At 40.9% G+C, this 72,089-nt stretch overlaps 3 protein-coding genes across 3 annotated transcripts; 1 reads left to right on the top strand and 2 right to left on the bottom strand.

Annotated features, from left to right (window-relative positions):
* Positions 1-11,615: 11,615 nt before the first annotated feature.
* LOC137256454 (ankyrin repeat domain-containing protein 17-like) lies at positions 11,616-20,891 on the top strand. The gene is made up of 5 exons (XM_067794296.1): positions 11,616-11,718; positions 14,268-15,533; positions 18,888-19,024; positions 19,839-19,912; positions 20,384-20,891. The coding sequence occupies exons 1-5, from the start codon at positions 11,616-11,618 to the stop codon at positions 20,889-20,891; spliced, it is 2,088 nt and encodes a 695-aa protein (XP_067650397.1).
* A 7,932-nt stretch (positions 20,892-28,823) lies between these two features.
* Positions 28,824-40,764, bottom strand: LOC137256452 (solute carrier family 28 member 3-like). The gene is made up of 11 exons (XM_067794294.1): positions 40,708-40,764; positions 38,789-39,204; positions 38,326-38,464; positions 37,285-37,476; positions 35,946-36,107; positions 35,446-35,571; positions 33,466-33,596; positions 32,867-33,035; positions 32,065-32,322; positions 30,082-30,262; positions 28,824-28,852 (listed from the first exon to the last, which is right to left on the bottom strand). The coding sequence occupies exons 1-11, from the start codon at positions 40,762-40,764 to the stop codon at positions 28,824-28,826; spliced, it is 1,860 nt and encodes a 619-aa protein (XP_067650395.1).
* A 2,512-nt stretch (positions 40,765-43,276) lies between these two features.
* On the bottom strand, positions 43,277-59,487 carry LOC137256301 (uncharacterized). The gene is made up of 6 exons (XM_067794049.1): positions 59,275-59,487; positions 53,637-53,838; positions 53,333-53,360; positions 52,788-52,988; positions 50,577-50,695; positions 43,277-43,505 (listed from the first exon to the last, which is right to left on the bottom strand). The coding sequence occupies exons 2-6, from the start codon at positions 53,823-53,825 to the stop codon at positions 43,386-43,388; spliced, it is 657 nt and encodes a 218-aa protein (XP_067650150.1). The 5' UTR covers positions 53,826-53,838; positions 59,275-59,487; the 3' UTR covers positions 43,277-43,385.
* Between the last annotated feature and the right edge of the window lie 12,602 nt (positions 59,488-72,089).

The raw sequence follows: 72,089 nt of genomic DNA, 5'->3' as shown, positions 1-72,089 counted from the left end.
AGTGTTTGTCCGTTCACAAGTGTAACACTGATTGTATTTACTAAATACTATTTTCTTCAACGCGCGATTTGTATTTGAAAAGAACTAACGATGTTTCGAGTTGGAGTGGGGATTTGTTAATTCATGCGTGCATGAGGTGAGACAATACAGACATAGTGTGTTTGCAATTAACCGCAAGAAGGAAAATGGTCCTTGAAGTTATTATAGCGGTAGTAAAGTTACCGTTTCCATTGTTGTACACGCTATACTTTGTTCCATTAGTACACGCCGGGTTTATAAGTAGTGACTAGCTCGGTACTCTTCCTTCGCATTATTCTTGCGGTGATCCTTCCTTACAGTAATGGCACTCTACCTTTACCCCAGCGACATTTTTCAGCTTTTCAGCTGTTCGATACAGAGTTCGTTTTATCGAACAGATATCTTCGATCGTTGGTAGATGAATATCTGCTAACTGGACTAAATATATGTCTTGTTAAGGAAAACATCAGACTTGTTGATGTCATACACAACTTTGCTGTCTCCATGTCATCCCCCCCCCCCCCCCCCCCCCCCCCCAAGATGATATGACCCTCTCATACCGACAACAGTTGCACGTGGTAAATGGCTGGAAACTGTGGAACGACAAACATCGAGGAGACCTTCGAATCCTACTCAAGTTCTATTTCATCGTCGGCAGTTGGACGTGCCAAATGGAGGGAAGCGGTGGAATGTATGATTTCTAGGAGGCCTTTGAGGCGACCACATGATGTTCCCGCAACATTTGTTCTGCCACCAGCTCCCGTAACACCCATCGCTTCCCGAAATCGGATCTTCTTCTTCCTTCGCCACTACGCAACAGACGGTCTCGCAGCGAAAGAGATAGTGTTGTGGGATTGTTAGCGAGAGAGGATGGAGCGCCAAGGTTGGGACTCGGACATGGAAAAGAATTTTGGTAAAGTACGTATCAGTGTTTCAATTATTCATAATACTCGATTCAAATACTATAATGACAAAATGACAAGAGTCGTATAGGATGTAACATCATTACTGATGTTATGTGTTAGTTCTATGTATATATCAAGAAGATGACATAACATAACGATAAAATATGTCTTACCTCGCAGTGCTTCACGATTTTGATGTTGGCTCAATACCATGCCCCTGTATTTGATAGCGATGATGTCATGATCCGTGTCTATAGGACATTGCTTCAGATGATGGAGTTTTTTTGTAGAAAGCTGTGCATGATACGAATTTTGAACATGATTCTTTATTCCTTACAGCATCCCACTGATAGTGAGCCAGCTTGTGCGTCCTTGACATTTTGGAAACGGTGGACGCGCATATGAAACCAAACGCCCGTTACTTTTAAAATGTACAAATTGCATAAATAAGTAAAATAAATGCGCTTCTTTCCTGTCTGTACCTTTCGTTGGTTGTTGTTGAATAGTTGTGAATATGCATTCACTCGAGAAGAGAAACTTTGGTCATTATGTACAGTGATAGATAGCGGTGACGCTAACAGACCACAGTCTCAGTACCGACACCAACATCTCTTGTATATTATCATGGTTAGTCCGTGTAGTGCACTCGCTTACATGTGCATGAGTGCGTCTTCTTCGAAGACAGTTTTTTCTTCACAACACACTTTCCGCTATGGGTCAGAAAACGATGGTACGTGTATTTCAATTTGGTTTTGCAATACACACAAGAAAATAGTCCTTGATAATCTTCACCGTTTGCGTCCACTGGAAGCAGACCAGAGCAGGCGTCACACAGGTACGACATGTTAAACTAAAGTTTAGGCACTCTCAAATGACGTTGTCGCACGCTCAACAGTCTTTGACGATTTTGTTCTAACTCATGTGACTCGACTCTGTCAGTTCCATAGCACGGAGCATCGCCTGTGCCGTTCCGCATGCACTGTAACACTGTCCGAGTACACGTATTTAACTGGGACTGTCAATTAACATTTAATCACCGTTTTCAAGTTCTACATTTTGGTAGATCTATTTATACTACAAGACCACGTGTGTATCTGTCTAATTAATGGCGGTTTCATTGAAAATACTTTTGAACTACACCTTGATGCCGGACGTCTGTGTAGTTGTATTCATTGTGTTACCTCCTGTGGTCATTATCGTTGATTTGTATATTGTACGGTTGGATGGTAGTGTACTTTTCTCGGTAGCGTCGCGGGACTGGTGTTTGCCGAACTCAGCGATGTGTTTAATTAGTGGGCGGTGCTTGCTCCCGGCGGCAGAACGCGCTAATTGAGGGACCTCTTGCCCGATAATTTTAACATAGGATTCCCCATTAAAAAATACGCCATAGTGTCACCTATACTACTATATCAAACATTATGTAGGGGATCTCGGTGAAGACCAACCAACAAACGACCAACAAGGTCAATAATTTCAGACACACTTTGATTAAGGCACGTTTTCATTATGTAAGACAATGTTAAATGTTAACCATAAACCTGAATCTGTGTCATGATCGCTAAAGTAAAGTCGGAAATAGAAACAAACTGTTTTTAGGCTGTTGCTCTGTATCCCTCAAATTTACACAACTGCAAATACGGGATCGGGTGGTCAGCCTCGCTGACTTGGTTGACACATGTCATCGGTTCCCAAGTGCGCAGATCGATGCTCATGTTGTTGATCACTGGATTGTCTGGTCCAGACTCGATTATTTACAGACCGCCGCCATATAGCTGGAATTGCTGAGTGCGGCGTAATACTAAACTCACGCACTCACTCACCCATATGTCGAAATAACTCATTTCGGATATCCAGAAAAGCATGTTTACTCGTAAATTCGGGCAAAACTTAGAAAATACGACTAGCTGAAAACAACAGATCAGACTATACTGCTTGACACGCATTAGATGAGCCTGCGCAGTAAACGCATTTGTGACAAGTAGGCTGAGCAAGGAATATAGACGAATACACTCGACTGCTACAGGTACATGAGGTCGGTCGGGGACTAAGCACGTGCAATACACGCTGACGGTGGCGTGAAATCAATACCGCTACTGTTTATCACGTGTCTCGTAGAGAGATTTCGTTAAGCAAGTCACGATTCGCACGAGGAAATTGAACATTTTAATATTTAGAGGACAACCTGTTTCCCTCTTGTTTGAAATAGAATGTTCTGGAAGGCGTTCCCATATATGCAAATTGGGGTCATTTGTGAGGTCGTGGCTCATCTAATACTTGTCAAGCAGTAGATGGCAACTAGGTCGCTCAGCCAGGTATGTCGACAGACCCGTCACCTTACCTGACATGGACTGCGTACGCCGCCTACCGGCACAAGGCGCCATCTACAATAATCTTTGTGCTTTTCAATGTGTGATAAATATCTCATCTATTGTTTAACGTGTTCTTGTTCAGATATGTAAAAGAGTAATACTATGATACCCGACAACCATACTAAATGTTTCAATATATATAGGTGGCATGACAAGATCGACAGGACTGGATATCATTTGTAAATTGTTATGACACGCCATGTACTTCCTTAGTTTAACTCCCCTAAGGGCTTATCATACAGTGTCTGATATCACAAAGCCCTACCCAAGTAATCGTTTGCTACACCCCTCCTGGTTTTGCTTTTGAGACGACCACTCCTACCTTTTTCTTTTTATAGTGATAGTAAGACGCCACCGTAGCTACAACTTCAGTAGTTTCACCTTTGAACTTATTATTTTGTACGGAAGTTGTTGTTTATAATTAAGCTAAGTTTAATTTCACATTGTCTTTTGTAATACAATTTCATCGCACACTAATTTGCATAAATCCGCAATGCTCATTTGTGCACGAATCTCTCGACAGTAAAGTCCTTTTTTCACTTTTCTTATATCTCTACTACTGGAACTATAGGCCGAACTCATTGTAGCAGATATTTAACACTGTTACATATCAACTACATAACTTGTAGAGATAAATGTTTAAAAACCCAGGGTTGTTTTTCTATTTCCGACAGTAATTTAGTTCTCTTGACCAGAAGAAAGCAGGTATTGACATTTTCATCGAGTGAAATGATTCGAGTCGAGTCACATTGTGAAATGAGTAATTTCCTAAAAAATGACTAGGAATTTCAGCTATTTCATAAAATGATTAAGAGTGTCAGGCTTTTCGCGTCATTTTGTATAACAATACTCAATATACTTGAGTCATTTAATGAAATTTCACTTAATAACTTAATAATAAAAAACTGGATCACAATTTCAATATCAGTTATTCTCACTAACAGTAAAACTATTGTGGCACCGACCGTTGCAATTCAGCATGGCTTGGAAGCATTTACTCCTGTTTGTTTGACACTTGCTGTTTCAGAGTAGCCACACCTCACAAATTCCTGTCCACCAGATATAGATGAAATGAAATAACCCATTCCCGTATAATATTCTACACGATCTTATCTCCAACCTCATTGCTTAGCGAATATGAAACGTGTTCCCGATTGGAGTGAAACGGTCGAGATCCAAACTTCGTAATTTTTTGTGAAAACAGAGATTCCAGTTGCGCTTGTTTGAAAGAGCCAGAGTATTTCCCAACATAAACAATTTAATGGAGAGTCACCTAGGAATCTGGTCGCATGATCGCTTGTAGACTCTTGCCATAATCCTCCATACCCGGACCACCGGTGGCACACATCCCATATCACCTGCTGCTGCGCTGTTTGGCGTTGACTTCCTCATTGCCATAAAATACTTCACAGCCCTGTTATGAACGGCGTTCATGGCTGGAATGTTGTGTGTTCCTTACATTGCTGCACCTTAGTCTATAGTCACCCATACCAAGGAGTCACATAGCTTAGCATATGAACTGTACTGAATTCCTCCTAAATCTTGCTCATCTATGTGAGGAGTCCAAGAGCTCGACTAACCGTACTTGCCCCATCATTCCCCATCCGAATGTAGATTGGGCGCTCAGTAAACAGTAGCCCCATATAGCAGTAGCTCTCAGCTATATCCAAATTCATATGTTACCAGACTGGATTAAACAGAACCTTTTGTGTACTGTATGGATCCGGAAATGCACAATATTCGACTGGTTTGGGTCAACAGACATCTTGTTTAGGGCACTGACTATGTCCACCTAAAAGCAAATTTAGATCCTGTTCATTATCACCAAGGAGAATTATAGTCAAGAACACAAATACAATTATCGTCAACCGCTGTACCAATATTTAAGTTTTGGACTCGAATTGTCATACTCTAGTTATTTTACCGTACTTTGATGACGGGTTTTTATAATATCTACATGTTCTGTATAATCATCTCGTCACGATATGGCTGATATACTGCCGATGTGACGTTAAATTATAACTCACTCACCCACCAATATTTAAGGCGTTCACAATTGCTAAGAGACCAATAATGTAAAGATGAAATTTAAGTGAAAGTTCCGATAATAAGACACAATAGTGTTGAACACGTTTCCTTCAATCCCGATGTCTTCCATAATATACCACGGTCAATACAATCATAGACTTTCTTGAACACATATCAACCAAGTGAACGAGGCTTGCGTCCCGATACCGTTAGTCGCCTTTTACGACAAGCGCGGGTTACTGAAGATCAATTCTGACCCGGATCTTCACGGGTACAAACAATTATAATTCATCAATTAAAATTGAAACCTAACGGTGTGTAAGATAAACATAAGAATAAATGCATTACTGAAATTAAAGCTCCTTCGATTCTGCTTGAAGGTCACGTCTTACTCATGTCCATCAAAGAGTTGCAGTCCTAGTGCCCGGTGCCCGGGAAGTCGTCCTGTAAAAGCTGTCATCGTACCAGGTAATGCTTGGACTTTATTTCATTCTTAGGTAAGTGTTCCTGCTTTCTAGAACCGGTAGTAGAGCATTCACTCTACTATCTACATACGCCATTGACGTGCAGGTACTGGCCATAGGGTGTTACATGATGCTTCATGTTCACCTTGCTCCCAAGACAGTGGAATTACGTTACATCGTTACATCTAATACTAACGTGACTCGTGAAGATCCGGGTTCGAACCGATCTTCAGCAACCATAAGGGGCGACGAATGGGTTCAGGAGGACTTCACTGACTTGGCTAACGCATATCGATGCTCATGCTGCATTGTCTGCACCAGACTCAGTTATTTACAGACCCCCGCATACTGGTGGAATATTGCTGAATGCGGCGTTAAACTAAACTCCCTGACACCAACGTTAACTTTCACCTCAGCTGATAACTGCACTTCACTCTATCGCGTTCAAAACGTTAGATCTCAGACCAACGCTAGCTTGCACTTCAGTCTCACCTACTGTGTGGTATTGAGAGACAGAAAGTTAAGATTTCAGCACCAGTCATTAGTGGGTCATCCATGAACCGTTTGGAAACTCTGAAAATATACTCCAGAAGAGCACTGGTGTGTTAGCCATATTCAGGAGCAATGTGTGTGTATGTCTCAGACATCCTTGTCATCATTCAAATTCACTGTTAGGAACTTCTGCATCTCCACAGATGACTGGGTCGCCAGTGCCGATTACCTGGTTAGACACATCAATTGTTAAATCGGAATCATCATGGATCAAGATATCCATTAACATCAAGAGAGTGTAAGATGTTCTTTTTATCATGGCGTTGATAGCGTCTGCAGAACAGACAAAGGTTGGTTGCTAAATTCTGGGATCAGCATAAAAGCAACATTGACCATCAACAAGTGATATTTTCGATATCTTCCTTCATAGAGATAACATGTAGTCGCAGAGCCACATCCATGAAAACACGAGTCAGCTGAGCGAACAGGACTTTGTAGAAGTAATAAGCAACACATGCTGAATGTCAGTACAAAGAATTCCATGTTATATTTTAGTTCGTATGAGAAGAACATAACTAAAAGAGTAGTAGAAATTAATATGAGATGAAAATTAAATGAGACAGTAGTATCCTTCCTGTAATCATTGACCATATTCAGATTTCAGACGCAATCCCTGAAGAACCTTAAAAAGTTACACGTTACACGTCGCATTCAGATATGTTCCAACTACATTGTAAATAATCGAATCTGGACCACATAGTCAAGTAATCAACCCAAGTCAGCGAGCCTGATCACCTGATCCCCTTAATCATCTTTTCCGACGACCCTGGATCTTTACAAGTAATTTTGACGACGGACCTGGAAGCCATACCGACTCCAGGACACACAGAAATCAACCAGTGATGACCAATGGAAGTATCACACAGCTTCTGAAAGAAAGCAGCAACATTATTGAACCTCCTCTGAATCAATGTTTTGACATTGAAATACTTATGCCTTGTGATGGCCAAATCAGCAGGACATGCCGAAAAAAAAGACACAAACAAAGCTGTAATCAAAACATTATATGAATTGACTAATTGCATAAAATATTGCGGAAGCAAAACGTGTAGATTTGACAAGACTTGACGGAGAGATGAGTGTTCAAGAGCATGATATGTGAGTCTCACAGAACAAGGTGAGGAGTACAAAAGTGAAGTGAGCTGAACAAGGAACCTAATAACCCAATGAAACAGCTAAAGAGGTAGGGTAGCATGAACATATATTTCAGTGCGAGTCAAATTAAAGAAGATCAAAATCCTTTGTTCCATAAATCTGGATGCAGAAACAGAACAGGAAGACGGACTTTCAAACTTATATATACAACTAACCACAAAAGACACGTTGCATCCAAAACCAAATTCAAAATGTTGTTCTTGCGAAATGTTTTTTGTTATCACTGTATCGTTTCGTTACCCTGGTTTTTAACTCCGATTGACCCTTTTTAGCAGCATCGGGTTTTTTTCTGATGAAAAACCATACTGACCACACACACCTAAAAAGCAGACATGGTAAAAAGGTTCGTATGATATTCGTGAAACTGAAAATGCACGTGCATATCATGACAACCTTACCAATGGAAGCAACTCCCAAACAGTCCCAAAATCAGGTTTGTTTTGACTCAGTTGCCGTTGCACAAATTACTTTGAGATCAGAGGAACCAAGTCTTTGGACGAATGAAAATTGGCCACACTGCCAATCATTTAAAAGTTAATGCTAGGACAATCTAGAAACTGACTACAAGAGTGGTATCTGGTCACTAACAGCATCCAAAACTTTTAGTAACACAACGTCAAGACCGACAGATTATGTGCAACCATCTGTAAGATTGCTTCTCCAGAATGACGGAAACAGCACGCCACAACACTGGGCCTCTTAACAGACCCATCAGTGCCGAGACAGTGCGTCGACCTTCCCATGGAAGAAAGCCCTACCGTCACAGACCATATCGTAAGCCTGTCCTCACTGCTGAAAACCGCCCAAACCAACTTTAATGGGCAACTCAGCATCAACATGGGTGTTATAAAAAAATGGCGAAGCGTGTTTTTCTCTCATGAAAGTCGATATTATGTTTCAATCGTCGATGTCAGAGTGAGAGTATGGCGAAGGACTGTTTCCAATAAGTGTAACGTTGAAAGAGAATTGTTGGGTAGTCCAAGCATCATGGTGAGCAATCGGTCTGACCCAGTTAGTTGACACCGAGGTGCACCAGGATCTTGATCCAGGATGAGGAAATGGCATGGCAGCTCGCTATATTAGCAAATTTTTAAGACTCCAGTTTGTACCACTTTTTGGACGTTACAGAAATCACATCTTCCAGCAAGATCACACTACCAGAGCAAAGTTTGACTTCCCAAAACAACATGGCATCTATACCCTGCAATAGTTTGCACTCAGTTAGGATTTAATTCTAATAGAACACCTTTGGGACGAGATTCAAAGAAGACCTCTATCCAAGGCAGACAACAGCAGCTGGACTTGATCAAGTACTTCACAGAGCATGGACTCAAGAACCAGAGGCTTTCATCAACCTTCTAATTCTTTCCGTGTGCAGGATGAAACGCTTTCATCTGTGCCTGTGAAGGCCACACACAATGCTGAATTTAGGGTATCTGAATGATACCATTTTGGGTGTGTTTGTTTGTGTGATTTCCAAAAATGTGTTAAGTTTGATTTTTTACTTAGAGTGAATGAAAGTGTGTGCTTCAGGTAACTGTTATCAGTGGTAACAGTTCTTTTATGGTTCAGTATTTAAAGAAAGAATACTTGGATGGTTTACAGAGAATGATGATCCACAAAGATCATGAAATATATGATGTTTACAAATCATAAAGACCACCAATAGAGTCCAGCTAAAAACTAAATTAAATGAGGAACAGGTGAAACTGTAAGAACTAAAATATCTTGAAAAAATTAGAGAATCGGAGATAGAGTAACTCCAACCTAGACTAAGGGAGGAACAACTGGCAACAAAAAGTCAACTGAGTCTTGCTTCAGGTGAAATACGAATGCTGGGCGAAGATGGGCACATATCTGTGGGTGTGAGACATGGAAAGGTCCTTGACCATGTAGACAGTGGGCTCATGCTGACTGTGCCTGATTCTGTCCTGAGAGAACTGGATGTTCACAGGCCGGCTCATGGTGGAGACGTGATTGGCGCAGAGAATGTTGCTGAATACTCTCCCTTATTGAGAGAAGTTGTGTACAAACATGAACCCGCGTGAACGGCAAAGCACCAGGTTACTTATGTAATCTTGTCCCAGACAGCGTTTAGGCCAGTCATTCATACACATTGTGAAACTCACCAAATTTAGAAAACATTCGCGTGGAAAAAATTTTACCAAGTAGGGCATGCTTTACCAAATGACCTTAACATGGACAATCTTAAAAGACGTTTGCTTAAAAGTTACCCCCTTGTCAGGACATTCATTTGGATTTGATCTGAAGTATGGAAGTCAATTTTGTCAAAAAATTATACATTGTCAAATTATACATTGTAGGCCTCGTCTAGGTCTTCGCAGTGATCTATATTATCGTAAAGTTAAAGACATATCTAAAATGATCCTTCTTATTTGTGCGGCGCTCGTCATTGAGATACACAACACTTTCTGCTTCCTTATCTCATTACACTGTGTTAAGATATGATGTAGTACAGCTATAGTATAAAAATGGATACAGCTTAAAGAAAATTCTATATGGAAAAAATGCAAGATCTGATCTTGATAAACAGCCGTCATAAAACCTGTTTACCTCTCCATCACTGCTTCTTGTAGATTTGGCGCCAAACATCATTGAAAAATTGTTCTTTTTAAGAAATATGTCCGGTGCTGTTGAAATTAACTGTATATTAACCGCCTGGTTTGTCATGTGATTATCTTGTACTCAAATGTTTGTTTGAAACATGTATTGGAGCGGCATTATTATAACCTCCCAGCATTATTGTCCATCCATTCATCTACAAATAAATATGTCCAAGCCATGATATTCTATCCAGTGTCCTTGTGAACCGTGCTCTCAACTGGCCGATGTTCCATCACGATAGCCACAATAGACTTTATACATATGCAGTATTCCGTGAGTGTGACGGTGCAATTCAGTCCACAGAGGCGGTCCAAGTGCTTCAAAGTCCAGAGACCATGAAGAAGCTAGTGAGCAAATTTCCTTACAACCTTCAAGAGAAATTTAGGCATCGCATACAATAGAAAGGAGAGAAATGATACTGTTAGGTGTAAATATCTGATTTCGTGAAACATGAGGCAAAGCGTGTGATCCGACCTATGGACGAGCAAATTGAAAAGAATTACTAAAAGAAATCCCAGATTTCCCAAGTTTTGCAAACAGTCAAACGAGCTCCAGATATGAACCGTATTAGATTTCAGAGGTATGCTCTCCTGCAGTGGGTAGAAATGCCGACACTAAGTTGCACAGTATCATATTGTGTATAAACTTTAAAGACAAATCACACAAAATTGAGATATGTGATACATTCTGTAAACTGGCATATGGGTTACTCGGGTTTGCGCGCATATGCAATAGCTGTTTAAGATTCGGTCACTGGAGGTTTGAGTGTCATTTTCAACTGACATGTATATGAAGTAAATGTGGATGCAAGCACAATGATTAGTAGGTGAGAAAACAAGTTGTGAACTTCAAGGCTGGTGATTCTTTGATGCAAAACAAGAGTTGACAGAGGATGATGCATTGGGCTTCACTACTTTGAAGAAGAGTGTACCTTTACCAAAAGAGGCATTCTCCTACTGTGCAGTGTCTGTGGATCCGCTCGTAATCACAACCAAATTCACCTATATTCTAAAGAAAATCTACAAGAACTCTGCAGACATGGCATTACATGGGATGACAACTCAGATAAAAGTCAAAGTAAAAACTGGAAGAACTGGATAACAGAGGTGGACACATTAAGATTCAGAGATGCTACAAAAGAAAGGGGACGATGCAGGTTGCACGATGTCAGCTCCACGATTTTTCTGATACAGGTGAGATTGGCGATGATGTAGTTAGTTCCTTTAGACTCAAGGATCCCAATCGTGACGTGCACTGTTCATTTGTACGTGGAAAGTCTCAAGTGATCCATTGAAAAGGATAAATGTTTCTCACTTACAGCCACTACAATGGTGAAAATCAGGGCTATGTTGGAAAGATAACTTGCGTGATGAACTTGAGACATAAATGTCGCAAGTAGGATCTCCGTCATCAGAGAAGCATCTTTTGTGAAGCAATGGTGATATGTTGCAACCACCGAGAAACCCATGGACTACATGTATGCTTCGAGAGGATTAGCCATGAAAACATTGCTTCGGACACTGCAGCGGGTCCAAGGTCCTCGCTTTACTGGGAAATCCGAGAAAGTTTGGCCGGAGAAACCAACACTTGACAACGAGCTCTGTGAGGATGCGTTGGTAATGTGAGTGAGTGGGAGAATGAGTTTAGTTTTACGCTGCACTCGCCAGTATTCCAGCTATATGGCAGCGGTCTGTAAATAATCGAGTCTGGACCAGACAATCCAGTGACCAACAGTATGAGCATCGATCTGCGCAATTCGGAGCTGATGACATGTGTTATGGCAAGCATGAGTTGTTGAAGGCCTTCACGAGTCTGAGGTAATAAGAACTGTGTGCAGTCTTAAAGTCAGTTGTGAAATGGATCTTACGGAGAGACTGTTGAATTGATTCTCTGACTGGTTAACACTCCAGAAAGTCACGGCGTGGACTGTTATCTTGAAGGAGAAGGTAGTGTAACTTGCTGCTGAGAGAAGGCGGATTCTGACATATCTTACCAAAATAACTTTCTTTGGAGAAGGGTTTGACAGTGAGATGGAAATACAAATACAATATCGGAAAGTGTCACAGATCAGTGATGTATAAGGGAGTTAACTGTCCAGTCTCATCGGAAAGCAGAAACAGTCCTGGTATAGCATATTCAGACACAGTGCTACTCAGTGCAAGCGGAATCTTAGCAAGTCTTCAAGTGTGATTCCAGTTGGAAAGGTCAAAATGTTTGTCGAAAATACTGGATAACTGGAGCCAAGGATCAAGAGAATTTTATCAAGGCGTGTGATCTGTAAGAAATACCAGGCTCCACTCTACCCTCAAAGATGGCAAACATACCCACTGAGAGAGTAAATTACCAGTTATCTTTCTCTCTGGTTGGCATTGACTATTTTGAGGTTAAACCTGGATGCAGCACATTGAAGAGATATGGAGTCATTTTAACCTGCATGGTCATCAGAGCAATTCATTTGGAGGTGTCTGCTGATTTGACTGCCAATATCCTCATACAGACAGTCAAAAGATTCATTGCGAGATGGGCTGATAAAGTCTATTAGAAGTGTCAATGATTTGAGTCTTGTAGGAGAAGAACTGGAGTTAAGGGATGCGATTCAGAACTTGGATCATGAACTGAACTGAAAACCCAGGCGGGAGCTGTTTTCAAAGCAGGATAAAAACAGTGTCACGTAATCAAGACGTTCGGTGACTCTGATGTGACAGTCTGCAAATAATCGAGTCTGGACCAGACAATCCACTGATCAACAGAATGAGCATAGATCAGCACAATTGGAAACCGATGACATGTATCTACCAAGTCAGCGAGCCTGACCACCCGATCCCGTTAGTCGCCTCTTACGACAAGCATAGTCACCTTTTATGGCCAACTTGGTTTACTGTAGGCCTATTCTACCCCGGGTAGACCTTCACGGGTATCTGGAAAGGTGACGAAGGAACCAAATGCTGACATCTTAAAAGGATCACCTTCTTCTAACAGCCGAACAGTGTATGAAGATACCTGACGTTTCAAGCATGACAGGGTCATAAAACACACGGCAGGCTTAAAAAAATTAGTGGTTGTAGGATGAAAAGGTTTTGGATCTTAACCTTTTTTAGAATTTGTCTGGAACAACGTGTCACAGAATAAACCAAAACCAAAACTTAAGAAATAATGACGATATGAAGAAAGAAGTGCACGATTAATTGGATGTGCTGTCACATGATTCCCAACAAACTTTGATAGGTAGTGTACCTTGGCCGTTTCTGTCATGTATTGGAGGACAAGGGGTCTGACAAAGTACTGAAGAGACACCCACACTGTAACAGAATCCTATCTCAACATATTCACTTAGGTAAAACTTCTATAGTTTATATACATAGTGGATTAGATATTTGCCACAACAGTTTTCTCAATAATTCCTGGGAATACTACATACTGCACTGCGCTATCCTTCTTGTACATTCACCTAAAATCAAGCAAGCCTTAAAACGTTGTTAGACCTGAGAGTGTCGTATTCTTTCACTCGCTTATGATCTATAGCCCGTATTATGCTGTTCGTCCTGCATTGTGCATCATGCCTTTTTATGATAACATGATAGAGCTAAGGAATACTTTGTAACACTTTAACTGTTTTGCTCTCCTTTGTTGACAGATACAATTAATATATGATTCATGTCTGTTTCTAGGAGCTTTCACTGTCACGATAAATTTGCAATACAGCCAACGTGGCATTGTATCACTGAAAGGTTACGAACTATAATTTATTTGTTACAATAATCCATACTTGTTAATGGTTTCAAGCATAATGTTTTTGAAGTTTTCAATAAAGTATAATAGTAACATGCTCTCTGAAACAGTGTATGGGGAAATAATATTTACATGTAAAAAAGACTTTGTAACTTCTAATTGACGTTACTGATTTGATGACTTGTATAAGATCTAATTGAGACTAAAGTGCAGGGTTGTAGTAAGAATTGCCAAGATATGCAACCGGAGTTTACAGTCAAAAACATTTATGTGCCTGCCCAAGTGAAGTTTCAATGTTCAATTTAACCGAGAAAAGCGACACTATATAACTTACCTTTTCTTTAAAATTAAGTTTAGACGATTTCACAGTAATTCTAACTGCTATCAAATTGTCATTTTGTATTCAAATATTCATTCAACAGATAAGAAGCGGAACACCCATGAACGATGCAAACAAGAAAAAGAAGACAAGATGGAAACCCACGATAACAGACAGCTCCACAAAGCCTGCAGGAAAGGGGACCTGGGCCGAGTGAAACACATCCTGTTCCAAGGTTCGGTTGATGTCAACAGTAGAGGTGAGAAGCACAGAAAGACACCACTTATGGTGGCGGCTCAAGAGGGACATGTAAAAATAGTTCACTTTCTCGTACGCAAAGGAGCTGATGTATCACTCGTGGATGAAAACGGAGACAATGTCCTGCACATGGCCTGCAGAGGAGGACTTATGGCTATTGTGAAGTATATAGTCAAACATAATACTGTTGATATTAACAGTAAGGGAATGCGTGGATCAACTCCATTGCTCCAGACTGTATATTGTGGTTACATGGACGTGTTCATTTTCCTAGTGTCCAAGGAAGCTAATGTGTCACACGTGGATGACGATGGTGAGAATATCCTGCACTTGGCATGCAGAGGAGGGCATGAGTATATGGTGAGGTATGTACTCGAGGAATGCAGTGTTGATATTAACAGTAGGGGGAATAACGGAGAAACCTCTCTGATGAAGGCTGCATCAGAAGGACACATACATGTTTTTGGGTGCCTCATGTCATTTGGAGCTAATAGGCATCTCGTGGATACTGACGGAGACAACATACTTCATCATGCTTCAATTGCGGGACATGGAAACATGGTTGTGTTTATCGTAACACGAGAGATGGTGGACATTAACAGTAGAGGTAAATACGAGAGGACACCATTGATGAGAGCAGCATATTATGGACATAGAGAAATTTGTGATCTGCTTGTGAGGTTTGGTGGTCGAATGGACTTAGTGGATGATAAGGGTCACAACATCCTTCATCTTTCCGCTTTGAGTGGACAGGTCGAGATGATGAAGTATATCCTTTCCCTAAACACCACAGACATTGACAGTAGAACACAAACGGGAGCAACCCCGCTGATGAAGGCTGCATATGTAGGACACAAAAACGTTTTTGAGTTCCTCGTATCTAATGGAGCTAATGTGTCACATGTTGATGATAGGGGAGACAACATACTTCATCATGCCTCATTCGGGGGCCATACAGACATGGTTCAGTATATCCTGTCACAAAACCTGGTGAATATCAACAGTCGTGAAAAATACGGAGCTACCCCTCTGATGAAGGCTGCTCTTATGGGACACATCAATGTTTTTGAGTACCTCGTGCGCATGAAAGCTAATGTGTCACAGGTTGATGGTAATGGAGAAAACATACTTCATTATGCTTCATTAAGGGATGATACAAAGATGGTTCAGTATATCCTGTCACGAGAAATGGTGAATATCAACAGCAGAGGAAAACACAGGAGGACAGCTTTGATGAAGGCGGCATATTATGGAAAAGGAAAGGTGGTTGATCTGCTTGTGCGTGAAGGTGGTTTAACAAACATAGTAGATGTTTGGGGTAATAACATACTTCATCTGGCCACTTTAGGTGGACATCTGGAGATAGTGGGGTATATCCTTTCACAGAACCTTGTCGACATAAACGACAGGAACAAGGATGGGGACACAGCAGCCATTCTAGCAAACCGTGCAGGAAGACCTGACATGTATAACCTCTTTGATTCGCATGTTTGACGAGTAATATCAATGTAAATTGTTAGTATTTTGCCACACAGTGTGATACGGTAGAATAATTAAACATGGTTCTTTGAAGGCGTGTAACTACGGAAGCGTATTAGGGCCACGGTGAAAATGTTTTGTGGTGTCACTATCTCTACGTAGAACTTACTATCTCCTACGTAGGACTTATGTAACTACAGACATTGATGTACTCCTGTTATTTTCTTGTTAGTCTTTATTTTGTGAAGGATTGAAGCTATAACTCAGTTTGCGACATGCTATAATATATACTGATGATCCCATGTTAGATTTGTCTCGATTGTCGTTCTGTGCAAATGTTAAACAATGTTAAACAGTTGTTGACATGGAAGTTATGCACACTCATGTCCACTTGTTATTCACTCTAAGTCGTTTCCTTGTGTTGTAGTTTGTATTCAAGACATAGTTCCTGATATTCATGTTTACTGACCATCTTCCTTGTGCTTTCATGCAAGGGGTGAAGTATATGGATGGACGACATCCTCCGGTGTCTTACATTGTACGGGAACGTCTTCTTGAGAACAAGACTAGTTCTGCTAGTTTGTGTCATTATGGTGTATGTGTATATATCCCGCTATGAATCTATATCCTAAATGGACCCCTATTTGATAACAGTGATCGAAGCTGACACACCTCCTCACTCAGCATGCAGTCTAAGGGAGGGAATTATAGTCTCTCTAGTAAGCTAAGTACTTGTCATGCTGTCTTCGAGCAAGGGTTGTGAGCATGCTGGCAAGGTGAACAATATTGCATTGGGGACGAGTGTGAAGAACGGACAGGTAAGTGCGTATACTGAACAGTGCAAGTTTTAATAGACAGAAGGTTGTAATTTATGACTTTACCTGTTTCGGTGATATAGGGCGGGTTCACAACATGTGTTTTAGAAAATGGTGGACGCAGACCTAGAAGCTGCCCCGGCGCTAACTACTGTCACAATTCAGACTAAAACCTGAAGAGTTCCCAGTTCATACCAGGCAACCATATAACCAGCGACAGCGCCTGGGACGAATTTTAGAGGGAAATGAGCGCTAATTTCGGTATTTTTGCATCACGAGTGTCAAAGATAAGACAGATGCTCTTATTATTTACGGTGGGAAATAAATTTCAAGACTAGAGAAGAGTTTACCGGATTCTGAAGATGCAGCGTTAGACGTAGAAGCTGAAAGATTATTATTTTTAAAAATGAAACCTCACTCTCAAGAAAGCACCACATCTTATGCAGCTAGATTAAGAGAGAAAGCACACGATTATGAATTTGGTAATTCGAAAGATGAACGAATTCTTTAACGTTAAATCCAAACCAGTGAGAACTAAAATTTGATACAAGGACAATCAACAAATCATTTAATCTTAACCAGTTCCTCACTGAAGCATGACAGGTCGAAGACAAAAGGTCACAAATACAGGAAATGAGGCCTGAGAGTGCAAGTGGTACAAAATAATGGACGGGGATGAGGATTCTAGAATCATGGATTTCAAGGACAGCAGTGTACGTACTGTGGACTGACAGGCGTACACAAACCAGGCATGAATAGCTCAACATTCAGGGAAGCTTTCAAGAGGTGTGGAAGGAAAAACATTTCAAGAAAATGTGCAGAGCAAGCAAGACAAGTCATAAATCAAGGCAAACACAAGGTAAATACAAACACAAGACTGTGAAGAAACCAGAGGCTGCAGATGTTCAGATTCATCAGATGAAGAATGTTTCAAGTCTCACCTGTTCATTATAGTAATCAAGAAGGTGGAAAGTCGCAGTAAAACGGTACCAATTGTCATTAATGATGTGCCTCTACACATAGAACCTGACTTTGGGGCAGATGTTAATATAATGGACGAATTTCAGTTTGACAGTTTGGTAAAAGAAAGCAAAGTTCCACTACAACTGGTGGTACAGCACATTTAGATTTAATCAAGTTCAAGTTAACAGTTAACGGAGAGTTCGAGACTACAGTTAAAAATCCAACGAATGATATCAAGACAAAGTTCATCGTTGTGAAAGGACACACCAAACTCACCCCCGCTGATTAGAGGAAAATCTCTCGTGGAGTTAGGAATGTTGCAAATCAGAGAAGATGGATGACTCAAAGCAGGAAACAATCTTCGAGACAAAACAGAGCAAGTTGTGTAGGAAAATTGTAACACGGAAAACATGATGGAGGAATCCTGACATTTGTTCAATGAAATTGGGAAGATTTTTGTGATCTCAGGAGTATTAGAGACTTTCCATGTTCCTTACCAATGAAACCGATGCTGTATCAATGGCGCAGAAGCCACGCCAGATTCCATGTTATCTTCAGAAACCTTTGAAAGAGTTGATTGAGCAGGGTCTTGAGAACGATATCTATGAACGTGTCCCTACATACGAACTAATAACTTCGCCACTGGTTGTACAACTGAAACCAAAGTTAAAAGGTGTAGCACAGAAAATACTTTCACCAAACATGATCAGAGCCAGTATTGACATGAGGGTCGCAAACAAGAGTATGGAAAAAAGCAGAATCATACAGGCACCAGTTGTTGATTCCATCTACAAATTCAACGACTGTGTCATCCTTTCCAAGCTGGATATGCGTCAGAGATACCGACAACTTGTAATGGACCAAGCCTGAAGAAGCGTCACAACATTCAGAACGTCCTGGGGGTAACTACAGGTCGAAACGGCTGATATTTGAAGCTAAAGCATCCCAAGATCTGTTTGAGTAAGGAAGAGCATGACAAAACAAAAGTGACTTCGGTATCACACTAAACAGGGACAAGTGTCACTTTGGAGTCAAGGCCATGGGGTTCTAAGGTCACATCTATACTGAGTGAAAGCTGAAACCCACCGAATGAAAGCTGAAATCTGTGAAGAATTATAAAGCACCGAAGTCGAAGGAAGTGATTAGAAGTTGTCAGGGGATGACTGGATATCTCTCGAAATTCATTCCAAAATATGCAATCCTTGCAGCTCTTCTCCGAGAACTGGCCCACAAGAATGCCAAATTCCATTGGGGCAAAGCAGAAAATAGGGCTTTCCAAGACCCCAAAGACCATCTCACAAATGGTATAACTGTCACCTACTTCGATTCCAGAAAACCAACAGTGGTACGTGTGGAAGCAAGTTACTGAGGAGGAATAGCAGTGGGAATATTCCAAGAAACTGACAAGGTATGCAGTCAGTTCACAACATGTCTGACACAGAAAAATGCTACAGTCAAACAGAAAAGGATGCTATAGATCAGGTAGGTGAAACAACGTTTCGGCATGTACCTGCTTGGAGCACCTAGACTCAAAATCACCACAGCACAGAGACCCTTGTTCCCATTGTTCAACAAAGCTAGCGTCAAACTGCCACAGAGAACAGGAAGATGGGTGGTGGATATGTAGAATATTGACTATGATCTGATCTATGAGCCAGTGAGAGTGAGTGAGTGAGTGAGTGAGTTTAGCAATATTGCAGCTATATGGCGGTGGTCTGTAAATAATCGAGGCTGGACCAGACAATTCAGTGATCAACAACATGAGCATCGATCTGCACATTTGGGAACCGATGACATGTGTCAACCAAGTCAGCGAGTCTGACCACCTGATCCCGTTAGTCGCCTCTTACGAAAGGCACAGTCGCCTTTTATGGCAAGCATGGGTGTTCTATTCTACACCAGGACCTTCACGGGTCACCAGGGAGAGACGCTGCAGACCCACTCAACTTCCTTTCATGCCATCCCTTACTGGGGACTGGACACGGCAACACAGAAGAAACTGTTAAAGCTTCATAGAAAAAGAACATACAGTGGTGTTCAGAACTAAACGAGATAAAGGGAGATGAACAGTTACAGAAAATCAAACAAAATCAATACAAAAGGAAAACTGGGAACAGCACTGAAAAGACCCAGATGTTCTGTTGTTCTATGGAATTCAGAAAGATATAGTGTTTTCAATGGAATTATCTTCGGACTTCACAAGTTTGAAATTGCGAGACAATTACAAAGAATTGTAATCAAGGCCAGACACTCCCAAGGCCACACAGGCATGTCCATGACTAAAATAATGCTAAGAGAAATATATTGATTCCCAAGCATGGACAGTGTGATAGAAGCAGCCATAAATGATTGCTATGAATGCCAAGTGACGACAAAGGGTCATACCAGAGAGCCTGTGGAAAGAACAACTATACCTGACAGACCACGGGAGGTGGTATCCATGGACTGTAGCTGGATGGTCACTACAATCTCGTGCACGATGTGGCACGACAAATAGAAACTGATATATAGTTCACAGCAAGTAACGGACTTTGCTTTCAAAGGTGGATTCAAGCACCACAGAATTCACCCGAATGCGAACGGACAAGTCGAAAACTTTTTGAAGCTACTGAACAAAACTGAACAGATTGCTCCATGTAGAATAAAGACAGTCGATCAGCAGTACTCTGTATAGGATACAGATCCACACCTCCTCCAATTTCAGGTGTGATGCAATACAGAGCTTTTATGAACAGGGATGTGAGAATCAGGCTGGACCCAAACACACCAAACACTACACCCAACCCCAACCCATCCCCAAGCCCCAACCACCCACCCAACCCAAAACATCCACTAAACGCCCCCTCCTCCCCACACCAACTACCACCTCCCCCATCCTCCCAATCAAACCCCGGCCCAAAACTGCCACACCTCCCCCATATCCCACCCTCAAAACAAACCTCCGCCCAACTATTACACAACCCACATACCCAGCTATCATAAAGCCCCACTCACGTAAGCACAAAACCCCCACCACACCTACAACCAACTCCAACATCACGCTCACCCCCCAAAAACTTAATCAAAACCTCAACATCCTTGTAGAATGTATCACCACCATAGCCCTCACTCAAAATCCCACCGCCAAGAAAATTCACACAATTGCCCGCAAACTCAATATTTACCATAAGCCCCTGGCCAGTCTCCTCGTAGCTGTCAAAACTCTTTCCTAAACTACACCCACTAAGCTGCTCTAGCATACCTACCCTATTTATCAAAATTATGTGCCCCACCCATGATCTTTAATAAACTGTTATTCCAAATCACTGCGATCATGGCTCTGATGCAGTGGAACTGCAACAGTCTCCGAGCAAACGGGCATGAGCTTAAGGCACTCATCGCCCAAAACAAAATTGCCCCCCAAGTTAATCTTTTTACAGGAAACAAAATTATCCCCCAGAAATGCCTTCAAAATACCAGGCTTTTTTTACATTCGGAAAGACCGCCCTCGGCCCGTAAATAACCCCGGCCCCCCTCAGGAGGGCTGGGCATCTTCATATCAGACCAATTAACTTATTCCGAAATTGACATACCAACTTTAGACCTCGAAGTCCTGGCCATAAAAACCACCATTAAAAATAAAGAACTTACCTTTATAAACGTCTATAGAAGTCCATCAGTCAAATTCAATATAAAAGATTTAGAAACCATTTCAAAATTCATAACCCCCAACACCTTTATCCTCGGGGACTTCAATGCCCACCATCCATCATGGGGCACCAAACCATATACCTGCCGAAATGGACTTCTCCTATCAGACTGGCTAGACAACCACAACCTCATTACCCTCCACGACAGCCAGCCCACTAGAATTCCCCTATCTCACTTTCAACTCCCAAGCGCTATAGATCTATCCATCACATCACCAACCTTACCAAAAGCTTGCCTATGGGAGGCACACCAAGACACCTGGGGCAGTGACCACTGCCCCATCAAAATAACAATACCCCACCTACAAGCACAGCACCAACCCAACACTACCCCAACACCACCCACAGAAACAAAATACAATAAAAAAAGCAGACGGGAATAAATTCCATAACATTTGCTGCCAAATCAATACAAAAGACATATACAACCACGACATTAACACCTTTAACTCTAACCTCACAAACACCATAATAGACATCACAAATATATACATCCCCACTTTTCGGCCCACCCCTGCACTAAAAACAGTCCCCTGGTGGAGCACAGAAATCATTAACGCCAGGAAGGCAAGAAAAAAGCCCCTCAATCAAGCTAAGAAGGGCCGTTCCAAAATCTTTTGGGCCAAAAAACTAAGAAACAACACCAAAAAAGCTATCACGGCTGCCAAAATAAACCACTGGCGAAAGCTTTGCTCATCCCTCAAATTTAGGCAAACTGTGGAACAAATTTAAAGGTATACAGGGAAATTAAAAAAAACCTCATTCAATCCAATCTCTCGGACCACCCCACAAACAAAGACAAAACGATGCAATGACAGCCCACTTTTCGGACACAAGCAGCTCCACCAACTACCCCCCCCCCCACACACACACACCTACCCCTTAATAAATCAATAAATATACACGAACTCAAACACAAAAAGACAGTCTCAGCCCGGGGTCCAGATCAAATCACCTACACAATCATAACAAACTCCCCCCTAACATGCTCTCTCTCACCCTAACACTATTTAATAAAATCTGGACCCTAGGAACCCTACCCAACTCTTGGAAAACAGCCAAGGTGGTGCCAATCCTGAAACCAGGGAAACCCACCAACTCCCCAGATTCCTTTAGGCCAATTTCACTAACTTCACATCTTTGCAAAACCATGGAAACAATAGTAAACAATAGGTTAAAGCGCCATATTCAATCCAACCAACTAAACAACTAACAGGACCAGAGCGGCTTCACTCCAAATCGACAAACTTTAGACCACATTTTGCATTTGGATGATATTAGAGTCGCACAAGTACAGAAACAATACACATTGGCCATTTTCATCGATTTTAGTAAAGCATTCGACATGGTTTGGCACAACGGCCTCATCAAAAACTCCAAGAAAATGCCATACACGGAAATATTCTAAATTTCATTCACCAGACAAATAATAGTCAAAACTCACAACACCCTTTCGGACCCATATCTCTTAGAAAATGCCACCCCCATGGGCAGTATCCTATCAACAACTCTCTTTAACTTCATGATTAATGACATTTTCCCTGAAAAATGGCCGGATATCCACAGCCATATTTGCAGATGACATTTCATTTTTGATCTCCTCTACTTCAATCACACAAGACACTACTAAAGCCCAGCGCATGTTAAATCACGTTCAAAATTGGGCCCATAAGTGGGGGTTCCATATTAACGTTAAAAAACCGTGGGCATCTTATTAAAAAAACAGCATATGCAAAATTATACCCCAAACTACACTTATACAATCAAAAAATCATTTTCGAAATGGAAGCCAAATTTCTAGGAATAATGTTTGATCAACACCTAACATGGACTCCCCATATTAATAACTTGGTCAACAATTGTCAAAAAGACTTAAATTTAATGAAATGTATTCGTGGCACCACATGGGGAGCTGACAAACAAACACGTATAAACAGATACCATTGCCTCATACAGTTGAAACCGGACTACGCCACTCCAGTCCTGCTCTCTCTCTCTCCCCCTACAACCTCCAAAAGCCAACTCCATCCAATATAAAGCCCTCAAACTAGCCCTAGGGGTCAGGACTGGCACCCCCCTATCCACACTCCTACTCACAGGCATCCCTTCAATCAGTACAAGAATAAACCAAACCGCACTCAATTTGGGGCCCGATATAACCCCTTCTATAACACCATTAAAGCAAAATACACTAACATAAAAAAATCCATGCTTAAAAAGTTTAAAAACAATAAAATTTCGGACCATTCCATTCACATCTCACGAGTCTACTGCATGCACAACAACTAGACACAATACAAAACACAACTCCCATAGCAAACTACATACACCACCCACAACAGACACCACACTACAAGCTACTATACTCAACTCCACAACAAAACCTGACACTCACTCCAAAACAAACATCATCCAAACCCACTTAGACACTCACTACCCCAACCATACACATACATACAGACGCATCCATCTCACCACACAAAACAGCAGGAATAGGCATACACGTACAAACAACCCCCTCCATCACCACAAACTTTCACCTTACGAATCACATAACATCACAACCGCAGAACTGCTAGCTATCCTCACAGCCCTACACACTATCCCCACCCTCCCAGCCACCCACTTCCTAATTGTATCCGACTCCCTCTCAGCCATCAAACAACTCCAAAACAAATACTCTAAATCCTGTCCCCACCTCATTCACCAAATCACCCTACAAACCAGCACTCTTCAGGAACTTAACAAAAATATCACTCTACTATGGATCCCAGCACACACACAAACAACATAGGCAATAATACAGCAGACATAACAGCAAAATTAGCAACTACCCACCCATCCCCACACATTCCATTCCACACCTCAAAAACAGAAATCAAACAGCTCATCAAAACAAATACATCCACGCTCAACTTTACAAATCCATCATCACACAACACATTACTAAAACACCTTCATTCTCAAACACCCCCCACACAAGCACCCTCATTGCACGACTCATCACAGGCAACACCAACCTTAACTACAATTTATACAGACAAAACAGACACCCAGATGAGTGACTGAGTTTTACGCCGCACCCAGCAATATTTCAGCTATATGGCGGCGGTCTGTAAATAATCGAGGCTGGACCAAACAATCCAGTGATCAACAACATGAACATCGATCTGCGCAATTGGGAACCGATAACATGTCCCAACCAAGTCAGCAAGCCTGACCACCCGATCCCGTTAGTCGCCTCTTACGACAAACATAGTCGCCTTTTATGGCAAGCATGTGTTGCTGAAGGGCTATTCTACCCCGGGACCTTCACATGTCACACCCAGATGGGCTCTGCCCACACTGCAAAACAAAAGAATCAATAACACACATAATGTAAACAACAACACACCAACATTACCCAACTACACAGCTCAATACCACCAAAATATCACGATAACATACACCTCCTACTCAACCCCGCTAACGCATAACATATTTTCAACGCCATTGCAACTTTCATTTTAAACTCTGCCATAGCTCACAAAATATAAATCATAAACACTCTCCGCCATAATATCTCCAGCCACGTTCTACCGTAAGCCACCTAACGGTCCCACAAGCCGGTGCGCGGTCGTCTTCTCCGACGTCCACGCCCAGCTACACGCTCTCCGCCTGTACTTAATCCCCTCATTCTCTTCCCACAGAGGTTACTTGTCATATCTTCCTACGTAACCTCTGTTCTAATACGACCCTTTAATGGTGCGAGTGTTCAAGACTCGTGATTGGAGGTAATCAGATTTAGTAGTGCAGTCAGCGACCTTGTTTCAAAAGTGATCGTTCGCAAGATCTCGGTAATTTCCGGATGCATCTTGAAAACTAGAACCTCTTCCCGAGCGCGATACTCAAATGTTCCTTCTAGACAGAACTCAGTCACGTTTCTCCACATTGCTTGCATTTGTCAAGTTGAATCTAGGTCGATGTAACACGTGTTCTGATTGGACAGAAAAAAGGGAAATAAATCTGCTGCCATTTTTCGCCGCTAGAATAGAGGTATGTAGGAAGATATGACAAGCAACCTCTACCGTCAGCTCAGTCATCACTTCTTAACCTATACCAATCCATATCTTATCCTATATTTTATTATATATCACATATATTTTCATAACCAAAAAAATATTTTATCCCACAACATCATGTACATAACAAAGCACACTACAACCAGACCCCAACCACCACCACCCCCAACCATTGTACATATATCACCGTTAATTCATCAAACTTCACAGTCACCTATATTTTAGTACTTATTTTATCATATACCATACCCATTATAACCAAAACATATCTTAAACTTATTCTACCCCATTTTTAGCCAGTTCACCACTTCTTAATCAACACTCAATTTTAGCAAACACAGGCCCCAGCCTTACAGCGCTTCATTCCCCCTCCACCCCTCACCCTTTATCTACTTTATTTTTATTTATATCTAGAGTGCATACAGCCTAACTGTATTATTCACTGTTACCCCCTATGCTATACCACCCCCTCCCACCTCAACATCCCCTTCCCCACCTGCCACCCTCAACGGCTCCACACACCCCACCCATTTTTACACCCAACTATTTTCCAATCTTTCTACAACTTATATCAACAAGTTAACTACCCTCTCCCCTCTTTCCTTTCGGCATCCAACCAACATGGTCCCATCCAAACTACTTAGGTTTACTACTTTCATTTACCACTTTTTGGGGTAGGTGGTTTAATTTATTACCAGTATTTATTATTAAATTTACCCCCACCTACCCCGTCGGCGATATTGGCAAAATGTTAATAGCCGACGTAAAACGCCTGTAAACTATAACTATGCATCATTCCTGCTTGACAACAGTACAAGAATCTGTACCGGAACGTCGCAATCACGCAACAAAGAAGCAACAATTTGTCCTATTTGTACACCTCAACTTCTAAAATGCCACCCAAACAAGTTATCCGCCGTCTACATGGAGACGTGGCAGTTCACACACATTGTCCCGTTTTGAGAAGAAGCACATCCTTTCAAGTAACCACCTTACTTTCCTGAGATGTCGTGACCAACAAATCATACCTAAAGGCCTACAGCTCCGCTCCCCTATCCAGTCTGTGGCAGCTAAAACCATTCTTCACCAGGCGTCTAGAAAACTCCTCGCATCCGGCACCATCGTAAAGTCAAGGCCACATCTATGTCCGCCATCAATGACATCCACACCTCTCTCAGCTCCACCTTCGACCCCGAACTCTTCTCATCCTTACGGGCTGCCCAAACCATCGCCAGCAACAAACTAGATACCTCAACTAAGGCAGGACACATCAAGAAGCTACAACAACTCACCACCTCAGCAACCAAACGGAAGAAGACCACAAGCCCGCGATATCCACAACACAGTCGTCAACCTCAGCAAGAAGCAACTCACCAACCAACAGGTCAGTGCCCTTGCCAAAGGTCTCAAGTTTGCCCCCACACCATCCAAAATCAAATCTTTGTCGCCATCATTGAGAAAGGCCTCCAACAGCTTGCACCCGGTGGAAAGATTGACTTCATCAGACACCAGATCATCAGCATTCTCCACAAAGCCCAACCTCAAAAACCCAATATCACATAAGCTGAGAAACAAGTCATTAAACAACTAAAACAGGATCCAGATATTGTCGTCGCTCCAGCTGACAAGGGCAGAGCCACTGTAATCCTAGACAAAGACCACGTCCACTCCATGGTGGACAACCTCCTAGATGACACCTCAACCTACAGGAAGATGAAGACGGATCCTTCTGCCAAGCTTAATCGTCAGCACAAGGCTACGTTAAAGACGCTCCACAATAAATATGAACTCTCAAGAGATCTGTATCGCAAACTGACAGTATCTCACCCCCAGCCATCTTATGCCAGAGTCACAGTCAAAATCCACATGAACCCCGTCAGAGCTCGTCTATTAGTCTGTTCCCGTGACACCGTATTCTACAGTACCGCCCAGCACCTTACCCAAGTACTCTCCCCACTGGATAAATCTGCCAACTTTTATACGTGTCAAAGGGTGTGTGTGTGCGTGTCCGTGTGCGTGCGCGTGCGTGTGGGTGCGCGTGTGCGTGTGCGTGTGCGTGTGCGTGTGTTACAAATAAACCAACACATTCGGGTTATCAGCAATCTTCAGTCACGTCTTATAACAGTAACTGAAGACCTAGGTTAGACCTCGGTTAGGATCTTCAACGACCGATGACTGTCGCAAGATGTGACTAGCGGATGGGGTGGTCAGGCTAACTGACTAGGTTGACACATGCTATCGTATGACAGTTGCGTAGATCGACGCTCAAGTTGTTGATCACTGGATTGTCTGGTACAGACTCAGTTATCTACAGACCGACAGAATATAACTGGAATATCAAATAACAAACAAACTCAAGATTGAATATGTTTATTGCAGTTAATGTGTGGATTCCCCAACTCAACATATTCATCATGCCAGTTATATTCCTGTTTATTGCTTCATCCAGTTTTCAGCACATCATGAATATTCATCTTTGACATCATCACGCATAGCGACTAGTAGTGGCTGCTGTGTTCCAGTAAAATCATTAGAGTATCACAATGTGCGTTCAAACTAGCTAGCATATATCTTTAAAAGTAGAAACCTATTTTAGGACAATGCAATGTAAAACTTGGCTATTGACCGCCAGCAACTGTCGGGAAGGACCATACTAGGACCTTGTTCCAGACTCAGTTATTTGGAGGCCAGCGTCGTGTAACTGCTGACTGCCTGTCATTGCTGGGGTCAGCATATTAGATCAGTAATATCTCGATAATCTGGATACTTTCTATAAATGTCGCTTGGAGTAATGCCCATATATACATGCAAGTACACGTCTTGAACAAGACAGAAAGGTGTTGGTTTCTGGACTTGGGTGATATGGACAAGCAAGATGTCTGGATATCCACAAGTAGAGGCTCAAACTTTGTCCAGGCAATAAGGAAGTCGCATGTCCAGAGCTATCCAGCGCTGTGCCTTTCGTTGTTATAGATTTAGACTCATGCTAAGAATAAGATCCACCAAGTTACGTTCAGTGAATCCAGATTCCTCCATGAACCCAGTTAACATAGATCTGATGTTTGCATTTAAATCTGCGGTAATAGCGGATCCATCAACTATAAACCACAGGTGCTCATAACAAATTCTCTATTTGTCGCCGGTCACGGTACTTTAGGATCATTCATAAATATTCTCCTGTTGTGCTAACCATGTCTGTTTGTTCAAGGCATGGCCATACTTGCTTCCATACTCCTTCAATACATGAAAGTTGAATGTACAATAAGTGCCTGCATCTCCCTGGTATCATTATTAACACTCTACGAACAATCCAGTGTGAAAGGAGCGTAGGCGTAGAAAACATTGTATATATAAACATATTGACCGTTGGGTCGTGTAATACGCCAAGGGGAGTTCAGACTATCGATTCATCATACAGCATTCCTGCAACAAGAGTTGTAAAAGTGAATTATACGATGATTAAGTTGAGGAAGGCTAGAAAGTTGGCTACAGAAGGTGTAATGTGGTCTCATGGGTCATCCACAGGGAGTGGAGATGAGAGATGTGGCAATGGCCAACACTTTCTGGACAGAGGACTCCAGGACTCGCTGTGCTGCTGTAGAAATTCGAGGTCTTCAACTGGACCAGTAAAATGAGAGAAATGTGAAGAGCTGGATGATGTAAGTTGGAGAGGTTTCTCTAAGCGCTCCTAGCGGTTGTGAGTCTGACATAAATTAAGGACTTATGTATGGTTGTGATTGCGCAACGATAGGTACGTGAGACAAGCTCAGATCAAGGAAACAGTGCGAAGGGAACATACTTGAAGCAACGAGAAATTCTGATACCTAAGTGAGTGGGTGACCGAGTTTAGCTTTACGCCGCACTCAGCAATATTCCAGCTATATGGCGGCGGTCTGTAAATAATCGAGTCTGGATCAGAGAATCCAGTGATCACCAGCATATGCCTCGATATACACAAATGGGAACCGATGACATGTTTCAACCAAGTCAGCGAGCCTGACCACCCAATCCCGTTACGACAAATATAGTCGCCTTCTAGGACAAGCATGAGTTGTTGAAGGCCTATCGTATCCCGGACCTTCACGGGTGTCTGATACCAAACAATCTATGTCGAAACGTCGTCTTTCACAGAACAATGCAGGTGTACATTCATAAAGTTTTCATCATATTTCAATGAGAAATCAATGGAAGTAACTGATACATAATGGAGGTAACGAAGAAATGCTCGTAACAGCGATGTTTTGAAAGAAATGTGAATCAAAAAAATATTCGAAGCCACCAGAAATTAATCGGAGCAAACAAAAATGCTTGCGGCAACGAGAAAATACTTGAAGCAGTGAGAACATACTCGTAATTTAAAGTTTTGGATAAAAATATTTTAAATTATGAGAAAATACTCAAAGTAAGGACAAAATTATAGAAATAAGAGAAAATGCTAGTATTATATCAATATTAAATAGAAAAAAAAGTATTATATGTTATAAAGTGACAGCATTAGTCTTTCGTAGATGTTAGCTCTTCGACCGGTCTTTCAGTTATGGAAAAAACAAATACCTAGTGTTACCTAGTGGAAGGGAAGCATGTTGTTGACAGGATGGCGAGTTTTGGATAGTATTACACCATGTCGCGATGTCATGGTCATGTAAACGTACCTGCAATACACGCTGTCATGTAGCACGCCAGTTGTCCGGATATGTTAGCACGTGTGATGTATTTGGTGATGGTTCCCTTCCTTTCGGGGATCAATGTAAAGAACACTCCCAGGGTCAACCCAATCGCCGCTAGATGGTTTTGGCCGCAGAATGCGTAAGTCCCTATCACTTCAGAACGTTTCTGGGAACGAGAATGTCGACGATGATCAACCAGACTGCATGTTTCATCCTAGTCTCTTTAGGTCTGTGAATGACCCTGTGTGTTTAACGCCTTAGCAATGAATATATTAGTAACTGTTATATCACGGTTTGTTATAGTGGAGAGGAGATCGTAGCAAGATATTAAAGGTTTACGGCTTTGGTTAAACCCGTTACCACGGGTATAGAGCTGGAAACCAAAGGATCCAAGTCCAGGTGAATGCATGATTCGAATCTAGGATCATATGGTGATATGTATTGCTGATCTATACTACAAACAAAAACACCCTAAATAACACCCTAAAATCTGATAGTAATATATCATATGGTGATATGTATTGCTGATCTATACTACAAACAAAAACACCCTCAATAACACCCTAAAATCTGATAGTAATATATCATATGGTGATATGTATTGCTGATCTATACTACAAACGAAAACACCCTAAATAACACCCTAAAATCTGATAGTAATATATCATATGGTGATATGTATTGCTGATCTATACTACAAACAAAAACACCCTAAATAACACCCTAAAATCTGATAGTAATATATCATATGGTGATATGTATTGCTGATCTATACTACAAACAAAAACACCCTAAATAACACCCTACAATCTGATAGTAATATATCATATGGTGATATGTATTGCTGATCTATACTACAAACGAAAACACCCTAAATAACACCCTAAAATCTGATAGTAATATATCATATGGTGATATGTATTGCTGATCTATACTACAAACAAAAACACCCTAAATAACACCCTAAAATCTGATAGTAATATATCATATGGTGATATGTATTGCTGATCTATACTACAAACGAAAACACCCTAAATAACACCCTAAAATCTGATAGTAATATATAAACGTGGTATGCCATAAATGAAACTTGGGGCGTCTTCATGGGATGTCTGTCTTCCACAGGTACTACGCTGTTGTGTCTGTGCGTTTGCATCAAGCATCGTTGGTCTGGTATGTTCCAGCACCCTTGTTTTAGACTTATTATCCCCTGCACCGCGTTTTGCGGGGGTATTATAACGCACCCCGTCTGTCCGTACACATTTAACTTTTCCGGAGCAGAACTCCGTTCAATATTTCACCAAAATGTGACACATAGAGTGGTCTAGTGGTATACTGGTGCCTTTTGATAGTGTAGGAATTCTGAATAAACCATTTTTGGCGGTTCCATGGCAACACGTTTGACTTCGCCTGACATTGGAGGTAATGCGGGGGTATTGATGGCTGTGTCTCCTTGTGTGATAATGTTTCATTTCACTCAAACTCAACGAATATTGATTCAGTTCCTCCCCTGCATGTTTTGATATGTCTTTTAAAGTACCCATTAAGTACACAGAACGTTTCAGTTATCTTAGAGTATCAATGACCTCACAGCGTTTAATCATAAGTTTATATATGACTATCAAATTTTATGGTGTCCCTATACGTTTGTATGTAGTATATTTCGGTGGGTAGATTAGCCAGTTTGTTTCATGCCTCTACCATTTGACTACAGTTGGGCATTATACGTATCAGAATAAATACATACACCACAGATGAACACTTGTGATGAGCAATCATTGCAACTGTAATTGAATCCAGTACCTCAACGTCAAATTCATTGTCTGAAACTGTCAGTTATATGATTTCATAACGACACGCGAATCTTGAAATTGGCAGTACTTGTTAACGTCAAAACGACCACAATTATCAACACAAAACAAAGGGATTCTGATGAATTATGCTTGTTACATTCACTCACTCACTCACCGTCAGGATCCCCCCAGAAAGCGTCCTGTTGGTGAGGTCCAGCACGATGTCTCTGTTCTCCCAGTGCCAAGTCCCGTTAGTTGATGCTACGTACTGTTCCAACGCCTCACGATTCTTAATCAGAATCCCAAGCAGCTGATAACCGTAAAGTGAGTTTACAAATGTCTTAATGCCAAACAACCCGCCTATCCTCAAGAAATCAGAGCTCGAAAAGCCCATAATGTAAACGATGGGATAGAAACCGTAGGAACACAGGAACTGAAACCAAAAGAAAACACTATTTTACATGGACATGATAATACTGGGACAAAGAACAAAATGGCTACTTCTAGACAGGTGATATCCCCACGTCTCTAGAATAGCGCTCTGTCTTCATCTGATTCTCGATTATGCTTATCATAATCGATCATTATACCATTCACAACAGACCCGTGAAAGTCCCGGGGTAGAACAGACCTTCAGCAACCCATGCTTGCCATAAAAGGCGACTCAGCTTGTCGTAAGAGCCGACCAACGGGATTGGGTGGTCAGACTCGCTGACTTGGTTGACACATGTAATCGGTTTCCAATTGCGCAGATCGATGCTCATGTTGTTGATCACTGAATTGTCTGGTCCAGACTCGATTATTTACAGACCGCCGCCATATAGCTGGAATATTGCTGAGTGCGGCGCAAAAGTAAACTCACTCACTCACCCATTCACAACACATGGTAATGGATATGAATATAAAAGATAATATATATATATAATATATATAATTTATATGCCACTCAAAGAACAGGGGTACTTGTTACATATTACCTCGAACGACAATCCAGCTACACCCACTCTTTCCCCGAACCAAAGCAGCGTGGAGTCAACGAAGTCAACGAAGGCCATAAAAATCATCTGGGTGACCATGACACTTGTGACGATCGGTACAGCGTCTTTAGCACCTTCTGACACGGCTTCGAGAAGGCTGTTGAACTTACTGTGTAGCATAATGTTATGAGGCGGCAATGTTTCATCTGAGGATGAAGACGTTTATGGATAGAGAACTTCTTTCTTGCATCCACTGCAAGGAAGAAGTTGTCTATCCATGAAAGTAATCCTAAGTTCATCCTCAGCATACTAACTTCTGAAATGACACTTAAAGAAGAAATGTTTCACCTGCTATACATTGTATGTGTAGAGGCAGTAAAGGGTAGAGATTTGCTGAATTTTGACCTGGGTTATAACGTTTTAGGCATCTCTATCGCCATCAAAGTTGTGAAGAATGATATGGACATTTCCAGCGATTTATTTTTGTGTAAGAAAGGGGAGACAGATATTTACTCTTATCTCACAGCTTTTAAAAAAAACCGTATTGAGACCACCATTATGAATGAATACATATATGAAGAATGTAGTTTGTGACTGACGGAACGGGGATGTTGTAGGCGTCATGTGGCTGGATCCTAGTCGGCTGTGTCTCTGGGGCAATCAGCTTTGATATAGCTAGGGCTGCAGGGGCGGACATGACGCTGGCTGCTAGCAGGTGATTGGCTGGAGCCTCGTAATAACAAAAAGACATAGTCATCAATATCCCCCGTGATGGCAAAATATTCTTCAAGAATATGTCAAATGGTGACGACAAGTCTTATGCTGTTCATCACATTCTTCACATCTAACGAAAGCATACCTATGTAAACTATTATTATACCAAGATGCGTGTATGAAGAACAGAAGCTGTATGAATGCTTCCATGGTTTGATGTACTTCAGTAACTAATCTCCATTGAGTGGCACTGATGATTTGTGTCATTTCTTGAATACCCGTAAACTAGAAGGAGAATATCGAAACACCAATTTCAATCAAGGTAAGAGTTGTTGCCATGGAAATGCAAAAAAACACACATGTAATTGAGAAATGTGGATCTACCAAAAAGAACCAGTTCACCACCAGACCTATCCATATGCCACGTTTGGTAAAGAAACAGTGAAGGGTTTTCAAGTTCTACCCCGGACAAAAGCACCAACACCAACACTAATTTCAGCCGAAGTCAAACGTGTTGGCATGGAAGCGCAAAATATATTTTTTAATTAAAAAATCCAAAACTATCAAAGGGCAACGATTTAGCGCGGGACCTCTCTACCCACCGAACACACAACGTTTGTACACCGATTTCTAAAGGTTTCTGTGAAAATGTTTCATGAGTACGTTCCATGTTGTGAACATTTTGTCAAATGAAATAGTATGTCATGTGTTTCATTTCTATCACTGATTTCTTTATGTACCTTTTACAATACATGAACCATTTTATTGTAAATATGATTTCCCGTTCACTCTGTGAGTCCACGTTTAGCTTTCAATGTGTGGACATCTTCTTATCGCTTGCGTAAGAGGCGAGTAACTGGATTGGGTGGTCAGGCTCGCTGACTTGGTTGACACATGTCATCGGTTCCCATTTGCGCAGATCGATGTTCATGTTGTTGATCAGTGGATTGTCTGGTCCAGAATCGATTATTTACAGACCACGGCCATATAGCTGGAATATTGCTGAGTGCGACGTAAAAGTAAACTCACTCACTCACTCATTCTTATCCCTTGTATCGGTCTCCGCTCTCAGGGCATTTCCCAGATGCTGTGTCATGTCACAGCACGAAATCTTTACATGGCAGGCGGGAAGTTTCACCACACTGATAGATTTAGAAGACTGTCCATTTTACTTTTGTGTCCGGAAAGGAATAATACCCTTACGTTTCGGTGGACAATAACGTCACTACATGAACTGTTCAGTCTGTAATGCCAACACTAATGCCTGAAAGTTCATTCTTCTTAGAACATGGCACGAGCGTACATTATTGAACGGTAAATATATAAATACATCATTATATGTAATGGCACCATTGTAGATGTATCTCTGGATGATGGTATTACGTATCTTATTTTCACGTCAATTTCTGAATGATCTTTTTGTGGTGATCTTACACGGGTGTTTGTCGGGTATGCAATTACCTTGTTAATAAACGTCTAGGTATAAGTGTACAGTTACACAACTCCACGTCCATCATGTGAAAAAACAACTATACAAAATAGTCTAAAATAGAAGAAAATGTTTGCAGTGGTGTATCGCTCTGGGCACAGAGATCAGGTCACAAATCAGTTGACGTTAAGCAATAATGAGTTCTGAGAGTCTTGGGATAGGTGACCAGGTTTGTTAACCTGACTCCTGAGAATTTCTAGGCCCCACAACGAAGCACATTTGATTCATGTGGTTTCACCTTAGGTAAGTGAGTTTGTTCAAAATTGCCCGTTAACGCAGCAACGCCATCGACATCCACCTTTTTGGGTACAGAGGAAATGTTACTAATATGAGTCACTGAAGAAAAGTGTGCAATGATTCTAATCCTGGTACCTACCCCAAACGATGTCAGCATCCCGAATATCGTCCCTGTAATGCTGGCGAAACCAGCGGCCATGACAGTGTGTAACTCGGACGGTGTGAGATGAGGTAGGAACGGTTTGATGGCGAGTGGTGATTCTGCCTGGCAATGAACTAGCATTAAAATATCGCCCGTCAAAACAACATATTTTACTTGTAAATATCTTTAATGATGCAAACATAAATGACACGACCAATGATATGTAGACGGAAAAATTGAAATGGATGTCTTGTCACCATTAAAGTATAACCAAAAGTAATACCACAACCAAGATGGCCCATGAAACGTTTGATTATAAGAAACCTGGAGGATAGTACGAAAAACTAGAATTCAGACCCAGAACTATTGTATTATTGGAGACAACCCTCTACAAAAAACATAGAATAGATCGCCAACAACCGACGGTAGACCATCGCATCAGGGGCCATGAGGGAGTATTTATGTCTTTCATAAATAAGTACACAATTTCATCGTACTGGCCCAAACACAACATTGATTGCTGTGTTGACGGATTCCACGGGGCTGGTACCCAGACAGAAAGACAGCAACCATCCAAAATTGGCCACGAATCCCTGGAGAACCCCGTAGTAGTACAAGACGTTGATAGTCGAGGAGAACATCAGGACAAATGGCATCACCTGAGAACACAAGAAGCTGATCCGGACGTACGTACACATATATCCACACATATATGCTGTCACGTGCAAGGTCAGACAGTCACAAACTCACAGGCGCACGTGGGGAAACACAAAGTGACGTACACATTCAGACACAAAGATAAGGATACAGAGAAATTTATAGACATAATATGCTTACAAACAGGCACACTGACACACATAGACAGGCAAGCAAACGCAAACGCACGCACGCACACACGCGTACAGACGCACAGACATACAATCGGACATAAAAAGACACACATAGACAAACACAATCAGTCAGATTTCAAATACAGACACACGCACCCACCCTGCTTTTACAATAAATCTCTCAATGCACGCAGGTCTGTCCAAACAGACATCAAGACAGCATCGGTAATTCTGCCTTGTTTATACACAAGACAGTGTAATATTGTAGCAAGGAGCAGCAAATGACATATCCTATTTGGTACATGGGTGTTTTCTTTAAAACATATCCTTCACATTAAATCTTTGAAGGGCATTTAGAAGTGGAAAGCATAAGAAAAGCCATATTTATCGATGTCAACTTCTTTATTGTGGAAAACATGACGTTTCGGAGTGTATGCTTGGTCCTTCATCAGTAGTTGAGAACATGATAAAGGAGCACGCATACTCTCCTGAACGTCGTGTTTTCCTCAATAAAGAAGTTGACATCCATAAACCTGGCTTTTAATCTCATGATTTCATCCTCCCGAATGTAGCTGTAATCTAAGAAGTTCTTGTACCTCTGTCGGGTCCAGTTCCAAGTAATCATGCTGACATAATTATCATGATATTATTTTAGGAGGTCTGTTCATTTGCGTATCGTTTGACTGCACACTTTGGACCAGACAATTAATGGGTGACATGGATCTACGCGATAGTCAGCAAGCATGATTTGCAAAACGGATCGATTCTAAACCAGGATCTTGACAAACATTATCATAATGACTCTTATATCATTCTTAGTCAAGCAAATGTTGACAGGTTTTAGTGCATTTATGACTCAGACAAACCATTGGGAGAAATGAAAATGAGGAACGATCTTGGCAATCGTTTTACGGCTAGTCAAGGAAACATCCATTTGTACGCCATCTTATTCTGTTAAATATTGAATGGGATATTGGGGACCCTTTCAGTCACGCGATCCACTTACCCGAAATGCAAACTCGTGATCTCGATATTTTTTTCCGAATACAAATTCAGAGCCTTTATCAGTGTGCTCCAAGTATTCTTTTAGTCTTTCTCCGAGCCATTGGAAACTGCGAAACCCGAAACTGGTTCTGAGTATCAGCAACGCAAACAGAAACTGGGTCCCGATACCCCAAAATACTGCGTGCCAGTTGACCTGAAATTGTAATGTAAAACCATGCGCCACAGATATAGCCTCAAAGCTGTTCATTATTATTCATACAGACGAGCCATTCCGTGTAAAATGCTTTGATCTGACCAGACAGTAAGAACATAATAGTGATATGTAAGTGGTTCAAACTGCGTCCGTTTTCAGTATGTCCTACTTAAGTTTATCACATATGGATAGTTTCATACCAAGTTAGCATTTCTCTGATTCTGTTCTTTTATATATTCAGCAAATTGCATTAAGGATTTCACCAGTTCTGATTTCCCCAACATGTTATTAGTCACTAGTATCTATTGTACACAGACCTGAGACTGAAATGATCGGTTGATTAGCTTACAGTTTTAAACAGAATCGAAGAATATCAGTATGCAGTGATATGGGTGAATTTAGTTTATGTCGCTATATGCACTATTTCCACAATATCACGAGTGAGGACACCAGAAATGGACTTCTGGATTTGTACCCATCTGGGTAATCAACCCGGGTATTCGGTGTCTCCAGGGGTTCAGCATGATAAATGGATAATATTCTTGTGTGTGATCAACAATTTGTTGTAACTTGTATCGTTTGTGTAATATCTTTCTAACCTTACCACAGTCTGATAGACGTTAACAATTCAAGTTACAGTCAATCTTTGATTAAGGTTTGAGGACGATAAAGACTGTCTGGTGTCAGTACTTTATGTTTACTCCTTTTCCTTTTTGGAGAACCACAAAGGCGAACCAAACCAGAGACACAATGTTCTCCGAGACGTTAACACTGATAAATTAAACAAAAAATCAGGTTGACAAGGACTGTCTAATGTGGGTTTGTCACCATCTTGTTTCAACTCCTTACCCTTTCTGGATGTTCGGATATCAGGAATCCTATAAGAATGAAGAAAGTCATTCCAGCGAGAGAGAGAAAGTTCTCCGCTTTGGTCACATTCAATCCCAGGTAGATCGCCATGAAGAGAACCATCCCTATATACAGCAACCTGCAAACACAAGGTGGCCACCCATCGGACCTGATGTCGGACAGCATCGTACCAACACTGAGCCGTTTGTATTTGCTTACATGTATGAGAAAATAAGGCAATGCCATCATTATGAAGCTCTACAAAAACTCTTGGTTACGGATGCTGGCCGTTATCGTTCAAGTCTGATAAAAATGTTAACCAGCAGGTGAAGTCCAACTCCATAAGTAATATATTGCCCGAAACATTTATTGTCGTATGTGAGTTTGGTTGTATTGTTTAACACCGCACTCCGTAATAACCCAGCTATATCTCTGCTACAGTAGGTCTTGTATATTTGCTCACCATCTGATTGTTCTCCTTATCGATGGTGAACCCTTTATCTTGGTGGCCCATGGGGACAAAATTTCATGAACACGAGTTGACAGCTTGATCTTGGCATAGACCAGGGCGACAAAACCGGTCCCAAGTAATAGCCTCAAAGAGCCTTCATCCCCGAAAGAAAATCTGATGCTGAAGCCGACATATACAGCGTAGGCAGTCAACGTCATCAGTGAGCATATGGCCACAATCACGTTCTTGTTGTGAATTATCTTCTTGCAAAGAGACGCTCTTGCCAAACCAAACGCCGCTCCACATCGTAGATAATGTTCTCTAGTGTCGAAAACGTCGTCAGGAGTGTGTGATATAAACATGTCTGCACCTTCCTGGCCATTTTCATGTTCTACTCTTGGGCACATTCCCTCCGGAAACAGTGCCTTCTGAAAACAGACAGATCAGCAGCAGGTTCATCACTATGACTACTACGACATGTCATCATCGCTGTTGTATGTCGAAGGGCCACGGGCATTTCCCGAGGGAAGAGGGCTTACGTAAACGCTATAACACCCATCCTCGGTTATGGTTGAAAATGTAAACACGAGGGCGAGGATTTTCATATTTAATATTCAATAGTTACATTTTCAGCCAATACCGAGGGATCGTGTAAAATCTGTCATATATATCGAAGGAACAGACAAATTTATCAAAATCATATAATGATAGATAATTAGATAATCAAGCAATGAAGAAACATAACAGCAACCGAAGCGGTAGTGAAATCTATGTAATGACAGTAGGCCTAACTATTAATAGACAATTTAACGCAAGTATTTTCATCGACTCAGTAGACGTGAAGTGGAGCATCCGATTCGTTATCTGACAGAAGCGGTTCTATTCCAGATGGGAATTGTACTTCCAATTTGATGACATGTATCAATTGATTTCAAACACTTGAATGTTGATGTTGAAAGAAATCTTTTCGAGAAAATCTACTTTCGGAATATTGTATAGAATGTTCCAGGGATATTGTATACAACCCTGAAAGGACGTTTACCTCAGGAAAAATAACCTCCAAAACGAAGCAAATTTGACATCTGAGGTATATATATTTTCCAGTAATATCCACACACCCTGTTGTGTCCAACTTATAAATCGACCTAGGATGTACTTCAGATATAATTTCAATATTCGGCCTTACTGTTGAAATCAACTGAGATGAGACTAGCAGCAGAGGCCTCGCCTTGCACGCGCAATGCACGTGCCCTGCATGTTCTAACAGTACTATGGACGTCTGCTAACTGTACCGTGCACTGCCCGTCTTGCTTGGAACACACCTCTCCTACCGACAATCAGCCTCATTTTTCACAGTGATCCTTCGGAGGCCAGAGGATAAAACTGCCACGCTAGTAAGTGAAGCGCTGTAGGTTTGAAACTGGCTGTCGGCACTACATGTTGGAAATTGCCAATCATGTGATATTGTACTATCGCATTCAGTGATGATAAGAAAAACTCGTATCAGTCTTCAAAACAAGTAATAATTCAAAGTCAAGGGCTATTCCTCAGAAAATCTTCGGCAGAGGGACAGTATAGAGGAACATCTCGGGATAGTGGGGCCTATATTATGATAATGCAGGGGGCTCCGGAACATTATAACAAGATAATTGCCCGCGACCCAGGGACATTATTTAGATCATTGCTCGAGGAAACGAGATTGTACCAGATTTGAGGAAAATTACGAGAAAAGCGTCCTCTAAGAACAATAGACTGACGTCACCAGAAGTGTATAGGTATACCTTACTGATAGACAGAGACGGAAACTGGGTGTCACAAAAATATCCATGGACTGAGAGACAGATCGTTGATATCAATAATGATATCATAACAGGTGTTTCTTGACAATGATATAAATTCCTTGATGGAAAGAAACGTTGAAAGCAACTTACCTCTGGAATTTCTCGTTTGACGAGGACGATTGTCTCCACACGTTGTTGCCCAGCCATGACTCCGACAGTACAGTACAGGGACAATCACCTCAGGATTGTTTTATATGTGCATGCGTAAGTAAATAGGTTCTTGCGAAACCGCACCTGCCTGATATTTCAACAGGTGTGTGTTTCAAAGTGTAAAAACATACGCAATGTTTGTTTTATTAACCGATCTAAACACATTGATTGGACGTGATATAGATATCGGAATGTGTATAAACTTTAACTCGTACTAGGTGATAGTTTCCGTACATTAATGGTACTAAGTGATAGTTTCCGTATATTAATGCAGAATAGTATAAATGTGAGATACCAGTTGCAGTCTTTAGTATTGTGTTCGCTCCTGTTCTATTGTACTCTGATATAATGAACAGGTGTTTATTCAGCATTGTAATAGAAACTGACAGTAGAAACTGGAAACATTAAGTTTTTCATTTGCGTATCCTCTTTGTTCTCAATTCAAATATGCTCACAGGTGTGTCAGGCCTCATTTATGAGGGTTCCATTCTCAAATATATTTTAATTTTGACTGTTTTACTTATAGTCTTATGATTCCCTCCCACAATAGACCGATCTGGCGTGATATACTTGAAATATGTGATACCTCACAAACTCGTGGATCTAGGAGTGTACTAGCTAGCGTTGTGATCTACATTCAGTTGCTGGCGATCTATAGCACGTTTTTTTCGATACGTTCAGCCTATTATCTGTATCTTCAAATGCTATCAACTGGTTGTAACTTATGACTGTGATGACGTAATTATTCTACAGTCCATCGATGATAGCTTTGTATTCCTTATGATTCAAATTGACGATATGGTTACACTATTGCCGATGTGACGCTACTTTTAACCCACTCACTCTAAGAGTGTAATAGCAAATGATGACTTTATAATTTCAATGCACCATTTTATAGTTGCAAATCAATACACGTCGAAAACCCTTGCTCACTTACGTATGTCCCTATGTAAATCAAACTTTCTATTAAACAGAAGAAAAATAGACTCGAAACTGAGTATAAAAAGTCTACGCACTGAAAAAGGTACAGGGTTACATCATAACGCGAAATTGTATCACGTTTGTCTGTGGTTTCCCTCTAAAACAGCATATCTATGTCAACAATCGCTTCATCCAGTTTCGTTCGAACCATTAGTAATGTGTGTGCAATCAGTCGTTTCAGCTTGTGATGGAAACACAGTGTAGTTTCATAACAAAACGCCATATTATATGTTTGTCATTTGAAAGGTGTCCACATGGACACACGTACTGATATTGACATTCAAGTTTTTCAAAAGGGACGTTGAGTACATCTTTTCCTAAACGAAGTATATATGACAGTCTGTAGTGAAACATGATTCTGGTGAATATCATACCAAATATACAACTATTGTACTATGACTTTGTGCAGAACTTTGTTCGATGGTCCGATGTGAAAATAAAGTAAACCGTTCACTAATATGTGTTTAATTAGTTTTTTCCATTGTCGAGAGCACTGTTATCACATTTTCATATTAAACCGATGTAATACATACCTTACAACCATCTGGGTGCGGTTTAGCACTGCACACCGACACATTACAGCTATATGTTGGTGGTCTGTAAATAATCCTCTATCGTCCTCCAGGAAAATAACACCTACAGACACAGTGTTACCACTGAGGGAGCAAACAAGTGCATGTCTGTGGGACATGTTTCAACTTTATTGCAATAAACACTGTTTCCACATACTTAACATTTCTCGACCTCTAAAATGTTTCTGCATTTTGGACATGGTGGTATGCTTGTGTATGTGTGAGCGAAATCCATGAGATTTACACGAAGATACACGTACATCAGGTTCTCATTAGTTCATTAGCAATTGAAGTGACGATATGGGTGTGAGACCTTGGAAGCCCGTCAAAAAAGAGAGCTTTGAACTGCCACCCATCGATCACCTTACATACAGATCCCATGTTTCTAAGTCTGAAACGTTCTGACCTTAACTTCAGACGACAGGCAATTATTATATCATTTTAACGCCACACCTATTTAGATAGCGCTCCAGAGTTGCCTTCCTTGACTGGCTGTTTATTTTGTTGACTTCCGGCTATCCTGAAAGTTGAATGGCGATTGAGGCACGATTTGCTCGAATGTTCCCGACACTGTGTCAGTATACAATAAGGCTGGTTGTTGTGTTGAAATCACACGGAGTTATATTGGAGTTTTGTGCTTCTGCCTGCCGACATCGTCTGTCTGTCAAATCATCTGACCTAGAAGACAGACGCTTCGAGCTTCACCATTGACTTTGTAAACTACCTTCAGTTAGTATATCTGATCTCACTGTAAGTGTCAAGATTCTGGAAACTTGATATTTAATATCTGTGAAACATTACTTTCGACTTGTTACCCAATTTCATTGTAGTAGAAGTCTGTATTGTAATTCATGGTAACTTGCCCATTGTTATTGTTGAATATGTTAGTCTTGTCATTGTTATGGTTTGCTGGTTCAAAGGGGATTTCTTATTAATTAACCGTAACAAGTGGCAAATAAAATGACTGCATTTATTCAATGAAAGAACATGTATTTGGTTGCTGTCAAATAGAGACAGTATTCATTTGATTTGTTTGATTGTACATTTGCCTTCATTTTGGCACACTTATGTGTAATGATCAAGGTTTTGGATTCGCGTTACTTCATTCTGGAATCTCCTAGGTCCACGTAAATATTCTTCCATTTCGTCCATGACATGTTGGCTAACTGGCCCGAAGTACATCAGCTGAAAATATGCAGAAGTATTCGTGACTAATGCATGGAAAACATAAATTTGACAATAGCAACCATCTATATATACCGACACATCTCTCCAAGCGTAACTTACAAAATGATGACACAATACGAACTCACAACTTACCAAATACTCAAAGATCGTCTTTCCACTTTTGCTCTATAAAATATGATATATTTTACGTGCCTGCTCCATTTTGTTGTCTCAGAAAATTCATCAAAGGCCAAACTGAGCAGGAAGAAATTGTCAGAACTATCTCTTAAGGTTCTTTGTTAAAAGTATTACAACTGAATGTTGATTACATGTCTGCCCGAGGAAGTAACAATATCTGATTATATGGTCAAACTAATAACATATTACGTTTTAAACATCGGTTGCAAAACACCCCACAAAACACTGGGTTATCTCTATTGAAACAGTCGTGGTATCACTGACACTGGAGCAATAAATTTCACATGGTACATCCCTCCTCTTAAATATTAACACCGAAGGCTCTTTAAGACTGTCCAACAAACTTTTATCTCAGTAATTAATAGACAGATCCAACTGTTAGACTAATATTACTTTTAATACAACGCTTGTGACGTTCTGACACGTCCGAATAACGTCAGAGTCTAACTAATAGGTGGAAACTCTTCCGAGAAAGAACCAATTGGCCCCGAAATTTTGGACCCTCACTCTTCCTCATCTTCAGTTGCAGACCTTACCGAAAATCCTGTGTACATTTTGTTTACTTCTATTTATGGGGAAATTTGTGATTTACCTTTAGAGAAACGGAGGCCAATTAAACAACTAAACGTGTCTTTTCCCAAAACAGAAATTGATTTACTAAATGAAATTATCTCTCTAAAACTTTCTGTGGACTGTTCATTACATGAAATAAATTCCTGCGTCTATGCTGCCGCGCGAACGTTGGAGGAACTTCACACAGTTTCCAAAGAAAAATCTTCTACTACTAAGAACGACAAACCAAGAAAAAACCGGTTTCAAGTGAAATTAACAGAAACTAGAAAATATATTTCCTGGATAGAGCTGTGCCTCAAATTACGATCATTAGGGAATCCCATGTCTAAACGACAAAAGGCAATTTGGAGAAAATTAAAATTACAGTACAAGACAACAAAAGAAAAGGTACTTCTCCAAATTGTCGATTCCCTTAAGGCAAAAATAAAAGTTTGGACAGAAAGAAAGAAAAAAATGGGAAAAGAGAAACAAATTCATCAAGCAAAATAAAATGTTTAGGAATAATGAAAAGCAATTCTATAGGCAACTTAAAACAAGTGGTGATGGTGGGCATGATGAGCGGCCTCCCATGGATGCCAATGAAAGGTTTTGGAAACAGTTGTGGTCTGTACCCGGCAACTGTAACCTGGAAGCACCATGGGTAAGTGATTATGACCATGCAATGCATGAGAAAGTAACTAGGTCGTTTGTCTGTTACCTCTCACCAGATTGCCTGAAAACTGTCATTAAAAAGTCCAAATCTAATACAGCTCCAGGGCCTGATGGCATTCGAAACCGGTACTGGAAACTGTTCCCTTGTGTCCAAACACCATTACTTCACTGTTTCAATTCTCTTGTGGACACAGGTGGTGTTCCTCCGTGGTTCTGCAAAGGTCGCACAATACTCCTTCCCAAAAAAGGAGACGTGACGGATCCAAAAAACTTCCGCCCTATCACATGTCTAAATACCCAATATAAATTATTCACAGGGTGTTTGACAAACCTCGTGTCATCTTACTGCTCTTCCAATGAGATAATGTACAGGGAGCAGAAGGGGGCGGGAAAGGGATGTTGGGGGTGCAAGGATCAACTTCTTGTACAGAAAATGATTTTGGAAGAGGCTAAAACCTATCACCGCAACCTCTCCATGTGCTGGATAGACTACAAAAAGGCATACGACTCTGTCCCTCACGAATGGATTCTGAAGTCTCTTCAGTGTATTGACCTCCCTGAGCGATTACTTGATTTACTCAAGTCTTTAATGAGTTGCTGGTCGACTCAACTTGAGATGTACTCACAAGGGCAGGTGCAGACGTCGGAATCTATTCCAATTAGAAGGGGGATTTTCCAGGGGGACTCCTTTAGTCCTTTGCTTTTTTGTCTGTCTCTGAATCCTTTGAGTTTTCTGCTCAATAGGGAGGAGGGTTATCATCCCGGACCTCCTCAGCACAGATCCCCAACACCTCTTACTCATCTCCTCTACATGGATGACATCGAGCTCCTTGCCAAGGGAGAGACCAATTTGAAAGAACAGGTTCTCCTTGTCGAGTCAGTCTCTAGTGATATAGGCATGGCGTTTGGACTCGACAAATGTAATACTCTTCATTTGAAACGTGGCAAGGTAACTAATGATGGATCGGTCAAGTTACAAGGGGGAGGAGTTATTGAACATCTTGTGGAAGATCAGGCCTACACCTATCTTGGAATGCAAGTTCGAGACAAGCTCCAGAATGCCCAGATTCAAGATAAACTTCGGGCCGAGTATAAATCTCGTTTAAAGAAAATCTGGAGTTCAGAGCTAAATGCTCGAAACAAAGTCAAAGCCACCAATACTTTTGCTGTGCCAGTCCTCTCCTATTCCTTTGGAGTAGTTGATTGGACAAAACAAGACACCCAGAGTCTTGACCGCCTGACCAGAAGGATCATGTCTGATAACAGAGCACACCACCCTCGTTCCTCTCTTAATCGTTTATATATGCCAATCAATTCAGGAGGTCGGGGTTTGATTAATGTGGAAGCTCTTCATGACAGAATTTTATTGTGTACTTTTGCACATATTTATTTGTCAGATGATCCTCTGGTGATGCACGTTAAGATTTATGATGAAAGCAAGGAATTCCACAGCTACTTTAAACGTGCCAAGGTTGTTGGACACAATTTGAAATTTGAAGTTGATTTTGTTGATGGCGATGTACTGCTGGACGGTAAAGTGATGGGAGTAAACCAGGTGAAGTCTTTCACCAAGTCTGCCTAGAGTCGGTCCTTTGTGGAGAAGCTGTCTGAGAAGCCATTACATCGTGTGTATATGCAGTGTGTGGAACAGAACAGCAATCCAACCGACTCCTTCGCCTGGATGAAGTCGGCTGGTCTTAAATGTGAAACTGAGGGTTTCCTTTTTGGTGCTCAGGACCAGTCACTTCCCACTCGCAATCGCCAGAATGTTATTCTTAAAGAAAATATCAATATGAAATGTCGTCTTTGCAATCAATTTACAGAAACTGTCCAACACCTTGTTAGTGGATGCCCTTCCTTGGCACAAACAGCATATCTTAAAAGACATGATGGCATGGCTCGCTGCTTTTATTATCGTCTCCGCCATGCCTGTGGCTTTGACTCCGAGGTCTGAGCATGTCCAGGGCGTCCTGGAAAATGACAGCTACAAACTTCTCTGGAATAGGCCAATATACAGCCTGAGACGAATTCCAGCCAACAAACCTGATCTTGTCCTTTTTGATAAAGCCAATGAAATTATTTATATCATAGAATTTTCTGTCCCTTTTGACAGCAATGTGATTGGCAACATTCAGGAAAAGCATGATAAATATGCGGACCTCGCCTTTGAAATGTCTCGCTTACATCCCAAGTACACTGTCTTCAGGCTCCCCATTGTTCTCTGTGCCCTTGGTTTGGTACCTCCTGATCTCTTGGCGCAGATGAGGAGAGTGCCCGGGTTCTCCACCGGGAGCACAGCCCTTCTGACAATCTGGGTAATGCAGAAGGCTGCAGTGTTGGGGAGCCTCCATATTCTCCGAAAAGTTCTTGGTGGGTTCGACTAGTCAGTGTTTCCTGGGAGAAGTCCCATTCGCTGTCTGGGCTGCGTGTAGAGGGGGCGAGGGCCCTGAGCTGATGATGAGCCTCACCGGCCTGACTGTGCCAGGATCACCCGAACCCTCTCTGCTGCATATCGATCTGAATCTGTAAAACATAATAATCTTAAACTGTATTTCCACTTGAGGTAATAGTACTTAGATTGCTTTCTTTTCCTGGTTTGCAGTTTTCGACCAACGTGTCACTGTTTTCATATTTCAGCAGAGTTTTGGATTTGGATTTCTTCATCAACCTTTTCATTGTCTTGACTGCATTCCCATTTGATTGTGGGCATCTTGGTGAAGACATATCATGATGTAGTAAGTATTACTGGGCAAAGGTGGCAACAAGTATAAGAACTGAATGGCGGGCCATTGTCTGTGATACAAAATATTAAAAAAAACAAAACAATGACAAAACATCTGGAATTACATGTGTGACATATAGTTACATTGTTAGTCTCGTCTATCAAATTAAAAGAGATCACATGCCATCTTCTCCATTGTCTGTGCTGAGAGTGGTTTGCTACCTTGCTGTTGCTGCTCAGTCTTGCAAATCTCACACATACTGATGAATTCGGTCAGATCCTTAACCATGCATGGCCAGTAGACCAGTTTTCCTGTCTTGTGAATGCACCCGTTAACTTCAGTGTGACTTGAATGCGTCCTTTTGATATTCAAATGTTGGATACTTGGTACAGTGACAACACGTTGACCTTTGAAGATGATGCCATCTTGAACTGCGAGTTCATCTCTGAAATTGAAATAGTCTTGGGCACACCTCGGAAGACCATTTCTTGTTTCATGCCATCCATTTTGGATCAGTCTGTTCATACCATGGTCAGCACGGGTAGCATCTGAAAGTTTCTCAAATGACTTGTCCGAGACTGAGACATACTGCTTCATGTCAATGGCTTCATTGTCTTTTCAGTCGGGGATCTGATAGAGACGACATGGCCAGTATCATCGTTGGAGGATCCTGTCTGTGGTCGGCTTGCACGACTGAGGGTGTCTGCTGCATACACCTCTGTACCTTCCTTGTAAATGTCTGTGGCATCAAACTTTTGAAGTTTCATCAACATCACCCGGCACTGTGTAAGCTCCTGTCCACTGCTTCTAATGGTATGTGGTCAGTGATGACATGTACTTTCCTCCCGTATGTGTAAAGTTCAAAGCATTCAACTCTGAACACAATAGCGAGCAGCTGCTTTTGGATCTGAGCATAGCAAATTTTGGACGGTTGTTCACCATTCCAAGAATACTTTGTACTCCTGTTTGTTTGATGGGGCTGGCATTTTTGCCAGCTGCCTCCACTTTGGATGGATCAATCTTGAGACCATTCTCTGTTAAAACCTGTTAAAAACTTCCTAGTTATTGAACGTCAGGTAACGCCAGCTTGAATTTGGACTTGCTAAACTTGATTTTCTTCTCCCGACATCTGTTCAAGAAAGCTGTAATTTTTCTATCATGGTCGTGATCAGCCTCCTCCTCCGTCTGTCCAATACCATTGATCATAAGATCATCATGTATGGCTTTCAGTCAACCTAGATTCGTCAGAGCTTCATCCATCCTTCTCTGAAATTCCTGGGCGTGGGTGATATTTTAAGGGCTTCGTCAATGTTCTACATCTGCCCCAAGAAGTCTTGAAGGTTGTCAGTAGACTGCTTTCCTTGCCCAGGGACATATGTCAAAATGTTTTTTGTTTTTTTTGTGCATCAGTCAAAGTGAAGAAACGAGCATTAGATAGTTCTGTCAGAATGCCATCAATAGTAGGTATTTGATAATGACACTTTTTCAAAGCTTTGTTCAATGGTTTTGGATCAATACACATTCATATTTTTCCACTTGGTTTGGCAACCACCACCATCACAGAGATTGATCCTATTGCTTCTGTGACCCGAGTCATAATGTCTTTTTGTTGAGTCGTTCCAGCTCATCTTTCAGCTTTCCGTTCATAGCTCCTGGAACGTACCAACTGGGCGTCTTGACAAGCTCAACATCACCGTCTACCTCTAAGTGAAAATCACCTTCCAGGTTGCCCTCACCTTCACATATAATCTTTGAAATTTGCTGAGATGTCCTCCTGTTTGTCCACTGATGTTAATATCTGACAAATGTTGACACGTTATCTCCATTGGACCAGTCCTTGTATCATTGATACAGGGAGGAATCATTTACCCACGTGAAGGGAACTAAGCTCTGAACTTATATATATTAATTAGTTTGCTGTCGGACGTTATTTCCGGCTGCAAATTACGTCAGTGCCGGATAAATTTTAAGTCAGTCTGACATGTGTCAGATTCGTGTGGTGCGACTATCGGACGCCTGGTGGCAGTTTGATAAGGTTTGGATGATTAACAGTCATCATCTGACGCTCATCTTATTGCAATCTGTTGTCTGCTCGACGCGCCTGATAGCCACCCATCACCAATTCGATTCTCATCAGGGGGTAACATTATATTTAACACTGTCTGATTGCTGTCCATTGTGACACTCGAGGTTAACCCCTCATTAACTCCACTGCCATCGTTCGGCAAGCAGTAACATCAGACTACAAATAGAGGATCAGCTGACATTTAGTCCGCAGATTTTCATCGGACACTACAGCAACAAGATCCTGGAGATGAATCCAAGAATGAACAGAAATGTTCGAGGAGAGACGGCAAAATCGACCTGCAAGGTACCCTGTGGTGTAGGACAACTTGAGACCAGGCTGGAGAACTGTGCTGGGTGGTAACACCCTTCGTTACTCTTGGTGCGTGACTCTGGAGTAGTTCATCAAACGATTCTGGCGCTCTTCAGAAATGGAAGAATGCTATTCATTCATTCCATCTATAAGCTTGCAGCCGTGATCGAACCCAATAGCGATGTAGCCTTCTATGCATCTTCTCAGGATCCCAAAGTCATTGCAGGTCATCTTTCATCCGATTAATCCGATCAAAGTTGGATCTCTATAGGACCGAAAAAAGGGGACCCAGAAAAGGGTGTTGGGTGAATTTCGATTGGAACTCATCGGAACGCTGAAATTTTGCAAAACTGGGATCAGATGAGGTTCCGATGGTCAGTGTAATATGGTGTGGGTTAAATCTCACGAATGATCCTTAAATTATGAACAATGTCTGACAAACATCAGTTTATGAATTGCTATGAGGCTCGTCGTGATTAAGCATATTCTGTCCTATCGACGGCACCCATCACAAATACATGCAAAGGCAAACCAACTTTTATGATGTATTGCAATGAAACTGCTCACCTCAACTGGAAATACGGCGAGAGTTTTGAAACATGTTTGTTTCTGGCCTGATTTTCGAAGGGCTACATCTTTCTCGAACGTCCACTTCAGCATTTCATTGTACTCAAGAGTTGACAAATCTGAGAAAAGGAAGAATAATGTAAGCTATTGTCACGTCCACTACAGTTTGCAATAGCTCAAAAACTGGTAAGCTGGGAAAGCTTTGACAAAACAAATTGCAGGCAATACTACAGATACAGCATATGCTTCAGTGGTCACAGAAGTGCAGTGTCTTTAAAAAATTGAAATAATAAGTACAGTGCATTTGTTATGTTACCACTCATATCATTACTGTCCCTTTGCCGGTATAAATATAAGCAGAGATAGCTGTGTGCATATGAACGGCTCCATGTTTTGATGCACAAGTAGAAGTCTCCTATCAAAATGTTCAGCACGTGTTTGTAAAATGGTAAAGGGCAATACTAATGATATCGCTACAAGTGCATTTCAGCGTGTCATCCAATTAATTGTAACTCCAGCCATGATGCAGTCATGCACATTGAAAGCCCATCTAACATTACACGATTTCAAGGAGGAATACATACCGCACCATATTGCTCGTTATCTGAAACTTTATACTTATCAGATTGTTAACATTTTTGTATTTGTTTCATGACGCACGGCATGTGTTTGGTCTATTAAACTGAGTGAGTGAGCTGTCTAAATTACACATATATGTCCCAGATAAAGGATCTGTGAATGATGATACACAGGTAAATAGTGGAACCACGAGAGACTGAAATCTGCGATTGTGTGACATATGGGCTTGATGTGCAAAATGCAGGTTAGTTGTCATCGCTTAAATGGTAATATGGCAAATCATTTTGCTGTGTTCAGTTTATAATTCATTTATTAAGAGGAAAGCATTGAGTGAGTGAGTGAGTGAGTGAACAGGCTAACACATAACATGACATAATGATCTATTTATTCATTGACACACTGATATCACATCAATCAAAAAATACCAATATCCCTTACTTATTTTGGCCGGTATATTACAGATTGGTAGCTCAAAATGTACTGTGAACATATTGGAACTTACATACCCTCTCATAAAGAGAATGTTTTAACAATATTTTAAACTCTATTAGGACACAGCCACGAACAGTCTCGGTTGCTAATCTAATAATGCAGCACTAATTAAAGAGTGAGCGAGTTAATACGTCACATCGGCAATATTTCAGCCATAGCGTGACAAGAACATTTAATGCTGAAATCGAATATATGTATTTCATAAACACCTGTCGTCAAAGGACTGTAAAACAACTAGAATATCACAATTACAATTAAAACTAATGTGGAAAGTTAAAACTAATATCACTTTTTGGACGAGACAATAAAAAATACGGGCTATATATCACAACCGACTGAAGGAAGATCACCATATCAGGCACTAATTAAAGAACATTACTTTGATCGATTTACAAGAGGCATTAGTCAAGACTTTTCAATAAATTTTATCTATTGAAGAAAGCAATGATTAAATGAAAACTGACTCTGAAATGTTTATATCTCTCAAACACTTTGTCTAAATCTTGGTCTTCAGTGATAACTCCATGGAATATTCACCCATTGTGTAGCAGACATTCGAGGATGGATGTGGTGAATGTAATCGCCCATATGCATTGTTCACTCACTAGTTCCATGGTATAATCCCACGGTTATTCTACACTAAACGTATAATATTCTCCAATACTTTCAACAAAAAGCATGTCATTTACATGATGTTGAGGTGATGCTTATTACACATAGAGAACACTAAACGACCTTCCGTGTAATACCATTATTATGAAACGAGCCATAATGAATATGGTATTTCACGGAAGGTCGTTTAGTATTCTGTTTATTACTCGTTAACATAAATTGACAGAAACGAAATTGCCTACAGTCTGAGGACTCTCTGCAATTCGGCGACTCAAGCAAGGTGTATTAAAACTGCAACAGCCACATTAGCATTGTGACGTCACAACTTTGAACCATTTTGACGTCATACGTCAAGTGGTATTACACTAGTGTAATATTGCCGTAAAATATTAGACTGCAGTATCTTCCACGGGCGAGTAATAATATTTGATATTCTTAATACCTGTCTTTTTACCAGTGTAATTTACAAAAAGGTGATATCATTCTTATGCTTTGGGGAAGATACTCTGGGCTTCAGGTACAATTTACCTCCTACAAGAAGTGTCTTCCTGTCCATAAGTAGATCCTCATCCTCAAATGATGACGACCACATATCGTCGGGTATGGAGACACCGAGCCCCTTGGCGAAGTCACCGCATTGGTAGAGGGACACTGCGCTGAACTCGTATCCCTTCCTTGATAAGAAACCCGTCAGCTGGGACCAACTTCCTGGTTTCTCAACGTCGAGAACTGTAATGTGTGCATTTGGAATTATTCAACAATCTTTCATTCTTCATCTTTTATTGAGCATCGCTTGTCCTACTTAGTGAAAACATCTACTTTGTTACACTGCCATATTGATAGATTCTACAAACCGGTTACAGTCCCCTAAAAATACAGAAACTGGAAAATTATGTCATTCTGTTCCTATGACTTTCAGCATGTGGGCCCGTGGTGTCTTAAATACATGTGTCCCTGCCCCCCAAAGTGATCATCAGAATCAAGGTGCAGGCAAGTACCCAAACACGAATGGTGTTGTCACTTGCATATAAAATGTACAGTTACCTTAGAGTATTGACAAATATTGGACTTACCAAGAAGAATTCTTGGATTTCCGAGCTCCTGTGAAACAAACAGCGATTAATATGAATATGATGATTTCGTGGGTCCCTTAGCTTATCTCCTTGACATTAATATCGTTTTCCTTTCCTTTTCTATGTAAGGGTAGACATTCCAGTGTATGCCTGATTAGATTCAATATACACAACCATTTACACGGCTGGCTAATCAGAAGTGATAGGGATTGCCTCGTCCTTGGTATTTATCAGAAGAACCATGTATCATAAGCATGATGCGTAATATTATAGCACAATATTTGCTTCAAAGCATTATACAGACCTTAAATGAAAACAGAACCTTGATGTCAGTAAGATCGTTCACAGTGTCTTTGATTTGACGTATCTCAGCCGTCTCGTCCCTCCCCTTCTCGGGAGGCATATAGATGTTCACTCTATACAAGTGGGCGTCTCTGTCATCACCCAGTACCGACAGTGGGAGGTACAACAGGCAAACAAAGAGAAGCATCATTGCAAGTCGTTATCTGTAGCACAAAAAGGAATCTGTGATCAATCAAGGCCTCTTGAAACGTGACTTATTACATTGAGAACTCGATGAAAACTGTCAGACAGATCGAGAAATGCAGTGTAGACAGCCATCATTTCCCGAAGCATCTATTGATATGCCATGGCAGCGCTGCTAGTCTATCTAGTAATAGTAATCCAGTGTATTGTGCTGTCTAGTAATAGTAATCTAGTGTAGGGTACTGTCTTGTAATAGTAATCTAGTGTAGGGTACTGTCTTGTGATGGTAATCTAGTGTAGGGTACTGTCTATTGATAGTTATCTAGAGTACTCAACACTTGCTAAGGTGTTAGGAACAAACGATACAAATACAATGCAGGTATGGAATCCGAGAAGGGACATTGTCGCGTTGTCGCCCTCTCAAAAACAAGCAAGAATTAAGCAAAGCGCGAAAATGCGACAATGCATTGTCCCGATGTTGCGTGTCGCGGTTCGAATAACATTTTCTCTGTTCCTCTAAAGTGCGACATGCGACATAGCGACAATTTTCAACGTCAAAATATGTCGCGTTGTCGCATTGTCGCCCTATCTAAGATATGTAAGAATTCACTCAAACGGGACATGCGACAACGCGACAACGCGACATTTCATCATCGCGCTTTATTAAAATATTGACCATAATTTGCATTTAACAAATTGACGAAAACGCGACACGCGACAATGCGACAAAATATACTTAGCACTGTCGCCCTTTTCTGTTACCGGTGCGCATGTGTAGAAAGTCAATTAATCTAAGCATGCGCAGAAAATGTTAAACTCTATTTCAGACTTCACTGGTCTTTCGTTACCTCCAATGTTTTTTAAAATGAAGTAGTGCCCGAAATGGAAGCTGGGCTGCTTTTCTTGAGCTTGTTTTACATATTGTAAATGTAGTTAGCCATTCAAGTGTGCTCTAGCAGCAAAACGAATTATTAGCGCAACTATTCATTGTAATCACGGTACACTATGCCCTTGTCATTCAAGGCGGGACAATTTCACGTGCAGAGTTATTCTCTTAGTCACACCAGACAACTATAACCATAAGTTCGAATCCCAGCACCAGACACATGAATCACTTTGGACATTTCGATGACAGGTTGTGATCACAGGTCGTGAAAAACTAAAATATTGTTAAAATTCATCAACATCATGTGTCCTCGAATGGGTCACTATGTTCCATAATGTGGCTCCCGACAGTTTCATGGTACAGTCCTGTCCGACGCTGATGAATTTGTCTGAGATCTGCCTCTGTTCGCCCAGCAGTGGATGGATACCCAGTAGAATGAGACATCACTTAACCATCCGGCACCTCAAAGACAGTTTAGGTCGGCTTTGAACGTGATAATGGGAAACCGCCTTACAAATGGACTGTTATCATTGTGATATACTATCCCAAGAAATAAACGCATAGACGAGAAATCTGTTGCGAAAAATTTCAAACATGAACGCCTTACAAATGGACTGTTAGCCGTAGGATATTAGAAACAATGCCATCACTTGGTAGAGTTGCTTACACGTGTAGAGGCAGAAACCAGTTTTCCCTCCCTCACTCCACTCCATTCCGCTCCACTCCTCTCACTCTTCCGCCGCTCAACTCCACTCACCCAAGGTTTATTAGTAAATAGCAAGGTATAATGTAATTGTGATGTATTGTGATGCCCGTTTTCATTTCTGTGTGAATCCTATTCTATTAATCCTGCACATAGCCTGATTCACAATATACCTCATACATTTCTCATACGGATACTATATCCAGCGATACACGTGTACTTGCATCGTTTCAAACGGTTGCTATATCATAATAATTTGCAGCAAAATGGGCAGCCTGAATACTACCATTCCATAAAGCAACGACTTTGAGCCACTCTGGACTTCACGGATAGATGTACGTTCATTTATTATTGTTCTGATTTCGATCCCTGGGTATCTGAACTCTTTGAAAATATCGAAAAATAATCATGCTTGTGATAGTTTGTTTTTTTACATTCCGCTGTTACGAAAAAATGTTTGATGAAATGTCGCATCGTCGCATTGTCGCGTGTCGCGCTTTGTTAAAATATTGACTGCACCCTGTATTATAAGATATTAACTAAAACGCGACGCACGACAATCCGACAATGCGACAATGCGACAACGCGACCTTTTGATGAAATGTCGTGTTGTCGCATTGTCGCGTGTCACGTGTCACGTGTCGCGTTTTATTAGTTACGGCGGAATCCAAAAACTATCACAAATATGATTATTTTTATATGCATTTTAAGAGCTGAGATACCCGTGAATCGAACTATGATAAATGAACGTCCATGTTGCCGTGTAGTGTGTGGGTTAAGAGTGCGTGGTTAATGGAATGACGTGCTCAGACTGTCCATTTTGCTGAAGAATATTATGATTGAGTAGGTGCATGTTTGAAACGATACAAGTACATGAGTATCGCTGGATATAGTATCCATATCAGAAAGTATGAGATATATTGTGAATCGTCTCATGTGCAGGGTTAATAAGACAGGATTGCAACAGAACTAAAAACAGACATCCCAACTCATTATTGTAATGAAATACCTTGCTAATTTGCGAAGCTTCCTAAATCTTGAGAGAGTGGAGAGGCGGCGGAGTGAGGAGTGGAGTGGAGCGAAATAGAGAGGAGTGGGCTAGGGAGGAGAGGAGAAGAACGGAGCGCTAGGGGAGAGAAGCGGGACGAGGGGAGAGGAGAGGTGTGGTGTGGAATGGAGTTGAACTTTGCAGAGTAGGAAGAGGTGAGGGAGGGAGAGTTGCTTTCTGGCACTTCAAGGGTACGCAACACTACCAAGCCATTTAATCGTTTCTAATAAACCATCCCTGCAAAAGAGACGCATAGGCTATTTGTATTTTTACAACTGTAGTAATTACCTGTCTTGTTCACACAATCGTCAAAATATGTAACAATTTACTGACTGGCAATAAAAATCAAGATTACTTTCCGAAATTGGCATTCGTTTTGAAGGCTTTTCAAAGTCAAATCACTACGTCTTGACTCGACACGGAATATCGTCATTGAAAGAGTGCATGCAGGAGATTACCAGTCTTCTGTGGCCAGGCGTCTGAATGTTAGTCTGAGCAAGATATAATGACTTGCAGCTCGTTGCAGCCGAACAGCTATAAGAAATCACCGGCCCCGTGCTGGCAGACCTCGAGTTACCACTGCAGCTCAAGATCGGTACATCCTGGTGCTACAGTTGCGTGATCGTACTCCCACGGGTGAGAGCACAACAGCCAGGGCACTTGGGCTTTAGAGGATGTCAGATCATAGTGTACGGAACAGGTTAAAAGAAATTCGTTTGAGAGCCAGAAAGCCCGACGTCAGGGTCGTGCTACGTCGTCATCATCGCGCTTCACGTCTTCGCTATGCACTAAAGTCTGTTTATGGACGAGTTATACATGTTTGACATTTTTTCGCAACAGATTTCTCGTATATGCGTTTATTTCTTGGGATAGTATATCACAATGATAACAGTCCATTTGTAAGGCGGTTTCCCATTATCACGTTCAAAGCCGACCTAAACTGTCTTTGAGGTGTCGGGTGGTTAAGTGATATCTCACTCTACCTGGTATCCATCCACTGCTGGCTGAACAGAGGCAGATCTCAGACAAATTCATCAGCGTCGGACAGGACTGTACCATGAAACTGTCGGGAGCCACATTATGGAACAAAGTGACCCATTCGAGGACATCACCTGATGTTTCTGCCGATGTGGCTTGAATTTTAACAATATTTTAGTTTTTCACAACCTGTCAACACAACCTGTCATCGAAATGTCCAAAGTGGTTAATGTGTCTGGTGCTGGGATTCGAACTTATGATAATAGTTATCTGGTGTGACTAAGAGACTATCTCTGCACAGCAAATTGCCCCGCCTTGAATGACAAGGGCATAGTGTACCGTAATTACAATGAATAGTTGCGCTAATAATTCGTTTTGCTGTTAAACACACACTTCATTGGCTAAATACATTAATTTTATATATAAAATAATTTTCAAACCAAAAATGAAGGTTTGCATTAAGTTCAAGAAAAGCAGCCCAACTGCCATTTCGAGCACTACTTCATTTTAAAAACCATTGGAAGTAGCAAAAATACCATAGAAGACTCTCTAGGCATGCGCACCGGTAATCGAAAAGTGCGACAACGCGACAATGCGGCATTTCAATGTGTCGCATTGTCGCGTGTCGTTTTTTAGTAAATGATTTGGTTTTTTTCTTTACACATCTTAGACAGGGCGACAATGCGACATCGCTACATATGTGACGTTGAAAATTGTCGGTATGTCGCGTGTCGCACTTTGACGGAACAGAGAAAGTGTTCTTCAAACCGCCACACGCAACATCGCGACGATGCGACAAATGGGCGAAATGGCGCGTTGTCGCATTCTCGCGCTTTGGTTAATTTTTGCCTCATTTTGCTTGTTTTTGAGAGGGCGACAATGCGTCAACGCAACAATGTCCCTTCTCGGATTCCATATGCAGGAGAGATGCAGGATGCGCATTTCTATCTTCGTGTAGACTTTGCGACTTTTCCTTAATGTGAACAACAATAAGGCATTGGTATACTATGTTCTTTAAACGCCATTTTCACTTTACGTTTGTACCATTCACTGTTATGTATAATATCAACGGTTCTCGTGACAATATGGCTGAAATACTGCCGGTGTGACGTTAAATATCAACTCACTCACTCACTTTACGATTGAAAGATTTGGGAGGGACATATATCGGTGTCAGCCAATGTTTATATGACAGTGAATATTTTAGAGGGCATCACAACTTGCACTTCCTCGTGATCATGGTTGTTTGTATTCGCTTTTGAAAGATGATTTATGTATGACGTGTACAAAACCGGCTAGAAACAAAGACTAACAATTAGGTGATGAAAGATGGTTGTCAGAATTAATGGTTTACAGTGATTTATCGGTCACCTTGAAAAACATCAAAATCAAGAATGACACCCTATGCATGTGACACCCTACTGTATTGTGCACGGGCTCCCCATGCATTATGTTTAGTCCCAGGGGTGGTGGTGAAGGAAAATGGTTGTGCGTTTATAAGACGTTTTCCTTTGAAAAGTTTCTTAGAGCTTCCTATGCAAACTAAAAGGTTCCCCTACATTTTTGATGAGTATCCACAGTAACTTTTGAAAATACATTTTCAGTCAGGTGCAGCGATAGACTGGTGGCCAAACTGGGTGTTCGTCACACTACTCTCGAGTTCCAACACACACACACACACACACACACACACACACACACACACACACACACACACACACACACACACACACACACACACACACACACACACACACACACACACACACACACACACACACTGTCTGGCGTCCACTACCGTGATGATGTAGTAACAGAACTGACAGAAGTTATTTACTTACCTTTACGTCTGTCGTAATGAAATCAGCAGGAACACATAACGTCAGAAAGTCACAGGCTTATATACACGTAGCTGGTATGCAAATGACAAGATATCCATCACTACACATAATAATACACACTGTGACTATCTTCAGAATCGTTATGTATGAGATCACCATACTAGGTAACATGGTGTTTTGTGCTGGTTCCTGGGGCGTTCTCGTGACGGCAACTGAGTCTAGTGCTGGTTTCTGGGGCGTTCTCGTGACGGTAACTGTGTCTAGTGCTGGTTTCTTGAGCAGGAAATCAAGACAGTTACATAATTCACTATGAACTGTTAGGAACACATCAGTCAGTAGTATACTAGTGCGTTTGGTGACCGACGATAATGAATACATTATGGGGTGAGTGAGTGAGTTTAGTTTTATGCCGCACTCAGCAATATTCCAGCTATATGGCGGCGGTCTGTAAATAATCGAGGCTGGACCAGACAATCCAGTGATCAACAGCATGAGCATCGATCTGCGCAATTGGGAACCGATGACATGTGGCAACCAAGTTAGCGAGCCTGACCACCTGATCCCATTAGTCGCCCCCTGCGACATGCATAGTCGCCATGTAAGACAAGTATGGGTTGCTGAAGGCCTGTTCTACCCCGGGACCTTCACGGGTGGAATACATTATGGGCAGCATTACGTTGTTTCTTCGGTGAAGTACCACAAAACTATGCACATTAACCGAGTCTAAAATAGCTAAAATCCACATTCGTGTTGCAATGAATAAAGTGATATATAATCTGCTGAGGAATTCGTCGGATGGGAATAATCTGCTTTTTGGTTTTCACGACTGTTTCTGCCTGAGCCAGGGTGAAAGACAAGTATTTTATTAATATGGCCTTGTTTGACTTCTGAGATACAGCATGTACAGATAGCATACACGTGGCTGGTATCAGTCACTAACCAGGCTGTTCCAGTAGATCCAGTTCGGATTCCTTAAGCATGAGCTGAGGAGTTGTCAGTTTGGTATAGTTGATGAATGCATAGAAACAACGTGTATCTAAATGCTGTTCATTCTTCGCTTCAGCTATTAGCAAGATGTTACGCAGCCTATCTATATATCAATGGATACATTTCCCATAAGCAAGATAAGCTATAAAACTTGAAACTTTACTGCAAAAGTAATGCTGACGTTGACAGTGTTGGAACCACATACTGGAAACTGGAACATCCCATTATGCATTCAATCTTTTTCGTAACTTACGGATGCACGATTACAGCTAACTGAAGGCAGTCTGTAAATAACCAAGTCAGGTCCCTGGCAATCATGTGACTGGCATCATGAACATCGAAATGTATGAACAAAAGACTGTGAATTATTATTTAAAGTATAGATGAAGAATACATGTGTTAAGAGTTCTCAAGAGTAAGAGTAATTTGTTTTATCACACCAGGGAGAAATTACCACAATAGCGGCGAGTATAGATTTTTTTTCAATATTAAATGTGGGAATACAGACTCAGCTGCAGGGTGAATGGGTGAGGGAAAGTATAGCTAAACTGGAGGAATAGTCGTACATGAAGTGTTCACGACAATGAGAAGATTGAGGGATACACACCACGTTTGATTAATTCTTTACTCGCCAGTGGGAATACACGTAATGAATGGGCTGTGGGGAAGTCTATTAATGTTTAAGGCGTTCGCTCGTCACACAGAGGACGTGAGTTTGATTAATCCATTGACACAATAATTTAACCACAAATTATTAAAATACATGTATGTACAAGGCATATGAATAAAATCATGGATTAAATCCATGTTCTTTAAAACAAACAATAGTTGAAATTAAACGGAAGTGGAAAGATCCTTAAAAGGTTTACTTTGAAGTATTTATCCCAGGTGATGAAAAATCAATACAGTCAAGCACGGCTTGGTCATGAGTCTCTCATCACAAGGGATGCAAAATGGAGGATCCTCGCCGTTTATTAAAGATTTTATTTACACTAGGGGTACAAATAGATTCATCATTTATTGATCCCGTCATTAACTCTACTCATTTCGACATTTAATTACCTTAAATCGACCGTTTAGACAACAGTGCACAATCTCTCCCGCGAACGATATTTCAACCAGAGGGCCGCTCCTCCAAAACGTAATATGAGGTGTACCTGCTGTATGGCTGCTGTAGTATTTATCTACATTTCCGAGGGTAAATTATCTAGGTTTGTCTAAACCTGCAATCGCGACAACTGTTTTGAAAAATAAAAGCTTTATGTTTGCACAATCTACTGCCGTTTAATTTTGCCCCCTGCTTTGCTTATTTTCCGAGATACAACATGTTTTCAAACTCGATTCTTTCAAAATCGCTTGTTTTAATGGATATAAATCATTCTGTAACAAGCGATATCAAGCAAACTCTTTTTGGTCATGATTCAAAAACATATGTAACTACAAGTAGGAAGTAAATTGATCCTCTAACTTGATGAAAACAAACCATAACCGATCATCCGCCAGTCTGAGAATAAATGCTATTCAGGATTGTTTACACCGAATTACAAACTGTAAACTACTTTCTACTGGTAGTACAATATTTATTCAATTGATAGACAATAGGATTTTGCATGACACTACTTATATAACATAATAACTTTCACTCTTGAAAGCGAGGTGGGTGGCAATATAACACTACTTACAATATTATTTTTCACTTCGAGCAAAACCTCGATCGTTTCTGAAGAAGAAATCCGTATGTTACAAGTTGTGTCATGCAAAATCCTTTTGGTTATCAATTATTTACCAGTAAGTAGCTTTGATTTTTTAACTCAATGGAAACAAATCTAAAGAGCATCCTCTATCTTGGAACCGAGGTGTCCAACCACCCGATTTAATATGTACAGGCTTCCATAACGTCCTTCGCACTCACATTTTTAGCACGAACTGGGGGTCCCATGGATAACTGTGCATGGTGACACAATAACCCGGCACCTGGGAGCTAGTTACACATTTTATATGCAACTAACTGTAAATCTTTCCTCATATGACGCCACTGTAGGGCTCTGGCGACAGGGCTACGCAACCTGTCTATGGTTTTGTCGGCGGGTGAGACTGAAGGGGGCGAATTTTTGGCAACTCTTAATAGCTCGGTATTAATCAACCACGCGTTTTATTTTAAGAAATATAATGGTGTTCCGCTTAAGACTAACCACAGGTCGTTCATATGTAATGGTTAAATGAGTACAAAACTAGGAGTTTATTCATGTGTATACTTCGAATGGCCAATGAGACATCGTCGCATGAAGACGTCCTCAAACTTGGATTGACAACAGTCATGCCTATTTGGGATAACGGATATACGATCTAATCGTAGCGAATAGAGTATATTTTGGGTGTTTTTTAACAATATAGTTCACAACCATATATATGGCGTTTGCTTCTGCTGAAAAATTGGAGCAGTGATATGGTAATCGAGAAGATATTGTTCTGATCCCATCACACTGGCACAAGCGATACCATTGTATCCTAGTTACATAGCACGTTGGTCATGATATTGACCACCACAATATCTTGTCCGGACTCGATTAATTACGCCCTTTATCTGGAATATTGCTGAGTGCGGCGTTAAACAAGAAACAAAGATATCTCCATATCAAAAATGTTAAAGTGACTATTCGGCCAATTACCAACCAAGGAGTAGTTCGTAGATATTCACAGATCACATCGTCCAGAGTGATGCCATTTAGGTTGGTGAAGGCGCCTCTTTTTACTGACTGTGTTCCTGTGAATATTATGCTGAACACATGACTTACCTTTACTTGCTTTCGTCTTATGATTATAAAACATATCTGAACTTGTATGTTTTGAATCTACCTCGAAACCTTTTCAAGGTGTACCTGTTCACTTACGCTATTTAATCACCAATGTGGGTCTACCAGTATAAAAGCATTATCATATTATGGTTAGTGGTATGGATATGAATATGCAAATGAAGTAATCTGCAGAGAACTTCTTTCACGCAGTTACTTCTTTTTAACAATCCCATGATAGGTTTCTCCCACTGTGTGCCATGTAAGTAAGCCATTGGGCATTATTTGATACGAGGGGATGACAAAACGCAGTGAATCACCACGACAAGGATATAATGCAACTGTTTTCGTGTTTTATTTTGCTAAATATCAACCTCTGTCAACCTCAAGCAAATTGGTTTGCTGTGTACCAGCCTCACGATCCCTATTTTGTTTGACTTTTATCTTGGTATCCCCCAACAACGCAAAATCTGGAATAGAAGCACCACAAACTCCAGGAAAGAAAATATGCAAGGAACACTGTGTGTTTGGGGTAGGTAGAAGTCAAACTTATGCATTAAAGTGCATGTAAAAAAATTGAAACTACAACGGCTTGTTAAGGTGACTACTCACTTCATTTTTACTGAAAGAGCTTGTTTCACAGATACTAACCATCCACTTCCAGGTGACTTCATCATAAGGACATAACTAATTGTAATGTTTTCATGATCCATGATGCCAAGGGGTTAAGCCAAACAGTGAATGGTCACACGAATGTCAGCTCCCAATATGTTGTAGTGTGCGAGTGAGTTAGTATTTATCGTCACATCGGCAATATTGCGGTCATATCGGGACGAGAACAAGTAGGAATTACAGTGTACTTAAGAAAATTACAAACTAAAACCCTGTTGACGAAGAACAGTACAACCACTAGCATATCACAGGCATCAGTTTAGGACTAGTAACTAATATAAAGCAATTTAACTATAAAGGACAATATTATATATAAATGGGGTATAGACTGCCAACAACTGAACGTAGATCACCACACTAGGGACCATGGGGACTTACATTACTTTTGCTACCTGCATGGGCCCCGATTTACACCATCCCCTCAGCTAAGCCACTGGCATTTATGCAGAGAATCAGCCATACATTAAAATAACAAAAATACTAACATTAAAAACCTGGGAACCTTAAATTTACATCAAAACGCTTGGGAACTTACATACTCTCTCAGGAGGACAATGATTTTACAGCACTTTGGGGGTACAACCATTAACAATTTGAGTTACAAATTTAACCTCCAATTACAAAATATTTATCTATTTATCTAAGTCAGTTAGCAGTTCAAAATGCCAGAATTAAATGAGAACTGGTATTGTTATAACGACCCTTCATAGATCTCGATTTGAAATACTTGTCCCTTGTGATGGAATACTCAACACAGTCAAGCAAAATATGTATGCTTGACCATGGGTCTTTCATCACAAGAGATACAAAACGGAGGATCCTCACCATTTAGTATAAATTCGTGCGTGTATCGTCGCATGATGATCTCTTCAAATCTGGACTGATAACCCAAATAGGTATAACCAGTATTGGAGTATCGCAAGTGTTTTATTTATACCTGCTTGGGAGAAATTCCTACATGGCTGGGTAACCAAAAAACAGAAGATGTCTTATTGGCCAGTAGCAAGATCATTTCACAATTCAAAAATTTCAATTAAAAGTGGATGTTTACATGATACGTTTCTAATAGCCTGAAGGCAAGAAGGAGAGTCTTAACAGATGATATATTGTTTATACTTAGGGTGCCTATTAATATACTTTAAGGCTGTTTAAATGGCGTTTGCTTCCGCTGTGAAAATAGAACTGTTGTCAGGCAATCGGGAAGATATTGTTCTGGATCCAATGACAGTGGCACAAGCTACAGTATTGTATCCACTACGTAATTGACTAAATTCGTGTTTATATTGTAGTTCATTAGTTTCTGATATTTTAAAATGTGGTCAATGTTAAGTCCATTTGGGGCCTGACCAACTGCCAAGAAGGAGAAGAAAGAAGACGGGATGGAGCTAGATTATCAAGCTCAGAAATAAATTGCCGGCTGCAGAAATAAATTGTTTAATTCTCAAACCAAGAGGCGGAACGGGAGAAGATTTCTTGTATAAATCCTCATAGAGAGGAGTGAAGACACAGTTGCTGGGTTTGTCTCATTGGAATATAGTTTTGTTATACATTGTAAAGCTAATTTTATACGGCGACGCTCAAGAAATGGTTTATCACCCTCGCCGTAGAGACTGTCAACAGGCAAGGTTCCAAAGGACCCAAGACAAAGTCTTAAACCTTGGTGGTGGACAGAATCAAGTATTTTTAAGTTGCTTGTGCAGACTCCACCATATACGATGGAGCCGTAATGAAGGTTAGATCATAGTTTTACCAATGATCTATATAAGTAAAGGAGGGTAGTTTGATCCCCTCCCCACTTAGAATTGGAAAAAAATATGCGGCAAAAAGGTAAAATGTTAATCAAAGATAAGACCCAAGCACTCGGCCATCTTAACAATATTGAAGTGCCATCTAGAAATAGTTCAGGGTCTTTGTGTGGTTTGTATTTACGGCAAAAATGTATGCAATTATTTTTGGAATTAGAAAACTTAAAGCCGTTTTCAAGACATCATTTATCTACTTTGATTAAACACAAAAGCATTCAAAACCATGCATATTTTTGCCACGACAGGATATTTTAAAATCATCCACAAAGAGTGATCCATCAACTGAATGGTTTAAAACCTTAAACTGTTGATCTTGATGCTAAACAATGTGACAGACATAATACTGCCTTGTGGAACACCCTGATCCGGATTGTAATGATCAGACAGGGTAGATCCACTCGGACTTGAAATTGCCTGTCATTTAAAAAAAGTAGGATATAAATTGCGGCAAGCGGCCCCGCCATCCAAAGTCATATCAGTGTCATAAAATCCAATGTTTCTTGGTTGTGTCGTATACTGTTTCTGAATCGAGAAATATCGAGACCGCACGGCATTCTTCACAAACGATTCTAAACACACTGAATGATCAATAGTACTTCTGTTTTTATGGAAACCAAATTGAATAATATCTGTTATTAAGTTATTAGTTTCCATGTACCAAACAAGTCGATTATTGATCCCTGGTCTTGGAAAAGGAGCTAGTTAATGAAATGAGTGAGTGAGTTTAGTTTTACGAGGCACTCAGCAATATTCCAGACATATGGCGGTGGTCTGTAAATAATCGAGTATGGACAAGACAATCCAGTGATCAACAACATGAACATCGGTCTGCGCAATTGGGAACCGATGACATGTGGCAACCAAGTCAGCGAGCCTGACCACCCGATCCCGTTAGTCGCCTCTTACGACAAGCACAGTCGCCTTTTATGACAAGCATGGGTTGCTGAAGATCTATTCTACCCCGGGACCTTCACGGGTCCCATACTTTAGAAATTGGTGCACGTGCATTGATTTTGGAGACATAGGTTCGCAAAGATTGGCGTTATTTACCCTAGTCCGATGGAGCGGGCTCCATACGGACCCCAAGACTATAAATATTGTGGTCAGTGGTAAACTATCTTAATGGGACGTTAGGTAATCTTCAATTTACCATTTTTCTTTCTTAAAATCAGATTAAGATTCAAAAACAATTTCCAATATAAAGTGTTAGATGTGTTATTGCACATACCCTACTGGGGACTGATGGGGTCTGATTGCAGACCCCGCTGACAAATCTTTGACCAGCATTCAGAATTGCTCAAGGCAATCGGATTCATTGAACCCTTTCAAGTTTTCTCTCACTTGTGGGCCTAGAACACGTTCTAAATGGACTATCAACACGTATTTGAACTTATGCAACGGGACCTTGGTGGAGATCAAACTGATGAAAGTGATGATCTATCTGATGAAGATTATCATCTGTTGCATCTGAAAGCAACATTTCTCGATTCTGGTGTTACCCCCAACATCAATCATAGTACAGAGATGAGCACCAAATATGGATTATTACAAGTACGGTCAACCATGTCTAGGGAGCGGTTTCAACACCTGACGACGTATCTCAGATTTGATGACAAAGCCGAACGATCCCAGAGACAAGAACGTGATAAACTGGCTCCAATTCGTAACGTGTTTTATACATTGAATGCCCGACTTCAACGTTTTTATTCTCCAGGCGCGTATCTCACAGCAGATGAACAATTGGTGCCCTTTAGGGGAAGATACGGCTTCAAGCAATATATTCCATCAAAGCCAGACAAATATGGACTCAAAATATTTTTGAATGTTGATGCCAAAACGTTCTACCCACAGAAGCCGTACCCCTATATTGGAAAGGAGGCTGGTAGAATGCATGTTGGCATTGGAGAAAAGGTCGTCACAGATCTGGCACAACCTTATGCCCGTTCTGGAAGAAATGAACAACTATTTAACTTTTCTGAATATGGCTCAGAACTTTCAGAAGGCTCAACTTACTCTTGTTGGAACGGTGCATTCAAACAGAGCATTTGTTCCAGCTGCATTTCTACCAATACGTGCATGTTCAGGAAACTGCAACTACGGTGTCGTATCTACCAAAGAAGTCAAAAGCTCTCCTTTAGCTCTCAACCATGCATTGCTCTCCTGATGTCATTGTCGACAAGAATCACAAGCCTGAAATGATTCTGTTCTACAATGAAACAAAAAGTGGTGTGGATTCCCTAGACCAGATTGCACACCGATATAGTGTCAAGAGAAAAACCAACATATGGCCTGTTGTGTATTTCATGAATATGGTCGACATAGCTGCCATTGTTGCCTATGTCATCTGGCTGGGAAAGAATCCACTCTGGCTGAACAAACAGAGAACAAGGCGCGACATTTCCTTTTGGAACTGGGCGAGGCACTAACAGGACCAAACATTCAAACACCCGCGATCAACTTCGAAGTGACTTTGCAAATGCTGGGTACACAGCTGAAGTACATACAACAAGCAGCGAAGCAGGTCCACCTACAAAGAAAAGACGCTGCCATTCTTGTTCCAGAAGCAGTGGTAGGAAGGTGAAAACCAAGTACCAAGTGCATGAAACCAACATGTCCACAACGTGGACGGTTTGTGTGTCATGACTGCACTCAATAATAACTCAGTGCTGGAAGTAACAATTGTTCGTTTCAGACATGGGCTCGAGTCAATATTGAATGTTGACACTCCTGAACAATGTTGTATTTCGTTACACTTTTGTTTGTCCTCATACGTCATACGTGATAATCATTCATGTGTTTCTGTTCCAATTTAGTTTGTATAATCAACGTTAGTAGCTGGGTGTTCACACATTCTTTGTGAAATTGAGTTTAATGTAGTACGAAAGTATTCTGCAGCACAATATCCTCAGTATGGGGCAGTGGAAGATCTGGTTCTTTCTGGTTTGGCTGGTCTTGTTGCCCGACAGTTAGCACAGGTTTGGGGTTACCCTCAATTTCAGTGATGCTATCTCTGCCAATGTGACATGGCGACCCTGCAAATAGAATCATTCACGTATAAGAATTCATTTGTTAGTGAATTTGCTGGTACCAATTCAATCACATTGTACATTGTACCGATTTGTGACCTATATTTATAAGGTGAGAAATAAATATCTTTTTGTGTTAATCAGTGTTGACTTATACCGATCGTGTACGAATAAAGAGATCAAACATCAATTTTATGACGTAATACTGAAAAGCATTATGAAATGGATTACATGCGCAGACGCAAATGTATACATACTTACCTTGGTAAGGTATTTGTCATCGTATTTTCCTGGAGTCGGATAGACCAAGGTGGTTGCCGGTGGTGCCAGCTTCTCTCCATACTGCACACGTAAAACCCTACTGTTTACAGTGTCTGAATAACTTTTTGTAGTTTCTTGTCTTACAAATCAGTGTATAAAAAGTATTACATGAAAATGACAATGGTGAAACTGAAATTATTTATGGTTTAACATACTTACCACACCAGATGGACTTTGGTTACAGACTTTCTGTAACATTTGGGCTTCCATCGCATAAGGGTTAATTAAAGGTACGCCGTGCTTTAGCATTTAACATTTTCAGTTTGTTCAAGTTGGATGGCGACGGAAATAATGCTCAGCCTTCTTCCGTGCCTCTGGCTTGTTTGCAGGTATCATTAAACCATGGTTTTCGAATGTGTTGATTTGTAGTGGACTTAGGAATACATTCATCGGCTATCTTCTTCAGCTCATCTGAAAATCACCCAGAATAATGCAGGGCTTGTGGAGTTGGTCATAGAGATCGTGAAGTTAGGACTGAATACAAGAAGATGGTGGAAGGTACAGGTACACCATGTAAAACCAATGTGCAACGTTACACGGAGTGCTACAGCTTAAAGCGGAGTATTTAGATGGACAGGACTATCGATGATACCATTTATTAATGAGATAGTTGAACCTCCAGTCGCGTTGGGCCCAGGAGGGAAAAAGACATTACGCCAGTTCAGTTAATTAGTATTATTTCATAGTTCTCCATGCCATTATTCAACAAAATCATGTAGTTAGGTTTAATTGTTAAATTAAAAGTCTAAATTATAAATAACTTAATTGAGTCTGCTGATGTAGTTTCCACAGTTTATTCTTCAAGTTGCACACAGACCCGACTTTTATAGGTCTTCGCAGCTAAGGAAACTACGTCAGCAATTGGAGGTTGACAAGGTGAGCTATATTAATTACAAGCTGTTTACTTAGCAACTTGGCAACTAGATGTTGTTATAAGAGATTAACGGATTAGCGTCTGCCAAGCTTGAAACTTATGACAATAAAAGTGGACAAATTAAATATATACATAAATTATGTTAAAATATTACAGTAAAAATACTCTAAAGTACTTGTGTGTAAAATATGAAAAAAGGTACACATTTTGTCACTGGCTCACCTTGACAACCGCCAATTCAATTAATTAGTATTATTTCATAGTTCTCCATGCCACTGTTTAACAAAATCATGTAGTTAGGCTTAATTGTTAAATTAAAAGTCTAAGTTATAAATAACTTAATTGAGTCTGCTGACGTATGTATATTTTGTTTATTAAGGGACGAATCTTTATAATAATTATCTTTCTTGTCTCCCTTAGTACATATTCCAACTGACTGTAAATATTGAGATGGCTACTGTGTACAAAACTATTATTGTCTTTACATTGAAATGCCACTGCAAGGTGAACTAAATATTATAGATAATTGATCATTCCTTCATATTTGCAGGTGTGTTGTGATGAATATATTCCAAGTCATAATTAAATTTGCCATTAATTGTATTATATTGAATAACACAAAGTGAATGTTTAAAATGAAATGTTATCTTTATATTACATTTGATACTGAATATGGGAAGTAATTGTTAATGATTTGTGTATCTGGTAAATGTATATGATAATGAAGAGATTTGAGTTTGTGATGTGTATTATGTATTATGTTGTAATGGACACACTTCCAGAATAAATGTGTCTCTTTGCTATACATTTCGTGTAAGGCTTGGATTTATGAGTCTCAGTGAATGTGTGTGTGTGTGTGTGTGTGAGTGTGTGTGTGTGTTTGTGTTTGTGTGTGTGTGTGTGTGTGTGTGTGTATTTGTTTGTGTATCTATGTTTGTAATGAATCTAGTAGAGGGCGAAGATCTGTATCGTGATTCAAGAGTGCTATTGCGAATCTTGTTCATTAAGTTTAGGACCCGTGAAGATACGTGGTAGAACAGGTCTTCAGCAACCCACGCTTGCCATAAAAAGCGACTGTGTGTGCGGCGTAAAAGTAAACTCACTCACTCATGAAGGTCAGGGTGCTCATCCATCTAAAGAATGAAAATGTCAGTCATTGATCTGACTGTGATTCCAAACGTGAACTCTTTAGCTAAGCCTACAGGAACCCACGTAACGATGGCGTTCCGAGGAATGGTTCTGTATTCAATAGTTATCTGCAATATTTAACTACGACACCCTGAAGATACCCCAGTCCAATGATTTTTCTGCGTATTTTCGGCCTATGAAACAAGTGCGTATTTGGGATATATAGTAACACGTGTGTCCCAGCTCCCTTTAAGATCACTATGCGGGGCAGTTCTGTTCTTATAACGAACAACTGCTGACTCTAGGCATTTCGTGACCTGGCAAGCCCTCTTTCAACCTTTCAGCAAGATGCGTGTTGTGATATCGATAACTCAAAAAAAATATGCCGACTTCAGGAATGACAAAGGTTCCCATAGATAAGAGGCTACAGAGATTGACTCGAATTTGCGTGTAACTTGATACCGTTGAATGTTCCAATCAGCATTCTCTCACGTAAGTGTGTGAGTTCAGTTTTACGCCGCATTTAGCACTATTCTAGCGCTAATACGGCGGTTGACACAGAGTGGGTGAGTTAAAATTTTACATCGCATCGGCAATATTACAGCCATACAGAGATAAAAACAAGGTAATCAATCTAAAATATTCGTCGAGGAAAGACAGTAAAGCGGACTAGATTCTCACAGATATATTGATGTTAAAACTAGTCAGGAAGTTTAAAAGCTAGAAAAGACGATACAGTGTATAAAAACAGGCAAAAGATCGCCAACAAGTGATGGTACATCACCATGACACAGATTGACACAGGAAAAGGGCGTCACACATTGTACCCATGTGGAGAATCGAACCCGGGTCATCAGTGTGACAAGCGGACGCTTTACTATCAGACCCCATTTGCCGAAGAAGAAAGACTATAGGGATTGACTTGAACGTGTTTGTGACTTGATAAGAATGGAGGAATGTTGCAACCAGCAATATTTCGTGTAAGTGACTCCGGGCTATAAATATTAAAACGTGCACCATATCATCAGTGATGTACCACCAAAGCCTTATGGCCACTGTTGAAGAACATAACAGATATCCACAACAAAACATCACGTCCTGACGTAATTTATTGTTTTGCCGTTTTATTCAATGTGTTTTGTATTGCCTTCATGGCAACTTGGGTCATTTCTGGAACACTTTTATGGTCACCTGCGGGTTTCGGAAAGGG

The sequence above is a fragment of the Haliotis asinina genome, chromosome 11, assembly GCF_037392515.1.
Source record: "Haliotis asinina isolate JCU_RB_2024 chromosome 11, JCU_Hal_asi_v2, whole genome shotgun sequence".
In the NCBI taxonomy this organism is placed as follows: domain Eukaryota; kingdom Metazoa; phylum Mollusca; class Gastropoda; order Lepetellida; family Haliotidae; genus Haliotis; species Haliotis asinina.
Note: the sequence above shows the minus strand (reverse complement) of the source record. Positions and strands in the feature narration are given on the sequence as shown.

What these genes read in the sequence shown, in the direction of transcription:
- LOC137256452 (XM_067794294.1), bottom strand. Translation starts at nt 40,764, where the DNA reads ATGGCTGGGCAACAACGTGTGGAGACAATCGTCCTCGTCAAACGAGAA. An exon ending in GGATGCTGACATCGTTTGGG is followed by an intron (nt 33,597 to 35,445) that starts GTAGGTACCAGG and finishes TGTTATTACGAG; the next exon opens with GCTCCAGCCAATCACCTGCT. An exon ending in TTTCTGGGGGGATCCTGACG is followed by an intron (nt 30,263 to 32,064) that starts GTGAGTGAGTGA and finishes TCTCGTTCCCAG; the next exon opens with AAACGTTCTGAAGTGATAGG.
- LOC137256301 (XM_067794049.1), bottom strand. Translation starts at nt 53,825, where the DNA reads ATGATGCTTCTCTTTGTTTGCCTGTTGTACCTCCCACTGTCGGTACTG. An exon ending in AAATCCAAGAATTCTTCTTG is followed by an intron (nt 52,989 to 53,332) that starts GTAAGTCCAATA and finishes CACACATTACAG; the next exon opens with TTCTCGACGTTGAGAAACCA. An exon ending in TCGCCGTATTTCCAGTTGAG is followed by an intron (nt 43,506 to 50,576) that starts GTGAGCAGTTTC and finishes GCATATTTTCAG; the next exon opens with CTGATGTACTTCGGGCCAGT.
- LOC137256454 (XM_067794296.1), top strand. Translation starts at nt 11,616, where the DNA reads ATGAAAACATTGCTTCGGACACTGCAGCGGGTCCAAGGTCCTCGCTTT. An exon ending in TAATGTGTCACAGGTTGATG is followed by an intron (nt 15,534 to 18,887) that starts GTAATGGAGAAA and finishes CAATCCTTGCAG; the next exon opens with CTCTTCTCCGAGAACTGGCC. An exon ending in ATTCCAGAAAACCAACAGTG is followed by an intron (nt 19,025 to 19,838) that starts GTACGTGTGGAA and finishes TATGGAATTCAG; the next exon opens with AAAGATATAGTGTTTTCAAT.